Source organism: Bubalus bubalis, chromosome X (genome assembly GCF_019923935.1).
Source record: "Bubalus bubalis isolate 160015118507 breed Murrah chromosome X, NDDB_SH_1, whole genome shotgun sequence".
In the NCBI taxonomy this organism is placed as follows: domain Eukaryota; kingdom Metazoa; phylum Chordata; class Mammalia; order Artiodactyla; family Bovidae; genus Bubalus; species Bubalus bubalis.
In genome coordinates, this window is record NC_059181.1 from 69,468,805 (window position 1) to 69,540,893 (window position 72,089).

At 38.4% G+C, this 72,089-nt stretch overlaps 1 pseudogene; it reads left to right on the top strand.

Annotated features, from left to right (window-relative positions):
* Positions 1–15,546: 15,546 nt before the first annotated feature.
* Positions 15,547–33,917, top strand: LOC102415389 (annotated as a pseudogene).
* The last annotated feature ends 38,172 nt before the right edge of the window (positions 33,918–72,089 follow it).

A 72,089-nucleotide genomic window follows, 5' to 3' on the forward strand; every position in this document is an offset into this window, starting at 1 on the left:
TCTGCCTTTTCGAAAACCAGCTTGCACATCAGGAAGTTCACGGTACATAGGAGGGGCCTACAGATCTTGAAAAATATAAGCTGGACTAAGGAAGTATCCGAAAACGAACTGACTCCACACTACCCACAACACCAGATAAAGTCCTAGATATATTTTTACTATTTTTACTATCATTCTTTTTTACTGATTTTTTAAAATTTTAAGTCCTCTATTATTCCTTTAATCTTCATCTTTATAACCTACTATTGCTTCACACACACAAAAAAGAGAGAGAGCCTATGTTTTAAAGTAAACTTCATATATATATATATATATATATATTATAATTTTTGCGACTTTTTTTTCTTTAATATTGTATTTTTGAAAATCCAACCTCTACTCTAGATTTTTAATCTTTGCTTTTTGGTATTTGTTATCAATTTTATACCTTTAAGAACCCAATCTTCAATACCCATTTTTACTTGGGAGCGAGATTACTGGCTTGACTGCTCTCTCCCCCTTTGGACTCTCCTTTTTCTCCACCAGGTCGCCTCTATCTCCTCCCTCTCCCTTCTCTTCTCTACCCGACTCTGTGAATCTCTTAGTGTGTTTCGGACGGTGGGGAACACTTAGAGAACTGATTACCGGCTGGATCTGTCTCTCTCCTTTTGATTCCCCACTTTATCCTCCTAGCCACTTCTGTCTCCTTCCTCCCTCTTCTCTTGTCTGTATAACTCCGTGAACATCTCTGAGCAGTCCAGTCTGTGGAAAGCACAGAAGGAAGTGATTACTGGCTAGCTTGCTCTTTCCTCTTTTGATTCCACATCATCTCATTTGGGTCACCTCTAACTCCCTCATCCCACTACTCTTCTCCATGTAACTCTGTGAACCTCTCTGGGTGTCCCTCATTGTCTTTCATCTTTAACCTAGATGTTTTATCAATGGTGCTGTATAGATGGAGAAGTCCTGAGACTACTGTAAAAATAAGACTAAAACCCCAGAAGCAGGAGGCTTAAGTCCAAATCCTGAGAACACCAGAGAACTCCTGACTCCAGGGAACATTAATTGACAAGAGCTCATGAAATGCCTTCATATCTACACTGAAACTAAGAACCACCAAGGGCCAACAAGTTCCAGAGCAAGACATACGATGCAAATTCACCAGCAACACAGGAACACAGACCTGAGCTTCAATATACAGTCTGTCCAAAGTTACTCCAAACCCATTGACATCTCATAACTCATTACTGGACACCTCATTGCACTCCAGAGAGAAAAAATCCAGCTCCACCCAACAGAACACCATCACTAGCTTCCCTAAACAGGAAACATTGACAAGTCACCCGTACAACCCCAGCCACAGCAAGGAAACTCCACAATAAAGAGAACTCCACAAACTGCCAGAATACAGAAAGGCCACCCCAAACACAGCAATATAAACAAGACGAAGAGACAGAGGAATACCCAGCAGGTAAAGGAACACGATAAATGCCCACCAAAACAAACAAAAGAAGAGATAGGAAATATACCTGATAAAGAATTCCTAATAATGATACTGAAAATGATCCAAAATCTTGAAAACAAAATGGAATCACAGATAAATAGCCTGGAGACAAGGACTGAGAAAAAGGTTTAACAAGGACCCAGAAAAAATAAAAAAGAGTCAATATGTAACAAATAATGCAATAAATGAGATAAAAAAAAACACTCTAGAGGGAATAAATAGTAGAATAATTGAGGCATAAGATAGGATTAGTGAGGTAGAAGATAGAAAGGTAGAAATAAATGAATCAGAGAGGAAAAAAGAAAAACAAATTAAAAGAAATGAGGACAATCTCAGAGCCCTCCAGGACAATGTTAAATGCCCCAACATTTGACTCACAGGAGTCCCAGAAGAAGAAGACAAAAAGAAAGACCATGAGAAAATACTTGAGGGGATAATAGTTGAAAACTTTCCTAAATTGGGGAAGGAAATAATCACCCAAGTCCAAGAAACCCAGAGAGTCCCAAACAGGATAAATCCAAGGCGAAACACCACAAGACACATATTAATCAAATTAACAAAGATCAAACACAAAGAACAAATATTAAAAGCAGCAAGGGGAAAACAACAAATAACACACAAGGGGATTCACATAAGGATAACAGCTGATCTTTCAATAGAAACTCTTCTGGTCAAGAGGGAATGGCTTAACATACTTAAAGTAAGGAAGGAAAATAACCTACAGCTCAGATTACTGTACCCAGCAAGGATCTTATTCAAATATGAAGGAGAAATCAAAAGTTTTACAGACAAGCAAAAGCTGAGATAATTCAGCACCACCAAACTAGCTGTCCAACAAATGCTAAAGGATCTTCTCTAGACAGGAAACACAGAAAGGGTGTATAAACTTGAACCCAAAACAATAAAGTAAATGGAAACGGGATCATACTTATCAATAATTACCTTAAAAGTAAATGTGTTGAATGCCCCAACCAAAAGACAAAGACTGGCTGAATGGATACAAAAACAAGACCCCTACATATGTTGTCTACAAGAGACCCACCTCAAAACAAGGGACACATACAGACTGAAAGTGAAGGGCTGGAAAAAGATATTCCACCCAAATAGAGACCAAAAGAAAGCAGGAGTAGCAATACTCATATCAGATACAATAGACTTTAAAACAAAGGCTGTGAAAAGAGACAAAGATGGACACTGCATAATGATCAAATGATCAATCCAAGAAGAAGATATAACAATTATAAATATATATGCACCCAACATAGGAGGACTGCAATATGTAAGACAAATGCTAACAAGTATGAAAGGGGAAATTAACAATAACACAATAATAGTGGGAGACTTTAATACCCCACTCACACCTATGGATAGATCAACTAAACAGAAAATTAACAAAGAAAAACAAACTTTAAATGATACAATAGACCAGTTATACCTAATTGATATCTATAGGACATATCACCTCAAAACAATGAATTTCACCTTTTTCTCAAGGGCACACGGAACCTTTTCCAGGATAGATCACATCCTAGGCCATAAAGCTAGCCTTGGTAAATTCAACCAAAATTTAAATCACTATTAGATCTCAATTACAGGAGAAAAACTATTAAAAATTGCAACATATGGAGGCTGAACAACACGCTGCTGAATAACCAACAAATCACAGAAGAAATTAAAAAAGAAATCAAAATATGCATAGAAACTAACGAAAGTGAAAACACAACAACCCAAAACCTGTAGAACACTGTAAAACAGTGCTAAGGGAAAGTTCATAGCAATACAGGCATACTTCAAGAAACAAGAAAAGAGTCAAATAAATAACCTAACTCTACACCTTAAGCAACTAGAAAAGGAAGAAATGAAGAACCCCAGGGTTAGTAGAAGGAAAGATATCTTAAAAATTAGGGCAGAATTGAATGCAAAAGAAACAAAAGAGACCATAAAAAAAAATCAACAAAGCCAAAAGCTGGTTCTTTGAAAGGATAAATAAAATTGACAAACCATTAGCCAGACTGGTCAAGAAACAAAGGGAGAATAATCAAATCAATAATATTAGAAATGAAAAGGGAGAGATCACAACAGACAACACAGAAATACAAAAGATCATAAGAGACTACTATCAGCAACTATATGCCAATAAAATGGACAACTTGGAAGAAATGGACAAAGTCTTAGAAAAGGACAACTTTCCAAAACTGAACCAGGAAGACATGGAAAATCTTAACAGACCCAAAAGAAGCACAGAAACTGAAAATGTAATCAGAAATCTTCCAGAAAACAAAATCCCAGGTCCAGACGGCTTCACAGCTGAATTCTACCAAAAATTTAGAGAAGAGCTAACACCTATCCTACTCAAACTCTTCTAGAAAATTGCAGAAGAATGTAAACTTCCAAACTCATTCTATGAGGCCACCATCACCCTAATACCAAAACCTGACAAAGATGCCACAAAAAAAGAAAACTACAGGCCAATATCACTGATGAATATAGATGTAAAAATCCTTAACAAAATTCGAGCAATCAGAATCCAACAACACATTAAAAAGATCATACACCATGAGCAAGTGGGCTTTATTCCAGGGAGGCAAGGATTATTAAATATCCACAAATCAATCAATGTAATACACCACATTAACAAATTGAAAAAAAAAAGCCATATGATTATCTCAATAGATACAGAGAAAGCCTTTGACAAAATTCAACATCCATTTATGATAAAAACTCTCCAGAAAGCAGGAATAGAAGGAATATACCTCAACATAATAAAAGCTGTATATGACAAACCCACAGCAAACATTATCCTCAATGGTGAAAAATTGAAAGCATTTCCCCTAAAGTCAGGAAAAAGACAAAGGTGCCCACTTTCACCACTATTATTCCACATAGTTTTGGAAGTTTTGGCCACAGCAATCAGAGCAGAAAAAGAAATAAAAGGAATCCAAATTGGAAAAGAGGAAGTAAAACTCTCACTGTTTGTGGATGACATGATCCTGTACATAGAAAACCCTAAAGACTCCACCAGAAAATTACTAGAGCTAATCAATGAATATAGTAAAGTGGCAGGATATAAAATCAACACACAGAAATCCCTTGCATTCTTATACACTAATAATGAGAAAATAGAAAGAGAAATTAAGGAAACAATTCCATTCACCATTGCAACGAAAAGAATAAAATACTTAAGAATATATCTACATAAAGAAACAAAAGACATATATATATATATAACACTGATGAAAGAAATCAAAGAGGACACTAATAGTTGGAGAAATATACCATGTTCATGGATTGGAAGAATCAATAGAGTGAAAATGAGTATACTACCCAAAGCAATCTATAGATTCAATGCAATCCCTATCAAGCTACCAATGGTATTTTTCCAAGAGCTAGAACAAATAATTTCATAATTTGTATGGAAATACAAAAAACCTCAAATAGCTAAAGCAATCTTGAGAAAGAAGAATGGAACTGGAGGAATCAACCTGCCTGACTTCAGGCTCTACTACAAAGTCATAGTATCAAGACAGTGTGATACTGGCACAAAGACAGAAATATAGATCAATGGAACAAAATAGAAAGCCCAGAGATAAATCCACACACCTATGGACACCTTATCTTTGACAAAGGAGGCAAGAATATACAATGGAGAAAATACAATCTCTTTATCAAGTGGTGCTGGGAAAACTGGTCAAACACTTGTAAAAGAATGAAACTAGAACACGTTCTAACACCATACACAAAAATAAACTGAAAATGGATTAAAGATCTAAATGTAAGACCAGAAACTATAAAACTCTTAGAGGAGAACATAGGCAAAACACTCTCCAACATAAGTCACAGTTGGATCCTCTATGACCCATCCCCCAGAATATTGGAAGTAAAAGCAAAAATAAACAAATGAGACCTAATTAAAATTAAAAGCTTCTGAACAAAAAAGGAAACTATAAGCAAGGTGAAAAGACAGCCTTCAGAATGGGAGAAAATAAGAGCAAATGAAGCAACTGAAAAATAATTAATCTCAAAAAATATACAAGCAACTCCTACAGCTCAATTTCAGAAAAATTAAAGACCCAATCAAAAAATGGGCCAAAGAACTAAACAGACATTTCTCCAAAGAAGATATACAGATGGGTAACAAACACATGAATAGATGCTCAACATCACTCATTTTCAGAGAAATGCAAATCAAAACCACAATGTGGTACCATCTCAGGCTGGTCAGAATGGCTGCTGTCCAAAAGTCTACAAACAATAAATGCTGGAAAGAGTGTGGAAAAAGGGACCCCTCTTACACTGTTGGCGGGGATGCAAACTAGTATTGCCACTATGGAGAACAGTGTGGAGATTCCTTAAAAAACTGGAAATAGAACTGCCTTATGACCCAGCAACCCCACTGCTGGGCATACACACCAAGGAAACCAGAATTGAAAGATACACATGTACCCCAATGTTCAACGCAGCACTGTTTATAATAGCCAGGACATGGAAGCAACCTAGATGTCCATCAGTGCATGAATGGATAAGAAAGCTATGGTACATATACACAATGGAGTATTACTCAGCCATTAAAAATAATACATTTGAATCAGTTCTAATGAGGTGGATGAAAGAGGAGCCTATTATAGAGTGAAGTAAGCCAGAAAGAAAAACACCAATACAGTATACTAACACACATATATGGAATTTAGAAAGATGGTAATGATAACCCTGTATGTGAGACAGCAAAAGAGACACAGATGTATAGAACAGTCTTTTGGATGCTGTGGGAGAGGGAGAGGGTGGGATGATTAGGGGGAATGTCATTGAAACATATGTAATATCATATAAGAAATGAATCGCCAGTCCAGGTTCGATACAGGATGCTTGGGGCTGGTGCACTGGGATGACCCAGGGGAATGGTACTGGGAGGGAGGTGGGAGGCGGGTTCAGGATGGGGAACACATGTATGCCCGTGGCGGATACATTATTATGTGTAGCAGAACCAATACAGTATTGTAAAGTAATTAGCCTCCAATTAAAATAAATAAATTTAAATTAAAATAAATAAATAAACTATTAATGGATCACTGAAGATCTCAAAGAGGAGATTAAAAAAATACACGAAGAAAAGTACAAATGAAAACACAATGATCCCGAATCTATGGGATTCAGGCAAAAGCTTTTATGAGTGGGTAGTTTATAGAAGTGCAAGCTTTTCTCCGGAAACAAACAAACAACAAATGTCAAATTAAACCACCCAAGCTTACACCTATAGGAACTAGGAAAAGAAGAACAAAGAAAATCCAAAGTTAGTAGAAGGAAATAAATTATAAAGATCAGAGCTGAGGTAAATTAAATAGATGCAAAAATCATAGAAAAGATCAATAAAACTAAGAGCTATTTCTTTGAAAAGATAAATCAAATCAATAAAGTTTTAGTCAGATTCAAGAAAAAAGAGAGGACCCAAATCAATGAAATGAGAAATGTAAAAGAAGTACAAATTATACCAAAGAAATACAAAGAATCATAAGAGCTTACTATGAACTATATACCAATCAAATGGACAACATAGATGTGTACAAATTCCTAGAAATGTACAATCTTACAAGACTAAAAAAGGAAAAAATCAAAAATATGAACAGAACAATTATCAATAAGGACATTGAATCAGTAATTAAAAAATAACTGTCTTTAGAAGTCCAGGAACCTTTGTCTTCATGAATGAATTCTCTTAAACATATAGAGAAGAGTTAATATCTACTTTTCTCAAACTAGTCAATAAATTTGCAGAGGAAGAATTGCTTCTGAATTCATTCTAAGAGGCCAACATCACTCTTGTTACCAAAACCAGAAAAGGATATCACACAAAAAAGAAAATTACAGGCCAATATCTCTAATAAACATAGATGCAAAAAATCTCTACAAAATATTAACACACCAAATCCAACAATATATTAAATAGGCCATGCATCATGATCAAGTGGGATTTATTCCAGGAAGAGAAGATGGCTCAATATCTGCAAAATAATATGATATATCATATTAAGAAATTGAAGAATAAAAATCATATGATCATTTCAACAGATGCAAAATAAGCTTTTGACAAGATTCAATAACCATTTATGATAAAAAGCTCTCCAGAAAGTGGGCATAGACAGAACACACACAATATAATAAGTATGTATATGAAAACCTACAGCTGACATTATACTCAATGGTGAAAAGCTGAAAGTATTTCTTCTAAGATCAGGAAAAAGACAACAATGCCCACACTTACCACTTTTATTTAACATAATGTTGAAAGCCCTAACTACAGGAATCAGGAATCCAAATTGGAAAGGAAGAAGTAAAACTGTTACTGTTTACAGGTGACATGATACTCTATACAAAAATTCTAAACATGTCACCAAGAAAACTACTAGAACTCATGAAAGTATTCTCTAAAGTATAGGCTGCAAGATTAATACCCAGGAATCTGTTGCATTTCTATACACTAAAAAGGAATTTTAAGAAAAAAAAAAGAAATCAATCTTATTTACTATGACATGAAAAAGAATAAAATATATAGGGAAAATTCTAATTAAATAGGCAAAAGGCCTGTACTCCAAAAGCTATAGCTCATTGATGAATGAAATTGAAGAAGACACAAACAGGTGCAAAGATATACCATGCTCATGGATAGGAAGGATCAGTATTGCTAAAATAACCATACTACCCAAGCCAATGTACAGATTGAATGCAATCTCTATCAAATAACAATGTCATTTTCACAGAATTAGAACAAATATTTCAAAAATATGTATGGAACACAAAATATCCTGAATGGCCAAAAGTTTCATGCTCCCTGATTTCAAACTGTACTATAAAGCTATACTACACTAAACTATAAATCAAAATTCTATGATATAGACACATAAATTAATGGTAGAGAATAGAGAGCCCATAAATAAACTTCACACTTATATGGGGCAATTAATCTATGACAAAGGAGGTATAAATATACATTGGGAAAGGATCACTCTTCTGGGAAAACAGGACAGTTACATGCAAAACAAATAAATGGGGTTACTTTTCACACGATATACAAAAACAAGGCCCAAATGGATTAACTACTTTAATATAACACCTGAAATCATAATACCTCTAAAAGAAAACATAGATAGTATTCTGTGAAATCTGTATTAGCAAGATTTTTTTGGATATGTCTCCTCAGGCAAGGGAAACAATAGTAAAAAATTAACTCAACTATATCAAACTAAAAAAAAAAAAAGCAAACAAACAAAAAAAAAAATCCTTTTGAACAGCAAAGGAAACTATCAATGAAATGAAAAGGTTACATAGCAAATGGGGGGAGATATTTGTAAGTGGTGTATCTAGTAAGATGTTAATATCCAAGATATACAAATCACCATCAAAAAACTAAACAATTGGATTAAAAAATGGGCAGAGGACCTGAATATACATTTTCCCAAAGGCAACATGCATATGGCCAAGAGACACATTAAAAGATGCTAAACATCACTAATAATCAGAGAAATGCAAATAAAAACTAAAATGAGATATCACCTCATACCTGCCAAATGGCAATTATCAAGAATTACAAAAATAAAAGCTTTGGCAAACATTTGGAGAAAAGTGTACCCTTGTGCACTGTTGGTTGGAATTTAAATTAACACACTCACTATGGAAAAAATTATAGAAATTTCTCAAGAGGTAAAAATAGGAACTATCCTACAATCTAGCAATACCACACCTGGATATTTATCCTAACAAAACAAATACAATAATTAAATATGATATATGCACTGATATTTCTTGCAAAATTATTTACAATAGCCATTATAAGGAAGCAAACCAAATGCCCATCAATAAATGAATGAATATTGAAGATGTGGCACATATATGCAATTTAACATTAGTTATAAAAAGAATGAAATCTTACTATTCACAATTACATGAGAGGACCTTAAGTTCAGTTTAGTTCAGTCTCTCAGTCATGTCTGACTCTTTGCGACCCCAGGAACCGCAGCATGCCAGGCCTTCCTGTCCATCACCAACTTCCGGAGTTCACTCAAACTCATGTCCATTGAGACGGTGATGCCATCCAGCCATCTCATCCTCTGTTGTCCCCTTCTCCTGTCCCCAATCCCTTCCAGCATCAGAGTCTTTTCCAATAGGTCAACTCTTCACAAGAGGTGGCCAAAGTATTGGAGTTTCAGCTTCAACATCAGTCCTTCCAATGAACATCCAGGACTGATCTCCTTTAGGATGAACTGGTTGGATATCCTTCTAGTCCAAGGGAATCTCAAGAGTCTTCTCCAACACCAAAGTTCAAAAGCATCAATTCTTCGGCACTCAGCTTTCTTCACAGTCCAACTCTCATATCCATACATGACCACTGGAAAAACCATAGCCTTGACTAGATGGACCTTTTTTGGTAAAGTGATATCTCTACTTTTTAATATGCTATCTAGGTTGGTCATAATTTTCCTTCCGAGGAGTAATTGTCTTTTAATTTCATGGCTGCAATCACCATCTGCAGTGATTTTGGAGCTCAAAAAGGTAAAGTCTGACACTTTCCACTGATTCCCCATCTATTTCCCATGAAGTGATGGGACCAGATGCCATGATCTTCAATTTCTGAATGTTGAGCTTTAAGCCAAATTTTTCACTCTCCTCTTTCACTTTCATCAAGAAGCTTTTTAGTTCCTCTTTACTTTCTGCCATAAGGGTGGTGTCATCTGCACATCTGAGGTTATTGATATTTCTCCTGGCAATCTTGATTCCAGCTTGTGCTTCCTCCAGCCCAGCATTTTGCATGATGTAGTCTGTATATAAGCTAAATAAGCAGGGTGACAATATACAGTCTTGAGGTACTTCTTTTCCTATTTGGAACCAGTCTGTTGTTCCATGTCCAGTTCTAACTGTTGCTTCCTGACCTGCATATAGGTTTCTCAAGAGGCAGGTCAGGTGGTCTGGTATTCCCATCTCTTGAAGAATTTTCCACAGTTTATTGTGATCCACATAGTCAAAGGCTTTGGCATAGTCAATAAAGCAGAAATAGGTGTTTTTCTGGAACTCTCCTGCTGCTGTTTTGATGATCCAGTGGATGTTGGCAATTTGATCTCTGGTTCCTCTGCCTTTTATAAAACCAGCTTGAACATCAGGAAGTTCACGGTTCACATATTGCTGAAGCCTGGCTTGGAGAATTTTGAGCATTACTTTACTAATGTGTGAGATGAGTGCAATTGTGTGGTAGTTTGAACATTCTTTGGCATTGCCTTTCTTTGAGATTGGAATGAAAACTGACCTTTTCCAGTCCTGTGGCCACTGCTGAGTTTCCCAAATGTGCTGGCATATTGAGTGCAGCACTTTCACAGCACCATCTTTCAGGATTTGAAATAGCTCAACTGGAATTCCATCACCTCCACTATCTTTGTTCATAGTGATGCTTTCTAAGGCCCACTTGACTTCACACTCCAGGATATCTGGCTCTAGGTGAGTGATCACATCATCGTGATTATCTTGTTTATGAAGATCTTTTTTGTACAGTTCTTCTGTGTATTCTTGCCACCTCTTCTTAATATCTTCTGCTTCTGTTAGGTCCATACCATTTCTGTCCTTTATCAAGCCCATCTTTGCATGAAATGTTCCCTTGGTATCTCTAATTTTCTTGAAGAGATCTCTAGTCTTTCCTATTCTGTTGTTTTCCTCTATTTCTTTGCATTGATCACTGAGGAAGACTTTCTTATCCCTCCTTGCTATTCTTTGGAACTCTGCATTCAGATGGTTATACCTTTCCTTTTCTCCTTTGCCTTTAGCTTCTCTTCTTTTCTCAGCTATTTATAAGGCCTCCTCAGGCAATCATTTTCCTTTTTTTGCATTTCTTTTTCTTGTGGATGGTCATGATCAATGCCTCCTGTACAATGTCACAAACCTCCATCCATAGTTCAGGCACTCTATCAGTCTAATCCCTTGATTCTATTTGTTCTTTCCATTGTATAACCATAAAGGATTTGACTTAGGTCATACCTGAATGGTCTTGTGGTTTTCCCTACTTTCTTCAATTTATTCTGAATTTGGCAATAAGGAATTCATGATGTGAGTCACAGTCAGCTCCCAGTCTTGTTTTTTGCTGACTGTATAGAGCTTCTTCACCTTTGGCTGTAAAGAATACAATCAATCTGATTTTGGTATTGACCGTCTAGTGATATCCATTTGTAGAGTCTCATAAACCTCATAATATTTATTAATATCAACTTTATAGAGACTAGCCTTTTGCACATCTAACTAAAGTTTAACATTAAGAAAGAAGAAGAAGTGAAGTCACTTAGTCATGTTCGACTCTTTGTGACCCCACAGACTCTAACCTACTAGCCTCCTCCATCCATGGGATTTTCCAGGAAAGAATACTAGAGTGAGCTGCCATTTTCTTCTCCAGGGGATCTTCCCAACCCAGGGGTCGAATCTGGGTCTCCTTCACTGCAGGGAGACTCTTTACCATGTGAGCCATCAGTGAAGACATTAAGACAACAAGACTGGAAATCAGGTTATCTGAAACTCAGTCCCTATCCTAACATCACTTACTATAAGTGTGATCACTTACTATATAGTACTCTGCTATATGTAAATAATAATTAACTGGTCCTGATTCATTAAAATATATAATCTCAGTCTTGTGCAAATCACTTCTGTGTTAGATGACTATTTCCATGGAAATGAGTACTTATTCTCATTTAAATCTTTAAATGCTACTACCAGTAATCATGTCTTTATGTCTTGGTTTGACTCAGTTTACAAATTTGATGTTTAACTAACATACATAGTTTGACTCAGGGTATCCAAAGGCAGAGGGCTAGCATGAGTCAGGTTTAAAAACAGGAATAGAAAGAAAGGAAGGAAAGAAGGAAGGAAGACACCTAACTTGGGAAGAAGATAAATAATAAGGTTGTAGAAAGGTTGAAGAAGATAAATAATAATGTTGCAGAGCTCCCTAACCTTGAGCCCAAACTAACCTTGAGTCAGCAAAATGGTGATAATTTACTCATTGAAAAAGATTGTTTGCAGTCCTCCAGGCCTAGGTTCTGTTCTGTTTCTGTTTTCTCTCTGGCCCTGACTCTGTTACTGATTAACATGTACTGGTGGCTGATTTACTGATTACATAATTATGAAAGAAACTGTTTCTTTCACAGAGGAAAGAGCATTGGCATGCAGTTAGGATATCCAAGTTCTCAACCATACTCCGTTGCTCCTTTGCTGCAACTTGCCACAAATTATTAGTACTCCCTGGGCTTCAAATTTTTCTGCCAAATGAGAGGGTTGGATTTTATGATATATGAGATCCCTTCTAGTTCTGTAATTCAGTGTCTCTAAGAAGGAATATCAGACTTTCTGAGAAAGTACAGGTACATTAATGCAAGTGTGTGGGACACTGGGGGAATAGTAAGGCACAAATTATCTGGGGTAGATTAGTGAAGGCCAAAGAAGGTTATAACTTCAAAGAAGCAAAGATTAAAGGATGATATGCTTTATGATTGCTGATACTACACCCAGGCCCCTTTGTTTATCCTTCACTTATGTGGACTCCTATGGACCATGCAGATTAGTACCATAGTCAGAGGACAGCTAGTAAAGATAAGAATAGGCACCAGACCTAAATTCAGTTAAAATGGGAAGTAGGAAATATCTAACCCCTTCCCTTGCTCTTCCCATAAAGCTCTATTAGAAATTGGTTCAAGGAGAGGAATCAAGATGGCAGAATAGGAGGACATGGAATTCACCTCTCTTCACAAGTACATCAAGAATATATCTAAAAACGGAACAATTCTCACAAAGCACCTGTTTAACACTAGCGGAAGACTTTGTACATCTAAAAGAATAAGAAAAATCCCCATACCACGGAAAAAAAAAATAAATAAAAGAGGAAACAAGACGGATCCATCACACTTTGTGGGAAGCTGAAAGTGAGGAGAGGTTCCCACACTCAGAAAAGCCTATTCACAGTGGGGAAATAAACTGGGGCAGAAAAGAAACTTCAGGTAGGCTGGAGGGGAACACAGAAATCAGTCAGTCTGTGGGAGGCTGAACAGTGTAAGAAGTGTGCTTATGGTTCATACCACAACCTGGCATACCCCAGCCTGAGCCATGTGTCTCCTGATAAGGAGGGAGTTTGGGTGCTGGGAAGTGGGATTTGAAGAGCAGACCCAGTGAAAGTAAAGCTGTTGGTGTCCTAAAGGACAGCTGAAGTGACAGCCTGAAGGGATGGGAGTGAGGAGATCCACAACTGAGAGAGTTTGTGGAAGAAGCCTGGGCCACCCTAGAAGCAATATGTCATTGTTGACTGTCATTCAAGGGGCAGGGCCACCATTGCAACCTCTTTACCCACCAACTGGTCCCTGACTTCACGGGCACTGGGAGGGACACCTGTTTGAGTAGGCTCACTCACTCCTCAAGCCAAAGCCTCCTCCACACATGCAGGCTCTGGGGCTCTGATCATCTCCATCCTGAAAGCCTCCTTTGGCCATGCAAGCTCCAGTGGACCTGTGAGGCTTTTTGAGAGTCAACCCTGGGCACCCCAGCCTGAAATGGTAATCTGGCAATGCTAGTACGGGCAAAGTGTTAAAACATGGGGTTAAGAGAGCAGATCTGGGGAGATGACTGCCATTGGCTGTGTGGAGATAACCTAAAGGGATGGGAATGAGGGGTTCTGGGGAATGAAGTGAGGGGCTCCACTGCCAAGAATGCTCCTAAAGGAAGCATTGTCTGCCTTGGAAATATAACACGATTTTTTAGTGGTGCACAAGGGGCATAGCCACTATCCTGGTCTCTCTCCTCACACACCAGCTCTTGCATCCATTGGCGCTAGGAAGGACTCCCATCAAAGAAAGTGTGCCACAGTCTGTTGCAACTTCCTGCAAGTCTCTGCCACTTCAGGCTCTTTATGCACACCCCAATTGTGCCTGCCTTATTCCTCCCTGGCCTGAGTGAGTAACTGTGTCCCAGTAAGTTGCTACTTTTGCTCCTGATCCCCTGCGTGGAGAACATACTCCTGAAGGTGGTCCATAGGCAGAGGTGGGGGAAAAGACAAAGCTGAATCCTAGGGGTTGTGCAACCAAAGAAGAGCAACAGAAATCTCTCTGTGCAGCTTCACAAGTGGTGAATTAAATCTCTGAAATCAGCATGATAACCTTGCCCCTTGGGAATATCTGAATGGACCACAAATGCTCCCACAACTGAGACTGGTCTAGTCTTAGCATCTGTGGAAGTTGAGGACAAGTACACAAGGGAGCTGGGTCAGATCGAAATTGGAGCTGACCCTACAGTGCCCACAGTGCATCCAGAGACCTACCTAAAGGTATTGGAAGACCTCCTGGGGAGGGGAGGCTTAGTTGTGACACTGACAGCAGAGGACTCAGGAAAATAATATTATCACTATTATTTATGTTTCATTGTGTTCTTCTGTTTTATTATTTTCTTTAAAAAATTTCAATATATTTATATTTTATTAATTTTTACTTTGCTGCATTTTCTCTTGTTTTTTTTTGTTTGTTTGTTTTACTTTTTTAATCTTTTATTTCAATTTTTTTGTGTTTTTTTTTTTGCTTTTATTCTTTTATTTTTTGTTTTTCTGGTTCTTTGTTTTCTTGCTTTTTGTTTCCTTTATTTTTTGTTTGTTTCTTTTTTTTTTTTTTTTGGTTTCACTTTATTTTGATCATTTATCTTCAGTTCTGTTTGTCTGATTGTTTTCTTCTTTAGCTGTTACTTTTATTATGGCTGTTTATGTTTGGTTTTATTTTTCTGTTTGCTTTCTTTTTCTGGCCATGTTATGTGGCTTGTAGAGTCTTTTTTCCCCTGCCAGAGGTTGGGCTTTAGCCTAAAGGGTGGAAGTGGTGAGTCAATGGCTCTGGACCACCAGGCCCAGGAAATATTAATTGGTGTGGGATTTCCCAAAGGTCTCCATCTCAGCACTAAGACCTGGCACCACCCAATAGCCTACAGGCTCCAGTGGAGGATGCCTCACATTAAACAACCAGGAAGATAGAAACACAGCCCCATCCAGCAGCAGACAGGCTGAGTAAAGCTATATGGAGCTAACAGAGACCTCCAAACACACAAACCCAAGTGGTCCTGCCAATCAGAGGGACAAGGCTCAGCTCCAGCCACCAGAGTACAAGAACCAGTCCCTCCCAACAAGAGGCCAACACAAGGCCATGAACCAATCACAAGCACCAGGAGGCAGACTGCAGAAGAGGAAATATGACCCTGCAAGCTGTTGCAAAGTATACCACAAACAGTAACTTAGACAAAATGAGATGACAAAGAAATATGTTACAGATGAAAAAGCAAGGTAAAAACACACAAGACTTAATAAATGAAGAGGAAATAGGCAATGTACCTTAAAAAGTATTCAGAGTAATTATAGTAAAGATGATCCATTATCTTGGAGATAGAAAAAAGACATGGCTGAAGAATATAAAAGACATTTTTAACAAGGGCCTAGAAAAACTAAAGAACAAGCTAACAGTGATGAAAAACACAATAACTGAGCTGAAAAGTGGGCTAGAATTAATCAATAGCAGAATAACTAAGGCAGTAGAATGGATAAGTGAATTGGAAGGTAGAATGATAGAAATAATTGCTACAATGTATAAAAAAGAAAAAAAATGAAAAGTAATGAGGGCAGTCTCAGAGACTTCTGGGATATTTTAAACACAGAGACATTCAAATAATAGAAGTCCCAGAAGAAAAAAAGGACTTTGAGAAAATATTTGGAGATTATAAATGAAACTTTCATAATATGGGAAAGGAATTAATCAGCCAAGTCTGGGAAGTGCAGAGAGTCCCATACAGGATAAACCTGAGGAGAAACACACTGGGACTTATATTAATCAAACTAACAAAAAATAAATACAAAGAAAATATATTAAAAGCAACAAGAGAAAAGCAACAAATAATTCACAAGGGAATCCCCATAGGTTAAGAGCTGGGGTTTTTTGGCAGAAACTCTGTAGACCAAAATAAAATGGTTTAATATATTTAAAGAGATTAAAGAGAGAAAAGCTACAACAAATATTAATATACCCAGCAAAGATCTCATTCAAATTTGATGGAGAAATCAAAACCATTACAAACAAGTGAAAGCTAAGATAATTTAGCACCACCAAATCAGATTTACAAGAAATGCTAGGCAGGAAGAAAAAGATCTACAAAAACAAAGTCAGAAAAATTAACAGGAACATACATATTAATAATTACCTTAAATGTAAAGGGATTAAAGTTTCAACCAAAGGACACAGACTGCCTGGATGAACATAAAAACAAGATCTGTACATATGCTGTTTAGAAGAAACACACACTTCGGATCTAGAGATACATACAGATTGAAAATGAGGGGATGGAAAAAGATATTCCATGCAAATGGAAAACAAAAGAAAGTGGGAGTAACTATACTTATATCAGACAAAGTGAAAATTAAAGTCACTCAGTTATATCTGACTCTTTGCCATACCATGGACTATACAGTCCATGGAATTCTCCAGGCCAGAAAACTGGAGTGCCTTTCCCTTCTCCATGGGATTTTCCCAACCTAGGGATCAAAGCCAGGTCTACCACATTGCAGGCAGATTCTTTACCAGCTGAGCCACAAGGGAAGCCCAAGAAAACTGGAGTGGATGGCCTATCCCTTCTCCAATCCAGGAATCAAACCAGGGTCTCCTGCATTGCAGGAGGATTCTTTACTAATTGAGTTAAGAGGGAAGCCCATATCAGATAAAATAGACTTTAAGATAAAGACTGTTACAAGAGACTGGGCTTCCCAGGTGGTGCTAGTGGTAAAGAACCTGACTGCCAGTGTTAGAGACAGAAGTGACTTGTGTTCTATCTCTGGGTAGGGAAGATACCCTGGAGAAGGAAATGGCAACTCACTCAAGTATTCTTGCCTGGGAAATCTCATAGACAGAGAAGCCTGGTGGGCTACAGTCCATACAGTTGCAAAGAGTCAGACACGACTTAGTGGTTAAGCACAAGAGATTAGGAAGGACACTACAAAACAATCAAGGGATAAAGCCAAAAAGGACATATAACAATTGTAAAAATATATTCAACAGACATAGGTACACCTCAATACATAAGGCAAATGTTAATAGTCATGAAAAGAGAAATCAACCATAATATAATAATAGTGGGAAACATTAACACCCTGCTTACAATAGTGGACAGATCAGACAGAATATAAATAAGGATACAAGCTTTAAATTACACATTAGACCAGATAGACTTAATTGATATTTATAGGGCATTCCATCTAAAAACATCAGAATACACTGTCTTCTCAAGTACACATAGAACAGTCTCCAGAATAGATCTCATCTTCGATAACAAATCAAGCCTTGGTAAATTAATGAAATTAAATCATATCAAGCATCTATTCTGATCATGATGCTATGAGATTAGACATCGATTACAGGGAAAAGACAAAAAAAGAAAACTGTAAAAACATGGGGGAAAATAAATAACTAAGAGATCACTGAAAAAATCAAATAAATATATATCTAGAAACAAATGACAATGGAAAAAAGATAATAAAAAACCTATGGGATGCAGGAAAAACCGTTTCAAGAAGGAACTATATAACAATTCAATCCTATCTTAAGCAATAAGAAAAAAAAAAAAAAAAACACTTTTAATGAACCTCCTAAGCTTACACAGAAAACAATTAGAGAAAGAACAACAAAAACAAAAGACCCAAAGTTAGTAAAAGGAAAGATCAGAACAGAAATAAATTAAAAAGAAATGAAAAAAAAAAAACAATAGCAATGATCAATAAAAATAAAATCTGGTTCTTTGAGAAGATAAACAAATGGATAAACCATTAGCCAGACTTGTCAAGAAAAAAGGAGAGAGGACTGAAATCAGTAACACTAGAAATGAAAAAGAAGAACACATAACTGACACCACAGAAATACAAAGGATCATAAAAGACTACTACAAACAACTATATACCAATAAAATGGACCACTTGGAAGAAATGGACAAATCCATAGGACAGTACAAACTTCCAAGACTCGACCAGAAGAAATAGAAAATATGAACAGACCAATCACAAGCATGGAAAGTGATACTGTGATTAAACATCTTCCAACAAACAAAAGTCCAGGACTAGATGTTTCTAGAGTTAAATTCTATCAAACATTTTGACAAGAGCTAACACCTATTCTTCTCAAACTCTTCAAAAAAGGAAAAAAAAAAAAAAACTATCACAGAGAAGAACACTCCCAGGCTCATTCTACAAGATCACCATCAGCATGATTAAAAAAACCAGACAAAGATATTACTGTAAAAGAAACTTAGAAGTCAATGTAACTGATGAATATAGACAAAAATTCCTCAAGAAAATACTAGCAAAGTGAACTAACAACACATTAAAAGCATCACATACCTATGGTGAAGTGGGTTTTATCCCAGGGATGCAAAAGTGGATTCTTCAATATATGCACATCAATCAATGTGATACACAATATTAACAAACTGAGGGATAAAAACCACATGATCGACTCAGTGGGTGCAGAAAAAGCTTTTGAAAATATTCAACACCAATTTATTATATACAAAAAATAACTCTCAAGAAAATGGGCATAGAGGGAACCTATCTCAACATAATGAAGGCCATATAAAACAAACCCACAGCAAACATCATTCTCAATGGTGAAAAACTGAAAGTTTTTTCCCTAAGATCAGAAATGAACAAGGATGTCCACTCTTACCAGTATTATTCAACATAGTTTTGGAAATCCTAGCCAGGACTATCAGACAGCAAGAAGAAATAAAAAGAATCAAAAATGGAAAAAAAAAAAAAAGAAGTAAAATTGTCATTGTTTGCAAATGACATGATACTGTATATAGAAAATTCTAAAGATGCCACCAGAAAACAACCAGAGCTAATAAATGAACCTAGTAAAGTGTCAGGATACAAAACTAATACACAGAAATCTCTTGCATTCCTATAACCTAACAACAAATATCAGAAAGTGAAATCATGGAAACAACCCCATTTACCTTCCAACAAAAGAATAAAATACCTAGGAATAAACCTACTTAAGGAGGTAAAAGACCAATAGTCCTAAAACTGAAACATACTGATGAAAGAAATCAAAGATGACACAATCAAATAGAGACATATACCTGTTCTTGGACTGGAAGAATAAATATTGTGATAATAACTATCTTTCCCAAAGCAATATAAAAATTCAATGTAGTTCAGTTCAGTCGCTCAGTCGTGTCCGACTCCTTGTGACCCCATGAACCGCAGCACATCAGGCCTCTCTGTCCATCACCAACTCCCGGAGTTCACCCAAACCCATGTCCATCGAGTCGGTGATGTCATCCAACCATCTCATCCTCTGTTGTCCACTTCTGCTGCCTTCAATCTGTCCCAACATCAGGGTCTTTTCAAATGAGTCAGTTCTTTGCATCAGGTGGCCAAAGTATTGGAGTTTCAGCTTCAACATCAAACTTTCAAATGAACACCCAGGACTGATCTCTTTTAGGATGGACTGGTTGGATGTCCTTGCAGTCCAATGCACTCTCAAGAGTCTTCTCCAATACCACAGTTCAAAAGCATCAATTCTTCAGCACCCAGCTTTCTACATAGTCCACTTTCACATACATGCATGACCAGTGGAAAAACCATAGCCTTGACTAGACAGACCTTTGTTGGCCAAGTAATGTCTCTGCTTTTTAATATGCTGTCTAGGTTGGTCATGGAGAAGGCAATGGCACCCTACTCCAGTACTCTTGCCTGGAAAATCCCATGGACGGAGGAGCCTGGGGGCTGCTTTCCATGGGGTTGCACAGAGTCTGACACGACTGAAGCCACTTAGTATCAGCAGCGGCATGTTGGTCATAACATTCCTTCCAATGACTAAGCGTCTTTTAATTACACGGCTGCAATCACCATCTGCAGTGATTGTGGAGCCCAGAAAAATTAAGTCTGACACTGTTTCCACTGTTTCCCCATCTATTTCCCATGAAGTGATGGGACCAGATGCCATGATCTTCATTTTTTGAATGTTGAGCTTTAAGCCAACTTTTTCACTCTCCTCTTTCACTTTCATCAAGAGGCTCTTTAGTGAAAAGAACTTACTAAAGAAGAAGAACTTTCTGCCTTAAAAGTGGTGTCATCTGCATATCTGAGGTTATTGATATTTCTCCCGGCAATCTTGATTCCAGCTTGTGCTTCATCCAGCCCAGCCTTTCTCATGGTGTACTCTGCATATAAATTAAATAAGCAGGATGACAGTATACAGCCTTGATGTACTCCTTTTCCTATTTGGAACCAGTCTGTTGTTACATGTCCAGTTCTAACTGTTGCTTCCTGACCTACATACAGGTTTCTCAAGAGGCAAGTCAGGTGGTCTGATATTCCCATCACTTTCAGAATTTTATACAGTTTATTGTGATCCACACAGTCAAAGGCTTTGGCATAGTCAATAAAGCAGAAATAGATGTTTTTCTGGAACTCTCCCGCCTTTTTGATGATCCAGTGGATGTTGGCAATTTGATCTCTGGTTCCTCTGTCTTTTCTAAAACCAGCTTGAACATCTGGAAGTTCATGGTTCATGTATTGCTGAAGCCTGGCTTGGAGAATTTTAAGCATTACTTTACTAGCATGTGAGAGGAGTGCAATTGTGTGGTAGTTTGAACATTCTTTGGCCTTGCCTTTCTTTGGGATTGGAATGAAAACTGACATTTTTACAGTCCTGTGGCCACTGCTGAGTTTTCCAAATTTGCTGGCAAATTGAGTGCAGCACGTTCACAGCATCATCCTTCAGGATTTGAAGTAGCTCAACTGGAATTCCATCACCTCCACCAGCTTTGTTCGTAGTGATGCTTCCTAAGGCCCACTTGACTTCACATTCCAAGATGTCTGGCTCTAGGTGAGTGATCACACCATCATGATTATGTGGGTAGTGAAGATCTTTTTTTTTACAGTTCTTCTGTGTATTCTTGCCACCTCTTCCTAATATGTTTTGCTTCTGTTAGGTCCATACCTTTTCTGTCCTTTTATTATGCCCATCTTTGTATGAACTGTTCCCTGGTATCTCTAATTTTCTTGAAGAGTTCTCTAGGCTTCCACATTCTATTGTTTTCCTCTATTTCTTTGCATCGATCATTAAGGAATGCTTTCTTATCTACCCTTGCTATTCTTTGGAACTTTGCATTCAAATGGGTATATCTGTCCTTTTCTCCTTTGCTTTTCACTTCCGTTCTTTTCACAGCTATTTGTAAGGCCTCTTCAGACACCCATTTTGCTTTTTTGCATTTCTTTTTCCTGGGGATGGTCTTGATTCCTGTCTCCTGAACAATGTCTTGAACCTATATCCATAGTTCATCAGGCACTTTGTCTATGAGATCAAGTCCCTTAAATCTACTTCTCACTTCCACTGTATAGTCATAAGGGATTTGATTTAGGTCAAACCTGAATTGCCGAATGGTTTTCTCCACTTTCTTCAATTTCAGTCTGAATTTGGCAATAAGGAGTTCATGATCTGAGCCACAGTCAGCTCCCGGTCTTGTTTTTGCTGAAGGTATAGAGTTTCTCCGTCTTTGGCTTCAAATAATATAATCAATCTGATTTTGGTGTTGACCATTTGGTGATGTCCATGTGTAGAGTCTTCTCTTGTGTTGTTGGAAGAGGGTGTTTTCTATGACCAGTGTGTTCTCTTGAGAGAACTCTATTAGCCTTTGCCCCATTTCATTCGGTACTCCAAGGTCAAATTTGACTGTTATTCCAGGGGTTTCTTGACTTCCTACTTTTGCATTCCAGGCCCTTATATTGAAAAGGACATCTTTTTTGGGTTTTAGTTCTAGAAGGTCTTGTAAGTCTTCATAGAACTGTTCAGCTTCAGTCTCTTCAGCATCACTGGTTGGGGCATAGGCTTGGATCACCATGATATTGAATGGTTTGCCTTGGAAATGAACAGAGATCATTCTGTTGTTTTTGAGATTGCATCCAAGTACCGCATTTTGGACTCTTTTTTTGACTATGATGGCTACTCAATTTCTTCTAAGGGATTCCTGCTCACATAGTAGAAATAATGGTCATCTGAGTTAAATTCACCCATTCCAGTCCATCTTAGTTCGCTGATTCCTAGAATGTTGATGTTCACTCTTGTCATCACCTGTTTGACCACTTCCAATTTGCCTTCATTCATGGACCTAATATTCCAGGTTCCTATGCAACATTGCTATTTACAGCATCCAACCTTGCTTCTTTCACCAATCCCATCCATAACTGGGTGTTGTTTTTGCTTTGGCTCCATCCCTTCATTCTTTCTCGATTTACTTCTCCACTGATCTCCAGTAGCATACTGGGCACCTACCGACCTGGGGAGTTCCTCTTTCAGTGTCCTATCTTTTTGCCTTTTCATACTGTTTATGGGATTCTCAAGGGAAGAATACTGAAGTGGTTTGCCATTCCCTTCTCCAGTGGACCACATTCTGTCAGACCTCTCCACCATGACCCGTCCATCTTGGGTGGCCCCACAGGGCATGGCTTAGTTTCATTGAGTTAGACCAGGCTGTGGTCCATGTGATCAGATTGGTTAATTGTCTGTGATTGTCGTTTCAGTCTGTCTGCCCCCTGATGCCCTCTCTCAATGCCTGCTGTCTTACTTGGTTTTCTCTTACTTTTGATGTGTGATATCTCTTCACGGCTGCTCCAGCAAAGTGCAGTTGCTGTTCCTTACCTTGGACTTTGGGTTCACGCAATCTTTGTCAAATTATCAACTCCATTTTTCACATAATAAGAAGGAAAAAAATCACAGTTTTTATGGAAATACAAATAACCAAAATTAGCCAAAACTATCCTGAGAAAGAAAAACACAGCTGGAAGTATTCACAACTGTCACTTCAAACTATACTATAAAACTACAGTCATCAAGACAGTATAGTCCTGTCAGAAAAATAGAAATATAGATAAATAGAACAGGATTAAAGCCCAGAGGAAAATCCAATGCTCAATGGTCACCTCATCTATGACAAAGTTGGCAAGAATATACAATGGAGAAAAGACAGTCTTCTCAATATGTGTTTCTGAAAAACTTGACAGCTACAATTAAAATAATGAAATTAGAACAGACTCTAACACAATACATAAAAATAATCTCAAAGTGACGTAAAGACCTAACTAAAGGTAATGTCAGCACTATAAATCTTTTCGAGGAAATCATTGGCAGAACACTCTTTGATATAAATCACAGAAGTTCTTTTTTGACCCACTTTTTAGATTAAGGAAAATAAAAACAAATATAAAGAACTGGTATCTAATTAAACTTAACAGCTTTGCATAGTCAGATCAGTTCAGTTTAGTTGCTCACATGTCTGACTGTTTGTGAACCCATGGACTGCTGCTCATCAGGCCTTCTTGCCCATCACCAACTCCTGGAGCCTGCTGAAACTCATGTCTATTGAATCAGTGATTCCATCCAACCATCTCATCCTCTGTCGTCCCCTTCTCCTCCTGCCTTCAATCTTTCCCAGAATCAGGGTCTTTTCAAATGAGTCAGCTATTCGCATCAGGTGGCCAAAGTATTAGAGTTTCAGCTTCAGCATCAGTTCTTCCAATGAATATTCAGGACTGATTTCCTTTAGGACTGACTGGTTGGATTTCCTTGCAGACCAAGGGACTCTCAAGAGTCTTCTCCAACACTATGATTGAAATGCATCAATTCTTCGGCCCTCAGCATTCTTTATAGTTCCACTCTCACATCCATACATGACTACTGGAAAAACCATAGCCTTGACTAGATGGACCTTTGGTGGCAAAATAAGGTCTCTGTTTTTTAACATACTGTCTAGGGTGGTCATGACTTTTATTCCAAGGAGCAAGTTTCTTTTAATTTCATGGCTGCAGTCACCATCTGCAGTGATATTGGAGCCCCCCTCCCAAAATAAAGTCTCTCACTGTTTCCATTGTTTCCCCATCTATTTGCCATGAAGTGATGGGACCAGATGCCATGATCTTCATTTTCTGAATATTGAGCTTTAAACCAACTTTTTCACTCTCCTCTTTCACTTTCATTAAGAGGCTCTTTAGTTCTTCTTCACTTTCTGCCATAATTGTGGTGTCATCTGCATATCTGAGGTTATTGATATTTCTCCCAGCAATCTTGATTCCAGTTGTGGTTCATCAAGTGCAGCATTGCTCATGATGTACTTTGCATATAAGTGAAATAAGCAGGGTGACAATATACAGACTTGATATACTCCTTAAAAAAATCATTTTTGCCAGAGATAAATCCACGCACATATGGACACCTTATCTTTGACAAAGGAGGCAAGAATATACAATGGATTAAAAGACAATCTCTTTAACAAGTGGTGCTGGGAAAACTGGTCAACCACTTATAAAAGAATGAAACTAGAGCACTTTCTAACACCATACACAAAAATAAACTCAAAATGGATTGAAGATCTAAACGTAAGACCAGAAACTATAAAACTCCTAGAGGAGAACATAGGCAAAACACTCTCCAACATACATCATGGCAGGATCCTCTATGACCCACCTACCAGAATATTGGAAATAAAAGCAAAAATAAACAAATGGGACCTAATTAAACTTAAAAGCTTCTGCACAACAAAGGAAACTATAAGTAAGGTGAAAAGACAGCCTTCAGAATGGGAGAAAATAATAACAAATGAAGCAACAGACAAACAACTAATCTCAAAAATATACAAGCAACTCCTACAGCTCAATTCCAGAAAAATAAATGACCCAATCAAAAAATGGGCCAAAGAACTAAACAGACATTTCTCCAAAGAAGATATACAGATGGCTAACAAACACATGAAAAGATGTTCAACATCACTCATTATCAGAGAAATCCAATTAAAACCACAATGAGATATAATTTCACACCATTCAGAATGGCTGCGATCCAAAAGTCTACAAGCAATAAATGCTGGAGAGGGTGTGGAGAAAAGGAAACCCTCTTACACTGTTGGTGGGAATGCAAACTAGTACAGCCACTATGGAGAACAGTGTGGAGATTCCCTAAAAAACTGGAAATAGAACTGCCTTATGACCCAGCAATCCCACTGCTTGGCATACACACTGAGGAAACCAGAATTGAAAGAGACACGTGTACCCCAATGTTCATAGCAACACTGTTTATTATAGCCAGGACATGGAAGCAACCTAGATGTCCATCAGCAGATGAATGGTAAGAAAGCTGTGGTACATATACACAATGGAGTATTACTCAACTGTTAAAAAGAATACATTTGAATCAGTTCTAATGAGGTGGATGAAACTGGAGCCTATTATACAGAGTGAAATAAGCCAGAAAGAAAAACACCAATACAGTATACTAATGCATATATATGGAATTTAGAAAGATGGTAACAATAACCCTGTATACGAGACAGCAAAAGAGACACTGATGTATAGAACAGTCTTTTGGACTCTGTGGGAAAGGGAGAGGGTGGGATGATTTGGGAGAATTGCATTGAAATATGTATAATATCACATATGAAATGAGTCGCCAATCCAGGTTTGATGCAGGATACTGAATGCTTAGGGCTGGTGCACTGGGATGACCCAGAGGGATGGTATGGGGAGGAAGGAGAGAGGAGGGTTCAGGATGGGGAACACATGTATACCTGTGGCAGATTCATTTTGATATATGTCAAAACCAATACAATATTGTAAAGTTAAATAAAATAAATTAAAAAAAAATAAATAAAAGATTAAAAAATGCAAAAAAATTTTTTTTTTGCCTAGTCACTGAAGCCATAAACAAGAACAAAAGGTAAACCTCAGAATGGAAGGATATATTTGCAACTGAAGCAACTGACAAGGGATTAATATACAAAATATACAAACAGCTCATGCATTTCAATATCAAAAGAAGCAAAAACCCATTCGAAAAATGACTGAAGAACTAAATAGACATTTCTATAAAGAACACATACAGATAGCCAACAAACATGAAAAGATTCTCAGTATCACTAATCATTAGAAAAATCCAAATCAAAACTACAGTGAGGTAACACCTCACAGCAGTCAGAATGGCTATCATCAAAAAATCTACAAAGAATAAATGCTAAAGAGGATGTGAAGAAAAGGTAACCCTCTTATACTCTTTGTGGGAATGTATATTGATATAGTTATTATGGAGAACAGTATTGAGGTTCCTTTAAAAGTAAAAAAATTAAAAAGAACTACCATATGACTCAGAAAACCCACTGCTGGGCATATATCCTAATAAAACCATAATTCCACAAGATACATGTACTCCAATATTCATTGCAGCACTAATTTCAATAATCAGGATGTGGAGGCTACCTAAACGTTTATCAACACAGGAATAAAGAAAGAAGATGTGGTACATATATATAATGGAATATTATTCAGCCATTAAAATAAACTAATTTGTACCATTTGTAGAGAGAGGTGGATGGACCTAGAGACTGTCATAGAGAGTGAAATAAGTCAGAAAGAGAAAAACAAATACCATGTAATATTGCTTATATGTGGAATTTACAAAAATGACATGGATGAACTTATTAACAAAGCCGAAATAAAGACAGAGATGTAGAAAAAAAAATGTGTGGATACCAAGTTGGAAAGTGGGGTGGGTTGAACTGGAAGACTGTGACTGATGTATATACCCTACCATATATAAAATAGATAACTAATGAGAATGAAATTTATAACACAGGGAAATCTACTCAATGCTCTGTAGGTACCAAAATACGAAGGAAACCCTTCCTATACATAGGAAACCCATCCTATGTATAAAAGAATGTATACATATAGTGGACTCACTTTCTTGTACAGCAGAAACAAACTCAATTTTGTAAAGCAACAACAATTCAATAAAAATTAAAGAAATTTCTTCAAAACATTAATGCAAAGAGTTGGTAGCAAAACATTGTGCACATTAAAATTTTAGTTTTGTATATATAATTAATGGGGTGAAAAGCACACCAGAGTTGTAATAGTGATTATCTCAGAGCACAAATAACTTTCCTTTCTGTGCTTTTATGCATTTTTAAAATTGTTTTACTATAATATTCTTAATGGACTCCAGTTCAGTTCAGTTACTCAATCGTGTCTGACTCTTTATGAACCCATGCATTGCAGCACACCAGGCATCACCAATTAGCTCGCTCAAACTCAAGTCCATTGTCAGTGATGCCAGCTAAACATCTCATCCTCAGTCATCCTCTTCTCCTCCTGCCTTCACTTTCCCAGCATCAGTGTGCTTTCCAGTGAGTCAGTTCTTTGCATCATGTGGCCAAAGTATTGGAGTTTCAGCTTCAGCATCAGTTCTTCCAAAGAATATTCAGGACTGATTTCCTTTAGGATTGACTGGTTTGATCTTGCAGTTCCAGGGATTCTCAAGAGTCTTCTCCAACACCACACTTCAAAAGGATCAATTCTTCACCATTCAGCTTTCTTTATAGTCCAACTCTCACATACATACATGACTACTAGAAAAACCATAGCTTTGACTAGACAGACCTTTGTTGATAAAGTAATGTCTCTGTTTTTTAAGAGCCTGTCCAGGTTGGTTGTATCTTTTCTTCCAAGGAACCAGCGTCTTTTAATTTCATGGCTGCAGTCACCATCTGCAGTAATTTTGGAGCCCCCCCCAAATAAAATCTGTCACTGTTTCCATTGTTTCCTCATCTGTTTGCCATGAAGTGATGGGACCAGATGCCATGATCTTAGTTTTTTGAATGTTGGGTTTTAAGTCAGCTTTTTTTGCTCTTCTCTTTCACTTTCATCAAGAGGCTCTTTAGTTCTTCACTTTCTGCCATAAAGGTGGTGTTATCTGCACATCTGAGATTATTGATATTTCTCCTGGTAATCTTGATTCCAGCTTGTGGTTCATCCAGCCTGGCATTTTTCATGATATATTCCACATACAAGTTAAATAAGCAGGGTGACAATATACAGCCTTGACGTAATTCTTTCCCAATTTGGAACCAGCCCATTGTTCCATGTCCAGTTCTAACTGTTTCTTCTTGACCTGCATACCAATTTCTCAGAAGATAGGTACGGTGGTCTCATATTCCCATCTTTTGAAGAATTTTCCACAGTTTATTGTGATCCACACAGTCAAAGGCTTTGGTGTAGTCAATAATCCAAAAGTAGATATTTTTTTTTTCTGGAACTCTCTTGCTTTTTTGATGATCCAATGGATGTTTAGCAATTGATTTCTGGTTCCTATGCCTTTTCTAAAACCAGCTTGAACATCTGGAGGTTCATGGTTTATGTACTGTTGAAGTCTGGCTTGGAGAATTTTGAGCATTACTTTGCTAGTATGTGTGATAGTTTGAACATCCTTTGACATTGCTTTTCTTTGGGATTGGAATGAAAACTGACATTTTCCAGTCCTGCGGTCACTGCTGAGGTTTCCAAATATGCTGGCATATTGAGTGCAGCACTTTTACAGCATCATCCTTTAGGATTTGAAATAGTTCAACTGGAATTCCATCACCTCCACTAGCTTTGTTCAGAGTGATGCTTCCTAAGACCCACTTGACTTCGCATTCCAGGATGTCTGGTTCTAGGTGAGTGATCACATCATCATGGTTATCTGGGTCATTAAGATCTTTCTTTTTAATAGTTCTGTGTATTCTTACCAACTCTCCTTAATATCTTGCCACTTCACCTTAATATCCTCTGCTTCTTTTAGGTTCATACCATTTCTGTCCTTTATTATGCCCTTCTTTGCATGAAATATTACCTTAGTATCTCTGATTTTCTTGAACAGATCGCTCGTCTTTCCCATTCTGTTGTTTTCCACTATATATTTGTTTGCTTTGTTCACTCTGGAAAGTTTCTTATCTCTCCTTGCTATTCTTTGGAACTGTTCATTCAGATGGATATGTCATTCCTTTTCTCATTTGCCTTTCACTTCTCTTCTTTTCTCAGTTATTTGTAGGACCTCCTTTGATAACTGTTTTGCATTTTTGCACGTCTTTTTCCTGGGGATGGTCTTGATCACCACCTCCTGTACAAGGTCACAAACTTTCATTTATAGTTCTTCAGGCACTTTATCTATAGGGCGAATCCCTTGAATCTATTTGTCACTTCCACTGTATACTCGTCAGGGATTTGATTTAGATCATACCTGAATCTTCTAGCAGTTTTCTCTACTTTCTTCAATTTAAATCTGAATTTTGCACTGAGGAGTTCATGATTTGAGCCACAGTCCACTCCTGGTCTTTTCTGTTTGTTTGTTTTGGCTGACTGTATAGTGTTTCTCCATTTTTGGCTGCAAAGAACATAATTGATCTGATTTTGGTATTGACCATCTGGTGATGTCCATGTGTAGAGTCATCCCTTTTGTTGTTAGAAGTGGGTGTTTGTTATAACCAGTGCCTTCTATTGGCAAAACTCTGTTAGCTTTTGCCCTGCTTCATTCAAGGCAAAAGGCCAAACTTGCCTATTACTTTAGGTATCTCTTGACTTTCCTACTTTTCCATTCCATTTGTTATTGTTGGTAGTGGTGGTGTTAGTTCTAGAAGGTCTTGTAGATCATCCTGGAACTGTTCATCTCCTTCAGCCTTAGTGGTTGGGGCATAGACTTGGATTAGTGTGATATTGAATGGTTTGCATTGGAAATGAACAGAGATCATTCTGTCATTTTTGAGATTGCAACCAAGTCCTGCATTTTAGAACCGTTTGTTGACTATGAGGGCTACTCCATTTCTTCTAAGGGATTCTTGCCTACAGTAGTAGATATAATGGTCATCTGTATTAAATTCACATATTCTGGTCCATTTTAGTTCACTGATTCCTAAAATGTTGATGTTCACTATTGCTATCTCCTGTTTGACCACTCCCAATTTACCTTGATTCATGGACCTAAAATTCCAGGTTATTATGCAATATTGTTCTTTACAGCATCAGACATTACTTCCATCACCAGTCACATCCACACCCGGGCATTTCCACTTTGGCTCTGTCTCTTCATTCTTTGTGGAGTTATTTCTCCACTCTTCTCCAGTAGCATATTGGACGTCTACTGACCTGGGAAGTTTCATCTTTAGGTGTCACATATTTTTGATTTTCATACAGTTCTTGGGGTTCTCAAGGCAAGAATACTGAAGTAGTTTGCTATTCCATTCTCATTCTCACGTTTTATCAGAACTCTACAATGACCACTAGGTCTTGATAGCCCTACAGGGAATGGCTCATAGTTTCTTTGAGCTAGATAAGGATGAAGCAAGGCAAAGGCTAATAGAGTTCTACCAAGAGAACACACTGGTCATAGCAAACACTCTCTTCCAACAACACAAGAGAAGACTCTACACATGGACATCACCAGATGGTCAACACCGAAATCAGATTGATTATATTCTTTGCATCCAAAGAAGGAGAAGCTCTATACATTCAGCAAAAACAAGACCAGGAGCTGACTGTGGCTCAGAGCATGAACTTCTTATTGCCAAATTCAGACTGAAATTGAAGAAAGTGGAGAAAACCACTTGGCCATTCAGATATGACCTAAATCATATCCCTTATGACTATACAGTGGAAGTGAGAAATAGATTTAAGGAACTAGATCTGATAGACAGAATGCCTGATGAACTATGGATGGAGGTTCATGACATTGTACAGGAGACAGGAATCAAGACCATCCCCAAGAAAAAGAAATCCAAAAAAGCAAAATGGTTGTCTGAAGAGGCCTTACAAATAGCTGTGAAAAGAAGGGAAGCAAAAAGCAAAGGAGAAAAAGAAAGATATACCCATTTGAATGCAGAGTTCTAAAGAATAGCAAGGAGAGATAAGAAAGCCTTCCTCAGTCATCAATGCAAATAATTAGAGGAAAACAATAGAATGGGAAAGACTAGAGGTCTCTTCAAGAAAATTAGAGATACCAAGGGAACATTTGATGCAAACATGGGCTCAATAAAGGACAGAAATGCTAGGGACCTAACAGAAGCAGAAGATATTAAGAAGAGGTAGCAAGAATACACAGAAGAACTGTACAAAAAAGATCTTCAGCGTCAGTCCAGGGCCCACTCCCCCCACCGCCCATGGGCTGGGCCACCACGCTCCCGCCAGGTTCTTCTGCGGGGGCCCTGCATGTGGAGCTGTCATCTCAGCAGTGGCATCTTTGGAACATTGCTGCGTGGAACATTGTTAATAGCCATCAGCTCCTTCATACCTACTTCACACTTCACTTGTATAACAGTGAAAAGGTATACAAAGAATTTTATAGGAGTGAAGTGATTAAGAATTCCTTGAATACAATATGGTGGAGTCTTGATTTTGGAATAATGCCAGGCTGTCTGGATACACCTGTGTCTTGTATTGTGGTGAAGATATGGGGTGGAAAGGAGGACATCTACCAGCTGTTGACTGAATGGAAATCTGTTTGGACTGGTTTAAATACCTGGGTCAGCAGATTCATGCCCGCAACCCAGAATGAAATAATTTTGGGGCTGAATGATGGCTAATATGGTGCTCCATTTGAACATAAGGGTTATTCAAATGCTCAGAAGAATATTCTTCGTCAGGTGTATCAGAACTGTGTTCGAAATTCTTATGATGTCTTCTCTTTGCTGCAGCTTCATAGAGCCCAGTGTGCAATTAAACAGACTCAGGTAACTTCAGAAAATTGGAAAGGGAATTGACGAAAAAACTAAGACTTACATCTACAAGCAATTGGCTGAAAAAAGAAAGTAAGTGTCTGCAATTAAAAATTTTGGTGCTTCGAAATGAACTGGAAAGACAGAAGAAAGCTTTGGGACAGGAAGTAGTCTTGCTGCATAAAGAAAAAATTGCATTACAGGACAAAGGAAGTACATTTTCAGCTGAGCACCTCAAGCTTCAACTCCAAAAGGAATCCCTAAATGAGTTGAGAAAGGAGTGCACTGTGAAAAGAGAACTCTTTCTGAAGACTAATGCTCAGTTGACAATTCATTGCAGGCAGTTACTATCTGAGCTTTCCTACATTTACCCTATTGATTTGAATGAGCATAAAGATTACTTTGTATGTGGTGTCAAGTTGCCCAGTTCTGAGGACTTCCACGCAAAAGATGATGGGGGCATTGCTGTTGCCCTCGGTTATACTGCACATATGGTATCCATGATCTCCTTTTTCCTACAAGTGCTCCTCCTGTAATTAATAAGGGATCTAGATCAATAATCAACGATAATATTAATGACAAGCTGACTTAAAAGGAGAGAGAGTTTCCTTTATACCCAAAAGGAGGAGAGGAGTTGCAGTTTGATTATGGTGTCTATCTTCTGAAACAAAAATATAGCACAGCTAAGATATCAACATGAACTAGGGACTCCAGACTTGAGGCACACCCTTTCTAACCTGAAAAACTTCATGGAGCATGGACTAACGGTCAGGTGTGACAGACATCACACCTCCAGTGCAAACCCTGTTCCAAAGAGACAAAACTCCATATTTGGGGTGCAGATGTAGCCTTCTCTGGGGGAATCCCTTCACCAGACAAAGGATACTGGAAACGGGCCAGCTCAGAGAGTGAGAGAGTCCAGTACAGAACCCCTCCCCCCAGTCACAACTCTGCACTAGTCCAGCCTGTGACCCTTGTGCCCTCCACAGGAGAATCTGACAGAAAGACAGCATCTCTGTCTTCCTCCTTGGACACCTCCTTGGACCTCTCCAAAGAAAACAAGAAAAAAAAGGGGGGGTAGATCTGGGTGACAGCTTAAATAGAGGCCACATGAGTGTGAAAACTAGCCAGGAGCAAGGACAAGCCCTCTCGGGGCCTCTGGTCACAATCAACAGCACCGTCCTGCCCAATGAGTAGGCCAGCTTGTCTGGCGCCCAGCTCCCCGGGGGCTTCCACCCAGTATCGGAAGCCGAGCTCTGCTTCACTGTGAAACAAGCAGAAGAGATCATTGGAATGGAAGCCACAGGCTTCACCTCAGGTGATCAGCTGGAAGCATTTAACTGCATCCCCGTGGACAGTGCTGTGGCAGTGGAGTGTGACGAACAAGTTCTGGGAGAATTTGAAGAGTTCTCCCGAAGGATCTATGCACCGAACGAAAATGTAACCAGTTTCCGCAGGCCACGCAGGAGTTCTGATAAGTGAAGCCAGCTGACAGATGGTAGGACCAGGATGGAGTCTCTGCTTGAAATGAGGATAAAGCTGCACTGGTTACCCTTTGTAGTAATTATGACACAAAATGAATATTAATGGAGGATATTCCTCAGAAAAATAGACTTTGTGAATCAAGGAGGGACTCAGGATCATTGTGTATCAATGGGCCAGATAAAGTTAGATTTTGCTTGCAAGATTTTGCTTTTCAGGCCTGACAATTGTTTTAAGGCAAAAGTCACTCTCTACCTTGAGTCACCTTATAAGCATTTGTCTGCTTTTTTATTTACACTTATATGTTATCCTCAGAGGGAAGATGATAATATATAGATAATATAATGAACTAGCCTTTAGATTCTCATCACATTTGCCCTCACCATAGTTTATAAAACTTTGGGGAAAATTGAATATTCAGTAAAAGGTCTCCACCATTGACTGAAGAATCTTTGGCCATCCATTAGGTTGATGTGTAAGAAGCACAGTGGTCTCCTATAAAAGGCCCATCGGCCTCTGCCCCCAAGCTCCACAGTCAACCCAGCTGTTACGCCATTGGGGCAGCAGATGCCTTGTGCATCCTTACCCCAGAGAACATCACATTTGCTGGTTCTTTAATGCAGTTGCCATGACCTTCCACCTCTTTCAGTCAGCCATAACTTTGATGCAGCCCTCAGATTATATGAAAAACCCCACCTCTGGAGGATCCTAGGGGACCCTCAAGGACACTCCCCCCAAGGTTACTTTAGTCAGACAGCATCAAGTTCCCTCTGGGGGCCAAAGTTTTTATGTGGGTAGACGCTGTTGTCAAAAACTGGGTGTGCTTTCTGGCAATGTTCACTGTATAGAAATCCCTATATGTAAATCCCATGTTAATTTATTAAATTTCAGTGGAAAGGAGGCATTGTGTATGATGAAATATGTGTAGGGAGTCAGGCTGTCCAGTGTGCAAACTGCAAGGCAGTTGATTTAGTTGGATTCAGAGACTAGATGAGGGATAGAATACTATTGGTATGTGTGCAATTACATAAATATTAAATTATGTTTTTGAAGTCCATTTTCATTTCTGGAGCTCAGATTTCATTTGCTATTGCTGTATATTTTATATACCCAAGGACATTACCTCAGGGTTGCAAGCACTTTAAGGAGATTTTATGCTTATATCCATGTATGAAATAGAAGAATAAAAATTGAGTTTACTTAAAAAAAAGAATCTTCACGAGCCAGATAATCACAATGGTGTGATCACTCACCTAGAGCCAGACATCCTGGAATGTGAAGTCAAGTGGGCCTTAGGAAGCATCACTACAAACAAAGTTAGTGGAGGTGATGGAATTCCAGTTGAACTATTTCAAATCCTAAAAGATGATGCTGTGAAAGAGCTACACTCAATATGCCAGCAAATTTGGGAAACTCAGCAGTAGCCACAGCACTGTAAAAGGTCAGTTTTCATTCCAATCCCAAAGAAAGGCAATGCCAAAGAATGCTCAAACTACCACGCAATTGCACTCATCTCACATGCTAGTAAAGTAATGTTCAAGATGTTCAAGCTGGTTTTAGAAAAGGCAGAGGAAGCAGAGATTAAATTGCCAATATCCACTGGATCATCAAAAAGCAAGGGAGTTCCAGAAAGACATCTATTTCTGCTTTATTGACTATGCAAAAGCATTTGACTTTGTGGAACACAATAAACTGTGGAAAATTCTGAAAGAGATGGAAATACTAGACCACCTGACCTGCCTCTTGAGAAACCTGTATGCAGGTCAGGAAGCAACAGTTAGAACTGGACATGGAACAACAGACTGGTTCCAAATAGGAAAAGGAGTACATCAAGGTTTTATATTGTCACCCTGCTTATTTAACTTATATGCAGAGTACATCGTGAGAAATGCTGGGCTGGAGGAAGCACAATGTGGAATCAAGATTGCTGGGAGAAATATCAATAACCTCAGATATGCAGATGACACCACCCTTATGGCAGAAGGTGAAGAAGAAATAAAGAGCCTCTTGATGAAAGTGAAAGAGGAGAGTGAAAATGTTGGCTTAAAGCTCAACATTCAGAAAACTAAGATCACGGAATCCAGTCCCATCACTTCATAGAAAATAGATGGGGAAACAGTGGAAACAGTGTCAGACTTTATTTTTCTGGGCTCCAAAATCACTGCAGATGGTGATTGCAGCCATGAAATTAAAAGATGCTTACTCCTTGTAAGCAAAATTATGACCAACCTAGACAGCATATTAAAAAGCATAGACATTACTTTGCCAACAAAGGTCCATGTAGTTAAGGCTATGGTTTTTCCTGTGGCCATGTATGGATGTGAGAGTTGGATGGTAAAGAAAGCTGAGCGGTGAAGAATTGATGCTTTTAAACTGTGGTGTTGGAGAAGACTCTTGAGAGTCCCTTGGACTGCAAAGAGATCCAGCCAGTCCATCCTAAAGGAGATCAGTCCTGTGTGTTCACTGGAAGGACTGATGTTGAAGCTGAAACTACAATACTTTGGCCACCTGTTGCAAAGAGCTGACTCATTTGAAAAGACCCTGATGCTGGGAAAGATTGAGGGCAGGAGGAGAAGGGGACGACAGAGGATGAGATGGTTGGATGGCATCACCGACTTGATAGACATGGGTTTGGGTGGACTCTGGGAGTTGGTGATGGACAGGCAGGCCTGGTGTGCAGTGGTTCATGGGGTCGCAAAGAGTCAGACACGACTAAGAGACTGAACTGAAATGAACTGAGACAAGGACATGATTCATGTGATCAGTTTGGTTAAGTTTCTATGACTGTGATTTTCATTCTGTCTGTCCTCTGATTAATAGGGATTAAAGGCTTGTGGAAGCTTCTTGATGACAGGGACTCTCTGTGGTTAATCTGGGTCTTGCTCTGATGGGCGGGATTATGCTCAGTAAATCTTCAAAGCAATTTTCTGTTGATGGGTGGGGCTGTGTTTCCTCCTTGCACTTTGGCCTGAGACCAAATTATGGTATTGGTAATGGTGGTAAATGGCAACCTACTTCAAACGGATTTATGCCAGCATGCTACAGCTCCCAGAATTGTTGTATTCAGAGCCCCTACCCCTGTAGAAGGCCACTGTTGAACCACGCCTCTGCCTGAGGTCCTGGACACTCACACACAAGTGGCTCAGTCCCTTGTGGGGTCACTGCTCCTTTCTTCTGGGTCCTGCAGCGCAGAAGGTTTTATTTGTGTCCTCCGAGAGTCTGTTTCCCTAGTCCTGTGGAAGTTCTGTAATCAAATCCCACTGGCCTTTAAAGTCAAATTCCCTGGGTGTTCTCAGTTCCTTTGCCAGATCCCCAGTTTGGAAAATCTCTGCAACAGATTAATTTCCAAAATATACAAATAAGTCCTAGGGTTTAAGACAGTAAGTACCATTATAAATAACTAATGGAATATAATGGAATAAGTAATATTGATAACATCAGTTTGCAAGGAGACTTAATCATATTAAATCAAGACCTGGCTGGTTCATTTTTCTGTTGTGAATTTTATCTCCATAAAAACCCCAATTTTAAAAAATAACTATCTCTGTATACAGATAACCAAGAGTACTGCTAAGAGTTGTTTCTTCTCTTATTTTCAAATATTTGAAAAGCATTGAATTTAAAATACTTCAAAATCAATGCATCATCCTAAGTGTTCTTGATATGCATTACTAAAATAAAAATACCAATAACTTTATCAATTGCTTAATACATACCAGAGACTTTACATACACTATTTTACTTACTTCATGTACCTGAAGGTGTTGAAAAATATTTTAATATGTGATGATATTCTATTTTTGTGATTCAATGTTATAATTATGATAAGATGGTTGGTATTATTATCATGCTGCTTTTACTGATAGAAACAGTAAAGCTCCATGTCTATGCTCTTCCTGTTATAAAATATTTTTTTCCTATGTTTTGGAATTAGGCACCCCTGGATCCAAATTTCAGCTTCACCACTTTCTGCTCAGGTATCCTGGGACATTAAGGTATCCAAGTTAAATTTCCTCCTTTGCAAAATACTCTTAACAAAGGTTATTGTGGGCTTAGTTTAAATGGTATACCTGTACAATAATAAGTGGGCAATAAATATTAGTGGCTTTCCTATTTACTTCTGTTATTCCTAGGTGGTTTTTCAGTACATCTAACACAGTTAAAATTCCATTCACATGATTTTCAGAAGTGTCTTGGACTGAGTTAGAATTTCTGGATGACTATAGCACTTAAAGGTAGAGTCCTGCAACTGAACATTTATTATAGTGCCTCTGAAATACTTCTAGCTGTGAGTCATACCTCACCAACCATCCTGCAAGCTCCTAGAAAACAGAAGTCTTGTCCTGTACCTTTTTGAATTCTACCTGGAACTAGATGCAGAGTTGAAAATATAACATAATGTTTGGGCAAAGGTCTATAAAGGGTGCTGTTACTACCTTTGACTGTATCATCTCAAGCAAATCATTTAACATTTCTGAGTCTGATTTTTCATTTTTAGAAATGGAGAAAAATAACATAATATCTACCTTATAGACTGAATGACAAAATGCACATAAAATATTAAGTACAGTGACCAATACATAGTAAATGTATAAAAACTGGAGTTATAATAATATTAGTATAAATTTCAGATATCAGTAAATACAGGATTGATTACTCTATTCCAAGCAATATACTATATTAATCATAGTCCTGTGAGGGTTTTTTATACTATGAAAGCCAGCACTTAAATATTTTTATTTATATTTTTCTTTATATATTTTAATGTCATCTGAAAAATCATACTTTGCTATCACTGTTTTATCTATAAACATTATATTCTCATATTTATTAAAACATTTTATTTTTTCTATTTTTAAAATTTTAATTTTTAAAATTAGAGTATAATTACTTTACAATATTATGATAGCTTCTGCCATACATCAACATGAATCAGCTATAAAAATACATATGTCTTTCTCTCTTGAACTGCATGTCCCATCCCACCCCTCTAGGTTGTCACAAAACACTGGCATTCTTGAGTCACAGAGCAAATGTCCACAGAGCAAATGTCCACTGGCTATTTTTTTACATGTGCATGCTATGGTAATGTATATGTTTCAATGCTACTCTCTCAAATCATCCCACCCTTTCCCCACTGTGTCTAAAAGTCTGTTCATTACGTCTGTGTCTCCATTGCTGCCCTGCCAGTGGGATCATCAGTACTATCTTTCTATATTCCATATATATGCATTAATATGTGATATGAGTCTTTCTCTTTATGAATTACTTCACTCTGTATAATAGGCTCCAGGTTCATGCAGTTCATTAGAACTGATTCATATATGTACCTTTTTATAGCTGAGTAGTGTTCTATTGTGTATATGTGCCACAACTTCTTTATCCAGTCATGGGTCGATGAACACCTAGGTTGCCATGGCCTAGCTATTGTAAATAGTGCTGGGATGAACATTGGGGTACATATGACTTTTTCAATTATGGTTTCCCCAGGGTATATGCCCAACAGTGGGATTCCTGGGGTACCAGTTCAGTTGCTCGGTCATGTCCAACTCTTTTTGATCCCATGGACTGCAGCATGCCAGGCCTCCCTGTCCATCACCAACTCCCAGAGCCTGCTGAAACTCATGTCTATTGAATTGGTGATGCCATTCAACTATCTCATCCTCTTTCATCCCCTTCTCCTCCCGCCTTCAATCTTTCCCAGTATCAGGGTCTTTTCCAATGAGTCAGTTCTTTGCATCAGGTGGCTGAAGTATTGGAGTTTCAGCTTCAGCATCAGTCCTTCCAATGAATATTCAGGACTGATTTCCTTTAGGATTGACTGATTCGATTTCCTTGCAGTCCAAAGGACTCTCAAGAGTCTTTTCCAACACCACAGTTCAAAAGCATCAATTCTTTGGCAGTCATATGGTAGTTTTATTCCTAGTATTTTAAGAAATTGCCATACTGTTCTCCATAGGGCCTATATCAATTTTCATTCTCACCAATAGTGCAAGAGCATTCCCTTTTCTCTACATCCTCTTCATCATTTATTGCTTGTAGACTTTTTGATGATGGCTATTCTGACCAGTGTGAAATGATACCTCATTGTAGTTTTGATTTGCATTTCTCTAGGAATGTGCAATGTTGAGGATCTTTTCATGGGTTTACTAGCCATCTGGATGTCTTCTTTGGAGAAATGTCTCTTTAGGTCATCTGCCCACGTTTTGATTGTTTGTTTTTCTATTATTGATCTGCATGAGCTGTTTGTATATGTTGGAGGTTAATGCTTCATCAGTAGTTTCATTCGCTATTAATTTCTTCCATTCTGAAAGGTTTTTTCATCTTGCTTATAGTTTCCTTAAAAAAGCATTTAAGTTTAATTCAGACCAATTCATTTATTTTTGTTTTTGTTTCCATTACTCTAGAAGAAGAAAAAAAAAGAAGAAGAAGAAAGTTAAGTAGCTCAGGTGTGTCTGACTCTTTACGACCCCATGGACTGTAGCCTACCAGGTTTCTCCATCCATGGGATTTTCCAGGCAAGAATACTGGAGCGGGTTGCCATTTCTTTGGAGATGGGTCAAAGAGGATCTTGCTGTGATTTATGTCAGAGTATTCTGTTTTCCTCTCTGAGTTTTATAGTTTCTGATCTTATATTTAGTTCTTTAATACATTTTGATCTTATATTTGTGTATGGTGTTAGGAGGGCTTCCCAGGTAGTCCTCATGGTAAGGAGCCTGTGTGGCAATGCAGTATACATAAGAGATGCTGATTTGATCCCTGAGATGGGAAGATCCCCTGGAGGAGGATATGGTAACCCATTCCAGTATTCTTGCTTAGAGAATCCCATGGCCAGAAGAGCCTGGTGGGCTATAGTCCTTGAGGTCACAAGGAGTTGGACAGGACTAAAGCAACTGAGCATGCATGCATGGTGTTAGAAGTGTTCTAATATCATTCTTTTACATGTAGCAAACCAGTTTTCCCAGCACCACTTATTGATGAGACTGTCTTTTCTCTATTGTATAGTTTTGCCTCCTTTGTCAAAGATAAGGTGTCCACTAATGCATGGATTTGTCTCTGGGATTTCTATCTTGTTCCATTGGTCTATATTTTTGGTTTTGTGCCAGTACCATACTGTTTTGATGACTATGGCATTGTAGTATAGTTTGAAGTCAGGAAGATTGATTACTTCAGCTCCATTCCTCTTTCTCAAGATTGCCTTGGCTATTTGGAATCTTTTGTGTTTTCATGCAATTTGTTCTGATTCTGTGAAAAATACCATTGATAGTTTGATAGAAATTGCATTAAATATATAGATTAATTTGGGTGCATGCTCAGTCACTTTAGTCATGGCCAACTCTTTGCGACCCTATGGACTGTAGCTAGGCTCCTCAGTCCATGGCATTCTCCAGGCATGAATACTGGAGTGGTTCACCATTCCTTTCTCCAAGGGATCTTCCTGACCCAGGGATTGAATCCACATTTCTTATGTATCCTGCATTGGCAGGTGGCTTCTTTTCTACAAGCACCACCTATGAAGCCCAGATTGCTTTGAGTAGTAGAGTCATTTTCATTATATTAATTCTTCCAATTCAACAACATGGTATATCTCTCCATCTGTTTGTGTCATCTTTGATTTCTTTCATCACTATTTTATGTAGATGAAAAATCTCCATGTAGATTTTTTTCTCTTTAAGTAAATTTATTCCTAATTATTTGATTCTCTTGTTGCAATGGTGAATGGGATTGTTTCCTTAAGTTCTCTTTCTGATCTTTCATTGTTAAGTGTATAGGTATGCAAGGGATTTCTGTGCATTCATTTTATATCCTGTGACTTCACTATATTCATTGATTGGCTTCAGTAACTTTCTGGTGGCATCTTTAGATCTTCTATGTAGAGAATTATGTCATTTACAAGCAGTGAGAGTTTTACTTATTTTTCAATCTGGATTTTAAAAATTTCTTTATCTTCTCTGATTGCTGTGGCTAGGACCTCCAAAATCTTGTTGAATACAGTGGTGAATATGGGTACCCTTGTCTTGTTCTTGATTTTAGCAGAAGCACTTTCAGTTTTTCCCCATTGAGTAGTATAAGGTTTCCTGTGGATTTGGCATATATGGCCTTTATAACGTTGAAGTTTGTTCCTTCTATGTCTACTTTCGGGAAGATTTTATTATTATTATTATTTTTTAATCATATATGGTTGTTGAATTTTGTCAAAGAATTTCTCTGGGTGTATTGGGATGACCATATAGTTTTATCTTTCAATTTGTTAAGATGTATCACATGGCTTTGCATATATCAAAGAATTCTTACATCCCTGGGATAAAGCCCATTTGCTCATGATATATGATCTTTTTAATGTGCTATTGGATTCAATTTGCTAGAATTTTGTTGATTATTTTTGTATATATGTTGCAAAAATATATCAGCCTCTCATTTTCTTTTTTTGTATGCTGTCTTTGTCTGGTTTTGATATCAGGGTGATGGTGACTTTGTAGAATGAGTTTGGAAGTCTTCCTTCCTCTGAAATTTTCTGGAAGAGTTTTAGCAGGAAAGGTGTTAGATATTCTCTAAACTTTTGATAGAATTCGCCTGTGACACCATGTGGCCATGGGCTTTTCTTTTGTTGTTGTTTTAAGATTTTCAATACAGTTTCAATTTCTGTGTTTGTGATTGGTCTATTTATATTTTCTATTTCTTCCTGGTTCAGTTTTGGAAGGTTATACTCTTTTAAGAATTTGCCCATTTCTTCTATGTTGTCTATTTTATTGGCATATACTTGCTAATAGTAGTCTCTTAAGATCTTTGTATATCTGTGTTGTCTGTTGTAACTTCTTTTTCATTTCTAATTTTATTGATTTGAGTCTTCCTTTTTTTCTTGATGAGTCTGGCTAATGGTTAGTCAATGTGCTTTATCTTTTCAAGGAATCAGCTTTTAGTTTTACTGATATTTGGTATTGTCTACATTTCATTTTCATTTATTTTTGTTCTGATCTCTATGATTTCTTTCATTCTACTAATTTTGGGGGGTTTAATTCTTCTTTTTCTAGATGCTATAGGTGTAAGGTTAGGTTGTTTATTTGATGTCTCTCATGTTTCTTGTTTCTTGAGGTAGGCATGTATTGCTATAATCTTCTTTCTTAGCTCTTAGCATTGTTTTTACTGCATTCCATAACTTTTGAGTAGTGTTTTCATTGTCATTTTTTATAGGCATATTTTGACTTCTTTTTGATTTCTTTAGGGATCTGCTGGTTATTCAGAAGCGTGTTTTTTAGCCTCCATGTGTGTGTTGTTGCAGTTTTTTTTTTTTTTTTCCTGCAGCTGATATCTCATTTTACAGTGTTGTAATCAGAGAAGATGCTAGAAATGATTTTAATTTTTAAAAATTTACTAAGGCCTGATTTGTGGACCAAGATATGATCTATCCTGGAAAATGTTTCATGTGCACTTGAGAAAAAAGTGAGATTTCTTGTTTTTGGATGAAGTGCCCTGTCAATATCAACTGGCCCAGAGTATCATTTAAAGCTTGTATTTTCTTATTAACTTTCTGTCTGGATGATCTGTCTGTTGATGTAAGTGAATTACTAAAGTCCACCACTATTATTGTGTTACTGTCAATTTCCCCTTTAATAGTTGTTAACATATGCCTTACATATTGAGGTGCTCTTCTGTTGGGTGTATGTATGTATGTATATGTATGTATATATATACACACACATATATATATATATATATATATATATATATATGTTATATCTTCTTCTTGGATTTAACCCTTGATCATTACGTAGTGTCCTTCTTTGTCTCTTGTAACAGTCTTTATGCTAAAGTCTATCTTATCTGATATGAGTATTGTTACACCTGCTTTCTTTTCATTTCCATTTGCATGGAATATCTTTTTCTAGTCCCTCACTTTCAATCTATATGTTTCACTAAGCTTCAGGTGTGTCTCTTTTAGACAGCATATATAGGGGTTTTGCTTTTATATCCATTCCATCAACCTGTAACTTCTGGTTGGAGCATTTAGTTCATTTACACTTAAAATAATTATTGATATATATAATCATTTACCTTATTGTTTTGCATTTGTTTTGTATGTCTTTTTTTTGTGTTTCCTCTCTAGAGAAGTTCCTTTATTGTTTTATGTAAAGCTATTTTGGTGGTTCTGAATTCTCTTAACTTTTAGTTGTCTGTAAACTCTTGATTTCTCTTTAAAATCTAAATAAGATCCTTGCTGGGTAGAGTAATCTTGGTTGTAGGTTTCCCCCCTCATCATTTTAAGTATATCCTTCCATTTCCTTCTGGCCTGCAGCATTTCTGTTGAAACAACAGCTGTTAGGTTTAGGGGAATCCCCTTGTATGTTCTGTTGCTTTCTCCTTGTTGCTTTTAATATTTGTTTCTGTGTTTAATTTTTGTTAGTTTGATTAATATGTGTCTTGGCATGTTTATCCTTGGATTTATCCTGTTTGGGACTCTCTGGACTTCCTGGACTTGGGTGGTTATTTTCTTTCCCAGTTTAGGGAACTTTTGACTATATTCTCCTCAACCACTTTCTCATATCCTTTCCTTTTGTCTTCTTCTTGGACCACTATGATTCGAATGTTGTTATGCTTAATGTTGTCCCTAATGTCTCTGAGACTGTCCTCATTATTTCTTTCTTTTTTCTTTATTGCGTTCTGCTTCAGTTATTTCCAACATTTTATCTTCCAGCTCACTTATCCATTCTTTTGCCTCAGTTACTCTACTGTTGGTTCCCTCCAGTATATTTCCAATCTCTATTATTGTTTGCTCATTGTTGACTGTTTATTCTTTAATCCTTCTAGATCCTTGTTAAACATTTATTGCATCTTCTTGATTCATGCCTCCAGTCTATTTATCTGTGCTTCTATTTTATTTTCAAGATTTTGGATCTGCTTTACTATTATTATTCTGAATTTTTTTTCAGGTAGACTGCCTATTTCCTCTTCATTTGTTTGGTCTTGTGGATTTTTACCATGTTCCTTCATCTGCTGTATGTTTCTATGCATTTTCATTTTGTTCAATTTACTGTGTTTGGGATCTCCTTTCTTCAGACTGGAAAGTCATAGTTCCTCTTAATTGTGGAGTCTTCCCCCATGTGGGTAGCTGCCTTATGAAGGTTTCCTGGTTGGGGGAACTTGTGCCCGTTTTCTGGTGGATGGAGCTGGATCTTTTCTTTCTGAAGGGCGGTGCCATGTTCAATAGTATGTTTTGGGGTGCCTATGTGTCTGGCATCACTTTGTGCAGCCTATCTGCTAATGTGCAGAGCTGTGCTTCTGTTTCTCTGCACAATTGACATGGGAAATCCATCTCTGGAGCTTTCTGGGCTTTGGGTTGAGCTTGGTCTTAGTGTTGAGATTGAGGCCTTTGGGAGGGCTCTCCCTATCAATGTTCCCTGGGGTCAGGAGTTCTCTGGTGGATCACAGTCCTGGATTTGGGTCTCCAACCTCAAGCGTTCAAGCCTGACTTCTTACTGTAGAACCAAGACCTCACAAGTCACAAAGAACAGAAGACAAAACTCCAAGACTTTTGGTGAAGGCAACGCTTAACATCCCAGAATACCCAATGAAACTGACCCCAGAATCCTCTGATATTTCTCAGATCTCTGGATTTGTTGTGGGCAGTGTGGGGTCAGCTCATCCTCACGTCTGGCCTTATGTCAGCTTATCCTTTCTCCTAAAGCTCACTGCTGCTGCTGCTGCTAAGTCGCTTCAGTTGTGTCTGACTCTGTGCAACCCCAGAGACGGCAGCCCACCAGGCTCCCCTATCCCTGGGATTCTCCAGGCAAGAACACTGGAGTGGGTTGCCATTGCCTTCTCCAATGCATGAAAGTGAAAAGTAAAAGTGAAGTCGCTCAGTCGTGTCTGACTCCTAGCGACCCCATGGACTGCAGCCCACCAGGCTCCTCCGTCCATGGGATTTGCCAGACAAGAGTACTGGAGTGGGTTGCCATTGCCTTCTCTGCCTAAAGCTCACAGTTGTCCCTAAAGTCCCTGTTCCATGCACAGACATGAGGGAGCAAAGACCGAGGCCTAATAGGGCACATTTGTTACTCAGGCTACAGAGTGGGGAGAATATAACAGCCACAATTGGGATGTACTGGGGAATGTCGGCAGAGATAGAAACCTGCAGGATGTTGTTACAGTCTCTGGCAGGTCATGTATTCTCCCAGAGCAATTGTCTCCAGATCATGAGTCCCTTCAAAGAGCCAAGCTGCTTAAGCTCCCAGCAAAGTGTGGGCAGTAACCTGTGCCTGCTCACAGCCTGGTGGTAGCTGCCACCTCTGGGGCTGAGACAGTATCAGCTATGATTTTTTGTCCACTGCCTCACTTTCCCCTGCTCTGGCAGTGACAGTAGCTTCCAATTCCACAGCTGGTGCTCCAAATGGTTTTGCTGCTTTTGGTGGCCACTGGTGGGCACTAAGCCACTGTCTGCACATGTGGAGTTAGTGTCCTGGCAACAAGGACTTCTTGCCAATCTGAGATGCAAAGTCTTGTCTCTGGACTTCCTTCACTGAGCTGAATTAGCCCCCTCAGTGTATCCTCGGAGAAGGCAATGGCACCCCACTCCAGTACTCTTGCCTGGACAATCCCATGGACAGAGGAGCCTGGTATGCTGCAGTCCATGAGGTCTCGAAGAGTCAGACATGACTGAGCGACTTCACTTTCACTTTTTACTTTCATGCATTGGAGAAGGAAATGGCAACCCACTCTAGTGTTCTTGCCTGGAGAATCCCGGGGATGGGGGAGCCTGGTGGGCTGCCTTCTATGAGGTCGCACAGAGTCGGACACGACTGAAGCGACTTAGCAACAGCAGCAGTGTATCCTCACAGCAACCCATCCTAGTCCTCTCTGTGGGATCTGACACCCACGCCTGAGCCTGGTACCCTGCCCCCACTGTCTGCTGTGGGCAGTGGTGTGCAAGTTGCTTCTATGCTGGAAAGGGGTGTTCTGCAGTGATTTCTGTGGTGAATTTTCTCTCTTTTGCCTTCTGAGCCCCTGCTGTTGCACTCTCCTCTCAAGTTCCGAAGGTCCTCCCTGGCTTGGCCTATAGGGGGCTTTCCTAGTGTGTAGAAACTTTCCTCCTTTAAGACTCCCTTCCCAGGTGGAAATCCCCATCTTGAAATCCTTTGACTCTTTTTTTTGTTTTTATCTTTTGCTTTACCTCATTCTAAGAAGACTGACTTGCCTTTTTGGAAGTTGGGGGTCTTCTACTAGTATTCAGAAGTTGTTCTGTAGGAGTTGCTTCATATTCAGATGAATTTGTGATGTGTTTGTGGGGAGGAAGGTGATCTCCCGGTCTTACTCCTGCACCATCTTTTTCTGCCCCACCGCTACCCCATGAAGGTTTTGGTGCAGAGATTCCTTATTTCTCTGTATTCTGGCATTATTATCAGTGCAATCATTGCAGAATTGTTAGGGTGACAGGGCAACCTTGAATAGCAATAAGTATAGAAATATTTTACTTTTAGTTGTTTTAAACCTCTTAGCTTCAGGATGATTTGTACTCCATTTCTTATAATTAAGTCAGTGGAACCACATGGAAGAAATTCTAAATCAATTATCTTACTGTTCCAGGTTACTTGGCTGAGCAATGAACTTTGGTTGCTATTCATAAACCACTGGTAAAAACAGGATATAACATCACTTCCTTGGGTTTAAAATAAAAATCCCCTACAAGAGTAAGTAGTACAGTCAAAGTTAATATGTAAGACCAGACACTTAAAACTCATTAGTATTCAGCTGTTGATGAAGAAAGTTGTAGGCTTGGGAATTTACCAGATAATAAATTTACCAAAGATGCATGACATCATAAAGAGATAATATAGATTGCTCAAGCCTATTCTATTGGTCCAACCTGCCCTATTCAAAGTGAAATTTTGACCCCACTTTTGATAGAGTGGGCAAAGAAAATCCCTGCTGTACACACCAAAGCTTAAAATGTGCAGACTCGCATGCAGGCCACTGGTTAAAACACATGTCATATATTTGGCACTTGTAACTTCCCCAAATGAGTCTCATTCTTTCTTTTTGCCTGTTACAAAGACGAAACTGCTTTGTTCAAACATTTGGCTTATCAGTCAGCTCTAAATGAGTTTCTTATGGACTGTGTGTTCTTCAGCAGCTTCCTTACAATTTAATTAGGAAGTGCAGTATATCCAGAAAGAAGTAGTGAACACTACAGACATTGCAGAATAAGATAATTCTGTGGCCTCAGAGCTTGATAAATTTTGGACCCAGTGAATATTTGAAAGGGCCTTTGAAGGGTAAAGGACAGTTATGATTTCATTGGGCAGAAAGGCCTATTTTTCCTCATCCTAGACTATTTTGTGCCTATTAGGATTAGTTTATCAATGCACTGAGCATACAATAGCTTTTTTTGTTTTCCCTACCCATGTCTTTTCACTTACCCTGTACCTACTTCATGAATCTAAAGAAATAAGCTTTATAGACAAATGAAAAGCTGTTATCTTCTAAGCCACAGAAGTTTGCAAACTTAACTCAGCTTATGTTGAAATATAACTCCAAATATTCAAAACTGAACAGAGAAACCTTGACCGCTTCCTCCAAAACAATGAGTTTAACCTAATTATACTTTAGTCATTGATATAGAACCCCTTGAAATTATTCCATATAGCATTCATCACCACCTGCGTTTACATTAGTCTCTTTCTTAAGCACAGCCTGGCACTCCACTAAACATTCTTCAACTTTGGCAGACAGCTTAAATGCAGAAATAATCTCTTCTTCTTTGATTTTAAAATTGGCAATAAACTGAGCACTCAGAGAGACCTGGTTGCAACTTGAGAAGTTGCAACACTTTAAATTTTGTTTCCCAAAGGCTCAAGGCTGCAATTAGAGAACTCTGAATAATCAATCAGCTGAGCTCTCTAACAGAGAATATAGCATTCAGGCCAGAATAGGAACCCCAGTAAGTGCTTTAAATATCAATTTTGAAACCTTTAAAACTCAAGGTTTTGAAGATGGTAGAGGAATAGGATGGGGAGACCACTTTCTCCCCCACAAATTCATTGAAAGAACATTTGAAAGCTGAGCAAATTCCACAAAACAATTACCAAATGCTGTCAGAGATCAGGCACCCAGAAAGGCAGCCCATTGTCTTAAAGGAGGTAGGACAAAATATGAAAGATAAAAAGAGAGACAAAAGAGGTAGGGATGGAGATCCATCCTGGCAAGGGAGTCTTGAAAAGAGAGAAGCTTCCAAACACCAGGAAACACTCTCATTGGTGGGTCTATGGTGAGTCTTGGACTCTCAGAGGGCAACATAACCAGGAAGAAAAATAAATAAATAAATAAATAAATCAATAAAATTCACAGATTATGTGCCTAATGGCTATTCCCAGCGGAAAAGCACCCCAGGTGCTCACATCTGCCACTAGCAAGCAGAGGCTGGACAGAGAGGAGTGGGCTGCATTGCTTAGGGTAAGGACTGGGCCTGAATGCCCCAAGGGCAATCTGAGGGAATTAACCTGAGATAGCAACCCAGACTGTGGGATAGCCAGAGAGAGAGGGGGACGGGGGGAAAGAGAGAGAGGAAAAAGAGAGAGAGAGAGAGAGAGAGAGAGAGACAACTATCCAGCGAAAACCCCTAACCTAAGACACTGCCAGGCCTGCTCACAGAACAAAGGACTGAGCAGAGCTAGCCAACTGCAGACTGGCCCATTCCCTGCCAGAGACAGGCAGGCAGGGGCAGCCAGAGCCGGAAAGGGGCAATTGCGGCCCCAGAGAGGCATCCTTTACCAAACTGCAAGCAAGCTTCGGTGCTAACCAAGAATACTTGGGATTCTGGATGGTTGACATCAGCTGGGAGGGTTGCAGCCAGAGATAAGCCCCCCAGAAGAGACATACAGCACACCCGAGAAGGCGCCCCCATTGTACACCCAGAAAACTGAGCGGCTGGGACAGGGGAGGTGATAAGACACAGCCCCCACCTGGGGGTGAGTGCACTTGCCAAGCACCTTGTCACCTGAGCTGCTTGGACCTGGGAAGGGTACAAAACACAGGCCCAACTGAGTCTGCCTTTCTGGAGTACCCAAGAACCTGAACCTGAGCGACTTAGACCTGGGATATGCATGCAAACCAGGGCCCGCCTCAGACAGTTCCCGGCAGAGGAACTTAGAGCCTGAGAAGTGTAGACCATGAAAGCACTCACGCCATGAGTGGGGGCAAACCCAGTGTGGCTGAAACACTGCGAGCACTCCCCAATCCTGACAACGATATTTGTTTGCAGTGTTCCTCCCTCCCCACAGAACAACTGAACAATTGTGCCTAAAAAAGTGACCACCATCGCCCCCTTGTGTCAGGGCTAAAATTAGACACTGAAGAGACCAGCAAACAGATGAAGCTAAAATAAACAGAGGGAACCGCTTTGGAAGTGACAGGTGCAACAGATTAAAACCCTGTAGTTAGCACTGACTACATAGGAAGGGGCCTATAGATCTTGAGAAGAAGTATAAGCCGGATCAAGGAACTATCTCAAAATGAACTGACCCCACACTGTCCGCAACGGCTCCAGAGAAATTTCTAGATATATTTTTACTATTATCATTAAAAAAAATTTTAAGTCCTCTATTATTCCTTTAATTTTCATTTTTTATAACCTACTATTACCCTGCAAAAAAAGACTATTTTAAAAGCAAACTTCATATATATATTATAATATTTGTGATTTTTTTTAATATGGTATTTTTGAGAATCAAAACTCTACTCTAGATTTTTAATATTTGCTTTTTAGTATTTGTTATTAATTTTGTACCTTTAAAAACCCAATGTTCAGTAACCATTTTTACTTGGGAGTCAGATTACTGGCTTGTTTGCACTCTCTCCCTTTTGACTCTCCTTTTTCTCCATCAGGTTGCTGCTATCTCCTCCCTCCCCCTTCTCTTCTCTACCCAAATCTGTGAATCTCTTTGTGTGTTCTGTGCTGTGGGGAACACTTAGGGAACTGATTACTGGCTGGATCTGTCTCTCTCCTTTTGATTACCCCCTTTCTCCTCCAATCCATTCTAGCACTCTTGCCTGGAAAATCCCATGGATGGAGGAGCCTGATAGGCTACAGTCCATGGGGTTACAAAGAGTCGGACATGACTGAGCGACTTCACTTTCACTTTTCTCCTCCTGGCCACCTCTATCTCCTTCCTCCCCCTTCTCTTCTCTGTGTAACTCCGTGAACATCACTGAGGGGTACAGAATGTGGAGAGCACATAGGGAAGTGAATACTGGTTAGCTTGCTCTCTCCCCTTTTGATTCCCCCTCTTCTCCTCCTGGTCACCTCTATCTCCCTCCTCCCTCTTCTCTTCTCCATGTAACTCTGTGAATGTCTCCAGGTGTCCCTCACTGTGGAGAAACTTTTCATCAATAACCTAGATGTTTTATCATTGGTGCTGTATAGATGGAGAAGATTTGATACTACTGTAAGAATAAGACTGAAAACCAGAGGCCGGAGGCTTAAGTCCAAAACCTGAGAATACCAAAGAACTCCTGACTCTAGGGAACATTAATCAATAAGAGCACATCAAAAGCCTCCATACCTACACTGAAACCAAGAACCACCCAAGACCCAACAAGGTCCAGAGCAAGACATACCATGCAAATTCTCCAGAAACACAGTAACATAGCCCTGAGCTTCAATATACAGGTTGCCCAAAGTCACACAAAACCCACTGACATTTCAAAACTCACTACTGGACACTTCACTGAACTCCAGAGAGAAAAAATCCAGCTCCACCCAACAGAACACTGACACAAGCTTCCCTAACCAGGAAACCTTGACAAGCCATTCATCCAACCCCACCCACAGTGAGGAACCTCCACAATAAAGAGGAATCAAAATGGCCAGAATACGGAAAGGCCACCAAAACACAGCAATCTAAACAAAATGAAAAGGCAGAGGAATACTCAGCAGGTAAAGGAACAGGATAAATGCCCACTAAAACAAACAAAGGAGGAAGAGATAAGTAATCTACCTGATAAAGAATTCCAAATAATGATAGTGAAAATGATCCAAAATCTTGAAAACAAATTGGAATTACAGATAAAGAGCCTGGAGACAAGGATCGAGAAGATGCAAGAAAGGTTTAACAAGGACCTAGAAGAAATAAAAAAGAGTCAATCAATAATGAATAATGCAATAAATGAGGTCAGAAACACTCTGGAGAGAACCAACAGTAGAATAACAGAGGCAGAAGATAGGATAAGTGAGGGAGAATGCAGAATGGTAGAAATAAATGAAGCAGAGAGGAAAAAAGAAGAAAAGAATTAAAAGAAATGAGGACAACCTCAGAGACTTCTGGGACAATGTGAAACGCCCCAAATTCGATTCATAGGAGTCCCAGAAGAAGACGAAAAGAAAGACCATGAGAAAATACTTGAGGAGATAACAGTTGAAAACTTCCCTAAAATGGGGAAGAAATAGTCAGCAAAGTACTGCCGGAGTCCAGCTCCAGCAGCCAGCGATTCAACTTGAAGGGGTGAGCAGTGTCAGTGAGAGAAACTGAGGCAGCCTCTCATTTTACTTGGACTGCCTGTTTACTTCAAGCTTATGATTCTCTTTTATACTTTTACAAAAGCATTAGGTCAGAGGTTTGATATTTTTACTTCCCATGAACCCAGATTTATTTTTCTCCAAAAATCATTGTTGCCCCTCAAAAGGAGTTCCTTCCTCAGCAATTCTCTTATCTACTTTTTCTCATGTGTCCTTGTGAATACACTGTAACTCATGCTAATGTCTGGGCTCCATACCACATTCCTCAGTTTAATTCTTATCTTTTTAAGTCCTGTTTTCCCCTAGTATCCTAAGCTCACTATTTCTTAGAAAGGGCTTCTACCTAATAATATCTCTAAAGTCCCTAATTTCTATAAGCTATAATAAAATATGCTAACATTACAGCAATCCTTAAATCTTTAGCTTCTATTTTAATTATTCCTAAGCCCTAAATTTAGCAAACTCCTTTGCCATAAGCTTTTCTCACAAATGGGCTTCAGATAGCAATCCTTCCCATGGCCTCAAGCTGTGGCCTGTGTGCTCACCCTGGAACACTTTTTGGTAAAAGTCCTTGAACAAATGTCAGTGATTAACTTTATAAACTATTCTTTGAGCACAGCTGCAGAAGGCTTTATGCCTTCTCATGCTCCTCTCAAAAACAATAAGCACCTTAATATTCTCTTCAGTCAACTCAGCCCAAGGAAAGGGAAAAACAAGTCAGAATCACAAAGCCTAACTGCTTCATTCTGGGTCTGTGCCTATGGAACAAAGGGAGGGGGTTTAGGGCCATGCCTCCATTTTGTTAGTAATGCCTAACGTGGCTCCAGACAAAGTACAAGAAACCTAGAAAGTCCAAAACAGGATAAACGCAAGGCAAAACACCACAAGACACATATTAATCAAATTAACAAAGATCAAACACAAAGAACAAATGTTAAAAGCAGCAAGAGAAAAACAACAAATAACACACAAAGGGATTCCCATAAGGATAACAGCTGATCTTTCAATAGAATCTCTTCAGGCCAGAAGGGACTGGCAGGACATACTTAAAGTGATGAAAGAGAAAAACCTACAAATCAGATTACTGTACCCAGCAAGGATATCATTCAAATATGAAAGAGAAATCAAAAGCTTTACAGAAAGCAAAAGCTGAGAGAATTCAGCACCACCAAACCAGCTCTCCAACAAATGCTAAAGGATCTTCTCTAGACAGGAAACACAAAAAGGGTGTATAAACTCAAGCCCAAAACAACAAAGTAAATAGCAACGGGATCATACTTATCAATACTTACCTTAAATGTAAGTGGGTTGAATGCCCCTACCAAAAGACAAAGACTGGAGGAGTGGATACTAAAAACAGACCCCTATATGTGTTGTCTACAATAGACCCACCTCAAAGCAGGGAACACATACAGACTGAAAGTGAAGTGCTGTAAAAGGTATTCCATGCAAATAGAGACCAAAAGAAAGCAGGAATTACAATACTCATATCAGATAAAACAGAATTTGAAATAAAGGCTGTGAAAAGAGACAAAGAAGGACACTACATAATGGCCAAAGGATCAATCCAAGAAGAAGATATAACAACTATAAATATGTACACACCCAACATAGGAGCACCACAATATGTAAAGCAAATGCTAACAAGTATGAAAGGGGAAATTTACAATAACACAATAATAGTGGGAGACTTTAATACCCAACTAACACCTATGGATAGATCAACTAAATAGAAAATTAACAAGGAAACACAAACTTTAAATGATACAATAGACCAGTTAGACCTAATTGATATCTATAGGATATTTCACCACAAAACAATGACTTTCACCTTTTTCTCAGGTGCACATAGAACCTACTCCAGGATAGATCACATCCTGGGCCATAAAGCTAGCCTTGGTAAATTCAAAAAAATTGAAATCATTCCAAGCATCTTTTCTGACCACAATGCAGTAAGATTAGATGTCAATTACAGGAGAAAAACTATTAAAAATTCCAACATATGGAGGCTGAACAACACGCTGCTGAATAACCAAAAAATCAAAAAGAAATTAAAATATGCATAGAAACTAATGAAAATGAAAACACAACAACCCAAAACCTATGGGACACTGTAAAAGCAGTGCTAAGGGGAAGGTTCATAAAAATACAGGCATACCTCAAGAAACAAGCAAAAAGTCAAATAAATAACCTAACTCTACACCTAAAGCAACTTGAAATGAAGAACCCCAGGTTTAGTATAAGGAAAGAAATCTTAAAAATTAGGGCAGACATAAATGCAAAAGAAACAAGAGACCATAGCAAAAATCAACACAGCTAAAATCTAGTTCTTCAAGAAGATAAATAAAATGCACAAACAATTAGCCAGACTCATCAAGAAACAAAGGGAGAAAAATCAAACCAACAAAATTAGAAATGAAAATGGAGAAATCACAACAGATAATACAGAAATACAAAAGATCATAGGACACTACTATTAGCAACTATATGCCAATAAAATGGACAACTTGGAAGAAATGGACAAATTCTTAGAAAAGTACAACTTTCCAAAACTGAACCATGAAGAAATAGAAAATCTTAACAGACCCATCACAAGCATGGAAATTGAAACAGTAACCAGAAATCTTCCAGCAAACAAAAGCCCAGGACCAGATGGCTTCACAGCTGAATTCTACCAAAAATTTAGAGAAGAGCTAGCACCTATCCTACTCAAACTCTTCCAGAAAATTCCAGAGGAAGGTAAAATTCCAAACTCATTCTGTGAGGCCACCATCACCCTAATACCAAAACCTGACAAAGATCCCACAAAAAAGAAAACTACAGGCCAATACCACTGATGAACATACATGCAGAAATCCTTAACAAAATTCTAGCAATCAGAATCCAACAAAACATTAAAAAGATTATACATCTTGACCAAGTAGGCTTTATCCCAGGGATGCAAGGATTCTTCAATATCCACAAATCAATCAACATAATACACCACATTAAAAAATAGAAAGATAGAAACCATATGATTATCTCATTAGATGCAGAGAAAGCCTTTGACAAAATTCAACATCCATTTATGATATAAAAAAAATAAATAAATAAAACCCTCCAGAAAGCAGAAATAGAAAGAACATACCTCAACATAATAAAAGTTATATATGACAAACCCATAGCAAGCATTATCTTCAATGGTGAAAACTTGAAAGCATTTCCCCTAAAGTCAGGAATAAGGCAAGGGTGCCCACTCTCACCACTGCTATTCAACATAGATTTGAAAGTTTTGGCTACAGCAATCAGAGCAGAAAAATAAATAAAAGGAATCTAGATTGGAAAAGAAGAAGTGAAACTCTCACTGTTTGCAGTTGACATGATCCTCTACATAGAAAACCCTGAAGACTCCACCAGAAAATTACTAGAGCTAATCAATGAATATAGTAAACTTGCAGGATATAAAATTAACACCCAGAAATTCCTTGCATTCCTATACACTAAAAATGAGAAAACAGAAAGAGAACTTAAGGAAACAATTCCATTCACCATTGCAACGAAAAGAATAAAATACTTAGGAATATATCTACCTAAAGAAACAAAAGACCTATATATAGGAAACTATAAAACACTGACAAAGGAAATTAAAAAAATGACACAAATAGATGGAGAAACATACCCTGTTCATGGATTGTAAGAATCAATATAGTGAAAATGACTATACTACCCAAAGCAATCTATAGATTCAAGGCAATCCCTATCAAGCTACCAACAGTATTTTTCACAGAGCTAGAACAAATAATTTCACAATTTGTATGGAAATACAAAAAACCTCAATTAGCCAAAGCAATCTTGAGAAAGAAGAATGGAACTGGAGGAATCAACCTGCCTGACTTCAGGCTCTACTACAAAGCTACACTCATCAAGACAGTATGGTACTGGCAGAAAGACAAAAATATAGATCAATGGAGCAAAATAGAAAGCCCAAGGATAAATCCGTGAATCTATGGACACCTTATCTTCGACAAAGGAGGCAAGAATATACAATGGAGAAAAGACAATCTCTTTAACAAGTGGTGCTGGGAAAACTGGTCAACCACTTGTAAAAGAATGAAACTAGAACACTTTTTAACACCATACACAAAACTAAACTCAAAATTGATTAAAGATCTAAACGCAAGACCAGAAACTATAAAAATCCTAGAGGGAAACATAGGCAAAACCGTTTCCGACATAAATCATAGCAGGATCCTCTTTGACCCACTTCCCAGAATGTTGGAAATAAAAGCAAAAATAAAAAAATGGGACCTAATTAAACTTAAAAGCTTTTGCACCACGAAGAAAACTATCAGATCAGATAAGATCAGATCAGTCATTCACTCGTGTCCGACTTGTTGCGACCCCATGAATGGCAGCATGCCAGGCCTCCCTGTCCATCACCAACTCCCGGAGTTCACTGAGACTCACGTCCATCGAGTCAGTGATGCCATCCAGCCATCTCATCCTCTGTTGTGCCCTTCTCCTCCCGCCCCCAATCCCTCCCAGCATCAGAGTATTTTCCGATGAGTCAACTCTTCACATGAGGAGGCCAAAGTACTGGAGTTTCAGCTTTAGCATCATTCCTTCCAAAGAACACCCAGGACTGATCCCCTTTAGAATGGACTGGTTGGATCTCCTTGCAGTCCAAGGGACTCTCAAGAGTCTTCTCCAACACCACAGTTCAAAAGCATCAATTCTTTGGCGCTCAGCTTTCTTCACAGTCCAACTCTCACATCCATACATGACCACTGGAAAAGCCATAGCCTTGACTAGACGGAACTTTGTTGGCAAAGTAATGTCTCTGCTTTTGAATATGCTCTCTAGGTTGGTCATAACTTTCCTTCCAGGGAGTAAGCGTCTTTTAATTTCATGGCTGCAGTCACCATCTGCAGTGATTTTTGAGCCCAGAAAAATAAAGTCTGACACTGTTTCCACTGTTTCCCCATCTATTTGCCATGAAGTGATGGGACCAGATGCCATGATCTTCGTTTTCTTAATGTTGAGCTTTAAGCCAACCTTTTCACTCTCCACTTTCACTTTCATCAAGAGGCTTTTTAGTTCCTCTTCACTTTCTGCCATAAGGGTGGTGTCATCTGCATATCTGAGGTTATTGATATTTCTCCCAGGAATCTTGGTTCCAGCTTGAGTTTCTTCCAGTCCAGCATTTCTCATGATGTACTCTGCATAGAAGTTAAATAAACAGGGTGACAAAAAACCGCCTTCCGAATGGGAGAAAATAATAGCAAACAAAGCAACTGACAAATAATTAATCTCAAAAATATACAAACAACTCCTGCAGCTCAATTCCAAAAAAAAAAAAAAAGACCAAATCAAAAAATGGGCCAAAGAACTAAACAGACATTTCTCCAAAGAAGACATACAGATGGCTAACAAATACATGAAAAGATGCTCAACATCACTCATTATCAGAGAAATGCAAATCAAAACCAGAATGAGGTACCATCTCACACCAGTCAGAATGGCTGCTATTCAAAAGTCTACAAGCAATAAATGCTGGAGAGGGTGTGGAAAAAGGGATCCCTCTTACACTGCTGTTAGGAATGCAAACTAGTACAGCCACTATGGAGAACAGTGCAGAGATTCCTTAAAAAACAGGAAATAGAACTGCCATATGAATCAGCAATCCCACTTCTGGGAATGCACACTGAGGAAACCAGAATTGAAAGAGACACATGTACCCCAATGTTCATCACAGCACTGATTATAATAGCCAGGACATGGAAGCATCCTAGATGTTCATGAGCAGTCGAATGGATAAGAAAGCTTTGGTACATATACACAATGGAATATTACTCAGCCATTAAAAAGTATACATTTGAATCATTTCTAATGAGGTGGATTAAACTGAAGCCTATTATACAGAGTGAAGTAAGCCAGAAAGAAAAACACTAATTCAGTATACTCATGCATATATATGAAATTTAGAAAGGTGGTAATGATAACCTTGTATGCAAGACAGCAAAAGAGACACAGATGTATAGAATAGTGTTTTGGACTCTGTGGGAGAGGGCGAGGGTGCTATGATTTGGGAGAATGGCATTGAAATGTGTATATTATCTTATGTGAAAAAGATTGCCAGTCCAGGTTTGATGCATGAGACAGGGTGCTCGGGGCTGTTGCACTGGGATGACCCAGAGGGATGGGATAGAAGGGAGGTGGGGGGGGGTTCAGGATGGGGACCACATGTACACTCATGGTGGACCCATGTCAATGTAAGGCAAAACCACTTCAATATTGTAAAGTATCTGTGCAACCCCATAGACGGCAGCTCACCAGGCTCCTCCATCCCTGGGATTCTCCAGGCAAGAACACTGGAATAGGTTGCCATTTCCTTCTCCAATGCATGGAGGTGAAAATTGAAAGTGAAGGCACTCATTCTTGTTCGACTCTTCATGACCACATGGACGGCAGCCTACCAGGCTCCTCCGTCCATGGGATTTTCCAGGCAAGAATACTGGAGTGGGTTTCCACTGCCTTCTCCATGTAAAGTAATTAGCCTCTGATTAAAATAAATACACTTATATTAAAAAATAAAATAAAATAAATAAAGGACACCAAAAAAGAATTAAAAAAAATAAAATTCAAGGATTCAAGTGTAGTATCTCAACGGGAAATTTCATGTCTGTGTTATAAAGAGAAACCAAGTAAATTCCATGGTAATGGCCTTTCTGTAAATTCCTTAAAGTTGAGTTTAAGAAATCCAAGGAAAAAATATCCTAATGGTTACAGTTACTTTGACAAGAATTCCATTTCCCTCAATATGCCATCATGAGACTGGAAGAAAATTTTAAGAAAATAAAGTTAGGGTATTTTCTCTGAGCTCCATCTCCATTCTAAAAAATTAGAAATAAGGAGGGAAACAAAACAAAACAAAACAAATAACCCCCAAATAAATGTTTACATTAATTTTATTGGGTTGGCCAAAAGGTTCTTTTGTCTTTTTTCATAACATCTTTTTTGTTTGTTTGTTTGTTTTTCTAACATCTTATGGAAGAACCCAAACAAACTTTTTTGCCAATTCAATAGTTTTGCCTAGGCGCACAAAGCTTTATATCTGAGGTGCATTTCCTTCTCAGTCACAGGCCTGGTTTCATAAGTTGACACCTGTGTCTTTGCTCTGGACAGTTCTACAGAAAACCGTGCAAAAAAATAGTTTATCCCCCCTCACCCATGCAAAATTTTCAGCTTTTATCCCTTCTTAGTTATTCCCATTAAGCTACTCTTGCCCTCCTATTCTGATTTCAATTCCACCCTTTTCCCTTAGATACTAATGACTAAGAACAGTTTGTCCATAAAGAAGACTGTCATTTTAATTCATTCAAATTTGTATTTAACATCTATTAGGTGTAATGTCTTTTCATTCATCTGAACTGGGATGAAGGTTTTAAACAAATACACAGACATGTGTTCATGTGTGTGCTTATGCACACAGGCACACATACATGCACACAGAAGTCTTTCCTGGAAATATTTCAAGGTAAGTCAGGTAGAAGAGATATTTGTCGTGGAGTTTTTGGGTGAATGTAACTACACACCTTAAGAATTCTAAAAGATACCTATATTGAGAAAATTGAAAATTGAAAATTTGTCTAAGAAGGTTTTCCTCATATCTTTCATAGAGAAGATTTGTTGAGATCTCAAAATAAGCCCTTTGTTTGTACTGATAAATTGACTAGACTCTCCAATGAAAGGATATCTCTCTATCATCCCAATTAGTAACGATTTGAGGTGGCCCAAATTATCTGAACTATCTTACATACAAATTAAGGATTAAGACAATCTTTTTAAAATACTTTTAACAGCAATAGCAATAATTTATTTTATTATCATTGGCAAACATGTTGAATGCATTTACTATATGCATATATACATATGCATACATATTTATATATACTGAATACTTCTTAAATTGCCTTTATATTGACTAAAGTGAGCACTCATAAGTAGAGTTGAATATGTATTATTTACATTTGGCAAGTGAGAAAAACTGGCAAAAGAATCATACATTTTTTTACAATTCCAAAAGTTAAATAAGCAGCATATCTAAGATTATTAAATAGCTCAATAGCTATGTACTATACTGCCTTTAAAAACTTGTAATTAGAATTAATTACATATCTCTTATTTTGTTTCTGTAGTTACTCAGTAGGTAACCCCCCCACACACACACACACAAACCACATACTTCGGTTTAAAGGAATGCTTATGGTACAGCAGAAGGGAGAATGTGCTGATCCAGAGGTATTTGTGGGGCTTTCATCCCTCAAAGAGTATAAATCCTGAAGGGGAAAGGAAGGGACTATGAGAATTTGCAGGAGTGAAGAAAAAGAACAACTCACAGGGGTGGGAGAACTGCAGAGTTATGCATTGAGATTCAAATTTCACATTGGAGCCAGATTTGCAGAGACTGTGACCAAAACTGGGTGACTGGAGTGCAGCATGGGGAATGCACATCTTGGGCTTTATGTGCTACTAGGAAAATCTACCTGTACTCATAAGGCTGACTGTTTGCTAAACCCAGGGTAGGCACGGTATGAGCTAAGAGGCTGGCAGAAGGCTCGAGGAGCCATAGGAACTGCAGATATATTTGTTATCTCCTGGCTGACACAGTAGCCATATCAGTGGACACATTATTTCTCTTCTCTTGTGGCCAACCCAATGGACACAGCCATGAAGCAGCAGTAATTGCCACCGCTTTCTAGGTGGAGCTCATATATCCCTACAGCACAAACTAGCTCATGACCAAGTGAATACCACGTGATGTGTGTGCACAGTGATATAAATGATTTCAGCTGTTACATAGTCATTATTTACAAAGCATAGGGTGAGAGAACCTGAACATACCATCTTGGCTAATTTGCTCTCTCCCCACACTTTCCAAACCAAACAAATCCAGAGGACACAGCAGGAGAATAAAAACTCAAAGATTTAGTAGATTTCAGCAACATTTTTAGAATTGAAAGTGGCCTCAGAAATCATCTAATCGAATAATTTTTTTTATAGAGGAGGAAACAGGCCTGGGTGGATGGAGACAGGGATAAGTAGGCTACACACTTATTTAGTGAGAGAGCTGGAACAAGAGCTTTTTGTCTGTGTTTCTTTCCATTTCACTTTACTTCAAAGACAGATATTGCCTTGCAGCAAGGAAATAGCAATCTGAGTAGAGACACTTTAGAGTTAAAGGGAGACACCATTAGAAAAGACGTCTGCCTAATTACAGCTTTATAGATTACTTAAAAATTATACTTGCTACTCACCAGTTGCCTGCAGAGCCTGAAAGGTGAATGAATACATGGGCCTGTGTGCAGGAGGATTTGGTCAAGGGCAGAGTACAAATACCCAGGAGGAAAATAAAGGAGCTTCCATAACAAGGGAAACAACAGTGCACAGCTGTGGGATAACAAAAGAGTAACAAATCATGTTTGGAATTTCACAGCTTTGGGGGCAAATTGGCAAAAGTTGTACCTTATCCTGGGAACAGCAAGCAAAGTATGGGGAACACGTACTCTTATGTACCTGGTGCTCCAAGTTGGAGAGAGCTAGAAGCTTGGGAGAAGGAAGCCTTCCAAAAATCTACTACATACCTGCTTTTTAGAAAGCCCACATGTAAAACCACACACATATGGACACCTTATCTTTGACAAAGGAGGAAAGAATATACAATGGAGAAAAGACAATCTTTTTAACAAGTGGTGCTGGGAAAACTGGTCAACCACTTGTGAAAGAATGAAACTAAAACATTTTCTAACACCATGCACAAAAATAAACTCAAAATGGATTAAAGATCTAAATGTAAGACCAGAAACCATAAAATTCCTAGAGGAAAACATAGGCTAAACACTCTCTGACATAAATCACAGCAGGATCCTCTATGACCCACCTTCCAGAATAATGGAAATAAAAACAAAAATAAACAAATGGAACCTAATTAAACTTAAAAGCTTTTGTATAACTAAGGAAACTATAAGCAAGGTGAAAAGACAGCCTTTAGAATGGGAGAAAATAATAGCAAACAAAACAACTGACAAATAATTAATCTAAAAAATATACAAGCAACTCCTGCAGCTCAATTCCAGAAAAATAAGTGACCAAATAAAAAAATGGGCCAAAGAACTAAACAGACATTTCTCCAAAGAAGACATACAAATGGCTAACAAACACATGAAAAGATGTTCAACATCTCTCATTATCAGAGAAATACAAATCAAAACCACAATGAGATACCATCTCTCACTGGTCAGAATGGCTGTTATCAAAAAGTCTACAAACAATAAATGCTGGAGAGGGTGCGGAGAAAAAGGAACCCTCTTACACCATTGGTGGGAATGCAAACTAGTACAGCCACTATGGAGAACAGTATGGAGATTCCTTAAAAAGCTGGAAATAGAACTGCCATAAGACCCAGCAATCCCACTGCTGGGCATACACACTGAGAAAACCAGAATTGAAAGTGACACGTGTACCACAATGCTCATTGCAGCACTGTGTACAATAGCCAGGACATGGAAGCAACCTAGATGTCCATTGGCAGATGAATGGATAAGAAAGCTGTGGTACATATACACAACGGAATGTTACTCAATTATTAAAAGGAATCAGTTCTAATGAGGTGGCTGAAACTGAAGCCTATTATACAGAGTGAAGTAAGTCAGAAAGAAAAACACCAATACAGTATATTAATGCATATATATGGAGTTTACAAAGATGGTAACGATGACTCTATATGCAAGACAGCAAAAGAGACACAGATGCAAAGAACATACTGTTGGACTCTGTGGGAGAAGGTGAGGGTGGGATGATTTGAGAGAATGGCATTGAAACACGTATATTATCTTATATGAAATAGATCACCAGTCCAGGTTTGATGCATGAGACAGGGTGCTTAGGGCTGGTGCACCCTGAGAGATGGGATGGGGAGGGAGGTGGGAGGGAGGCTCAGGATGGGGAACACATGCACACCCATGGCTGATTCATGTGAACATATGGCAAAACCCATCACAATATTGTAAAGTAATTAGCCTCCAATTAAAATAAAAATAAATAAAAGAAAAAAGAAAATTAAAAAAAAATACCATGGAGGATTATTAAAAAAAGAAGAAGAAGAAGAAATACCCTCACAGACACACCTAGAAATCCTATCTTCTCACCCCATGCATGGACTAGTCAAATTGACACATAAAATTAGACATCATATTCCATAAGGTTAAAAGCAAAAAGAACTATGCAGAAATATTTTACTTGAATTTATAAATTTGTTTTTCACAGAAGTATGGATTAAGCAACTCTGGAATTACTTTATATCCATTATAAGATTGTGAAAATAAATGTCTAGATTATATTTCTCAGCTATTAAAAAGAATGCACTTGAATCAGTTCTAATGCAGTGGATGAAACTGGAGCCTATTATACGGAGTCAAGTAAGTCAGAAAGAAAAACACCAATACAGTATATTAATGCATATATATGGAATTTAGAAAGATGGTAATGTTGACCCTGTATGTTAGACAGCAAAAGAGACACAGATATAAAGAACAGACTTTTGGACTCTGTGGGAGAAGGTGAGGGTGAGATGATTTGTAAGAATAGCATTGAAACACGTGTATTACCATATGTGACATAGATCACCAGTCCAAGTTCGATGCATGAAACAGGACACTCAAAGCCATTGCACTGGGACAACACTGAGGGATGGGATGGGGAGGGAGGTGGGAGCGGGGTTCAGGATGGGGGACACATGTACACACATGGCTGATTCATGTCAGTGTATGGCAAAAACCACTACAATATTGTTAAGTAATTAGCCTGCAATTAAATAAATGAATTTTAAAAATCTAATAGATGCCTGCTTTTGCTGTTTGATATTTTACTAATCCTATAATTTAAAATGTGCATTTTTTCTTCTAAAGTTGCCTGAAGATAGGAAGCATAATGTTGAAAATATTAAAGCTAGCAAGCAAAAATGATTCAAATGGCATCAGGAGAACCTGGGTACAGTTATCTCTCAATATATTTTTAACACTTCAGTGAATCTTCTCTTCCAATACTCCACTCACACTCTATGTCCTTATTTTGCCCTTTCACTAGTCAAAATTCCCTTCTTCAACCCTCCATCCACATCTGCCTCCCCATAAAATCTCCAGAATCCCTAGTTAGTTCTCAGATCATAGATGATGCTGCTGCTGCTAAGTCGCTTCAGTTGTGTCCGACTCTCTGCGACCCCATAGACGGCAGCCCACCAGGTGCCCCCATCCCTGGGATTCTCCAGGCAAGAACACTGGAGTGGGTTGCCATTTCCTTCTCCAATGCATGAAAGTGAACTGGCTCAGTAGTGTCCAACTCTTTGCGACCCCCCATGGACTGCAGCCCACCAGGCTTCTCTGTCCCTAGGACTTTCCAGGCAAGAGTACTGGAGTGGGGTGCCAATAGCTACCAGATCCTAAAATAGAATTTCCGTTCCTTGAAACAGCTGATCATACTAATTTATAACATGAGTTGGATCACTGGTCAGCCCAACTATACCTACCGCCCTGTGAGATGGTTTTCATCTTGTAATAAAAAGCTGGTTGACTGAAGGTAATGTGTATTTAGGCCAGAGGTTGGCAAATGTTTTCTGTAAGGAGTCAAAACAGTAAATAATTTTGGCTTTGTAGGCCATATGATATCTATTGCAATTGCTCAATTCTGACTGATTTCAAAAGTAGGCATAGACAAAAATGTATTCATGAATAAGCTCATATATGAGTGAACATAGCTGTATTACAATAAAACTTCACTTATAAAAACAGGTTGGTAGTGGGGGTAGCTCAGCAGACTTTCTCCACAGAGCAACAAACATTTAGCTCATGAAAATTATAGAAAACAATTATTAAATTATATGAAAATTGCTCAAAGCAACACATAGGAAATGATGAAATAGTTACCCAAGAAAATCTACCAAATCTAATAAAGCTCAGCAATAAGAGTTAGAGTCTGTGGCACTTAAGCTATGAGCTCCCATCCTCTGCCCTCCCCAACTCTGTGTTATAGGAGCTTTACTGTAGGCATACTACAGTTTTACCTGACAGGGGCAGGATAATTATCTCATGCTCTCCTCTTGATCAATGTTGCTTAAGCATGATTCCAAACAGATCTAGCTGAAAGGACTGGAGGTTCTTCTGACTACCCAACTTAGACTCATAGAGTTAAGACTTTGCCTAAGAAAGGACAAAAAATGTGGGAGTCTGATTAACTCCATTCTCCTTTGCAAAGATCCTACTCTGAAAAAGACAAGCTGAGAAAAATCAAGTACTATCACACCCCACCTCCAAAATTCATGGCACAGGAAAGATTCACTCCTAGAAAAATAATGTGCTATTTTCCACTCTCAGCTCCTACTCAATGGCATAGAGATGTGAACAAGAGAAGAGGCAAGCCACAAGGAGAGAATGGAAAACTCCATACCTAAGTGAAGTCGCTTAGTCATGTCCAAATCTTTATGACCCCATGGACTGTAGCCTGCCAGGCTCCTCTATCCATGGGATTCACCAGGCAAGAACACTGGAGTGGGTTGCCATTTCCTTCTCCAGGGATCTTCCTGACCCAGAGATTGAATCCAGGTCTCCCACTCTGCAGGCAAACTCTTTACCATCTGAGCCACCAGGGGCCTTGTCAAAACAATGGAGATTTCAGCTAAGAACAATTAAGAGGTGGCCAGTAGCTCTGATATAAGCAAAACAGAAGTGCAGTAGAGATTTCTAGAGAAAGAGAAAGCCATGAAGAACCCTCTTGGGATCACAGTAAACTCTTAGGGTTGATAAGATTGTGTGCATGCACTACTAATGAGCAGTCAGAGTAGGACATGGGGTAGACTTGAAAGGATTCCCCAAGCCACATACCGATAGATCAGCAAAAAGTGGAAGCCTTCTTGGCTCAGGCAGCTTAAGCACAATATTTCTCAGGCATAAAAAGGAACAAAATTGGGTTATTTGCTGAGATGTGGATGGACCTAGAGTCTGTCATACAGAGTGAAGTCATAAAGAGAAAAGTAAATATTGTATATTAATGCAAATATGTGGAATTTAGAAAAATGACACAGATGAACCAATTTGCAGGACAGGAATAGAGACACAAATGTAGAGGATGCACAGATAGTAATGAAAGGGAATGGGGATGGGATAAAGTGGGAGATTGGGATTGACATATATACACTACCATGTATAAAATAGCTAGCAAGAACCTACTGTAAAGTGCAGGGAGCCCAATTCAGTGCTTTGTGGTGACCTGAACTGGTGGGATAGCAAGGTGGGAGGATAATCCAAGAAAGAGGGAATATATGTATATATAAATATATATACATAAATTTAAATATATATATATACACACACACATTTGATTCACTTCATTGTACAGCAAAAACCAACACAACATGGTAAAGCAACTACACTCCAATAAAAAAGAAGTATATATAATAAAAATGAAAATTCTGGAGATTTAAAATATAATAAGCAAAGTGAAAAATCAAATGAATGGACTCAAGGGTGCATTGTTTTCAGATTAAAGAATCAGCATGCTTTGTAATAGCTTATAATGCAAAGTAATCTGAAAATAATGTAAAGCTGAATCATTTTGTCATACAGTCAAAACTAATACAATGTTGTAAATCAACTTCCCATGTGTGCTAAGCCATCTCAGTCTTGTCTGATTCTGTGTGACCCCATGAACCATAGCCTGCCAGTCCCTGTCCATGGGATTCTCCAGGTAAGAATACTGGAGTGAGTTGCTACATCCTTCAACTGTACTTCAATGAAAAAAAGAATCGGCAAACTTGAAAATACATTAACAGAGATTATGCATCTGAAGAACAGAAAGAAAAAGGAGTACAGAAAAATGAGCACAGTCTGAAAGAGAGATGCTACAAGATGAAGCAGACTAACAGTGCTGCTGCTGCTGCTAAGTCGCTTCAGTCGTGTCTGACTCTGTGCGACCCCATAGACGGCAATCCACCAGGCTCTGCCGTCTCTAGGATTCTCCAGGCAAGAACACTGGAGTGGGTTGCCATTTCCTTCTCCAATGCATGAAAGTGAAAAGTGAAAGTGAAGTCGCTCCGTCGTGCCCGACTCTTAGCGACCCCATGAACTGCAGCCTACCAGGCTCCTCCATCCATAGGATTTTCCAGGCAAGAGTACTGGAGTGGGGTGCCATTGCCTTCTCGAGACTAACAGTAGCATAATAGAAATACCAGAAGGAGAATATAGGAATAAAGGAACATAAAATCATTTTCAAAAGAGATGGCTGTAAACTTTATCAATTTGGTGAAAAATACTAACCTTAACATCCAAGAAATTTAAAAAAGAAACTTAAATTCAGATTAATACAAAAAAGTCCATAACCAGACACATAACCAAAACAATGAAAGCCAAAGAAAGAGAAAAACACAAAAACAGCAAGGGAAAAACAATAACATAAGAGGAACCACTATTGGATTGACAACTGACTTTATATCAGGAACAGTGGAAGTCACAAAGCAGTGAAATGGTATATTCAAAGTGTTGAAAGGGGGTGGGGGGATCAACCAAGAATTCCTTATCCAGAATAAATATTCTTCAAAAATGAAAGAGAAATGAAGGCATTCTCAAATAAACTAAGAAAGAGATTTTCTTGCTAGCATACATGCATTGTAACAAATACTGAATAAAGTTTCTTTAGGCTAAAAGGAAGTGATACTACATTATAATGCACAATCACATAGAAAACCAAAGAACTAAAGTAAAGATAACTACTCAGTTAAAAAAAAAAAAAGATAGCATAATTACATATATCATTCACTTTCTTCTCTAAAATAATTTAAAACGCAAGTGCATAAAACAATATGCATACAATTGCATCACAGCAACCATAATATATATATATTGAGCATATTGGTAATAACAGTGTTGGAGTAAGAAAATTACTCTTGGTGGTAGTGTGAATCTACAGGAAGAAATGAAGAGAATCAGAGCTAATAAAAGAGAGTGAAATTATCTTTTTAAAAACTCTACAAATATATTGTGCTCTAATTCTTCTCCTAGCTTCTTCAGAAGAAACAAAATTATACATAGTAATAATTTTAACAAGGTATTGTTAATTTGCTCATATGTTTGTATATCTATATCTACAGAGTCTTATTTCTTCCAAAGTACCTGGAAGATACATATCTCCCATATACTTTGTGCTTATATAGATTAGCACAGAAATGGGAAAGTAAATGAAGGAAGAAGAGACTGGCTGGATACAGTCAATGGGATTACAAATACTCGGACAAGAAGAAATGACTGGATAAATGAAGCTATATAGGAATAAATTTCCTTTATTTTACTTTAATTAAATTGGCATAAATCTAAAAGTAGGTTCTAATAAATAAAAATATATGTATTAATCATCTAAAAGTAGGTTCTAATGAATAAAAATATATGTATTAAGCATCTAAAAGTAGGTTCTAATGAATAAAAATATATGTATTAAGCCTAAGAACTACCAGCAAGAAAACAACTGAAAGCATTAATACAGCTAAAAACTCCTAAAGGAATAAAAATGGCATATTGGAAAATATTTACTTGGAAAACTCAGCGGTGGCCACAGGGCTGGAAAAGGTCAATTTTCATTCCAATAACAGAGAAGGGCAATGCCAAAGAATGTTCAAACTACCGCACAATTGTACTCCTTTCACATGCTAGCAAGGTCATGCTCAAAATCCTCCAAGCTAGGTATCAACAGAACGGGAAATGAAAACTTCCAGATGTACATGCTGGATTTAGAAAAGGCAGAGGAAACAGAGATCAACTTGTTGACATCCATTGGATCACAGCAAAAGCAAGAGAATTCCAGAAACACATGCACTTCTGCTTCATTGACTACGTTAAAGCCTTTGATTGTGGATCACAAAAAAACAGTTGAAAATCCTTAAAGAGATGGAAATACCAGACCATCTTACCTGTCACCTGAGAAATCCATGTGTAGGTCAAGAAGCAACAGTTAGAAGTGGACATGGAACAACAGATTGGTTCAAAAGTGGGAAAGGAGTGTGTCAAGGCTCTATACTGTCAACCTGTTTATTTAACTTCCCTGATGGCTCAGGAGGCCATGCAGGAGGCTCGGCTTCCATCCCTGGGTTGGGAAGATCCCATGGAGAAGGAAATGGCAACCCACTCCAGTACTCTTGCCTGGAAAATCTCATGGATGGAGGAGCCTGGTAGGCTACAGTCCATGAGGTCACAAAGAGTTGGACACGACTGAGCAACTTCACTTTAACTTATATGTGGAGTACATTACGCGGGAGTACATTACGCGAAATGCCAGGCTGGATGAATTACAAGGTGGAATCAAGATTTCCAGGAGAAATAACAATAATTTCAGATATGCAGATGATACCACCCTAGTGGTAGGAAGTGAAGAGGAACTAAAGAGCCTCTTGATGAAGGTGAAAGAGGAGAGAGAAAAAACTGGCTTAAAACTCAACAGTAAAATAGCTATGATCCATTCTACCAAGTTTTGCCTAGATCTAACAGTACTCTTGCCTGGAAAATCCCATGGATGGAGGAGCCTGATAGGCTGCAGTCCATGGGGTCGCTAAGAGTCGGACACGACTGTTCGACTTCACTTTCACTTTCATGCATTGGAGAAGGAAATGGCAACCGACTCCAGTGTTCTTGCCTGGAGAATCCCAGGGACGGGGGAGCCTGGTGGGCTTCGTCTATGGGGTCACACAGAGTCGGACATGACTGAAGCGACTTAGCAGCAGCAGCGGCAGTAGCAAGACATAAAGAACAGACTTATGGACACAGGGAGAGGAGAGGAGAGGGTGAGATGTATGGAAAGAGTAACATGGAAACTTACATTACCATATGTAAAATACATAGCCAATGACGGGGAAAAGAAAAAAAACAACAAAAATCTAAGATCATGGCATCAAGTCCCATGGCATATATATGGGGAAACAATGGAAACAGTGACAGAGTTTATTTTCTTGGGTTCCAAAGTCACTGTGGGAGGTGACTGCAGCTGTGAAATTAAAAGATGCTTGCTCTTTGGAAGATCCCCTGGAGAGGAATGGCAACCCACTCCAGTATTCTTACCTGGAGAATCCCATGGACAGAGGAGCCTGACCCTGGCAGGGGGTCGCAAAGAGTCAGACAGCACTAAGCACATACACACGCACAGAAAACAAAAGAAAAAAAGAAAACTATGGAAATGTCAATAATAAGATTAAATTTAAATAGATTAAATGATCTAATCAAAAGTAAAGAATTAGAAAGTTGAATTAAATTGAAAGAATATTCAACTATATGCTGTCTACAATGGACATACTTTGTTTTCAAAGCTAAAAATAGGTTGAAAATAAAAGAATGGGAAATTATATATTAAACAAATAGTAACCAAAAATGAGATGGGGTGACTATACTAAAATCAGACAAAGTAAACATTGTTACAAACACTGTTACTAGAGAGAAAGAGGGATATTTATAATATAATGGTGTTTTCTCATTAGTAAAATGGCATAATTATAAGCATGTTTGTATCTGACAAGAGAGCTCCAAAATACATGTAGCACAAACTGATATATTTGAAGAGAACTAAGTCACTTTTAAAATGGATAGACTGATAAGGCAGAAAACCAACTAGGAAATATAAGATGTTAACACTATAATATACATTTATAGAAAAATTCAAGAAACAGCAGCAGAACACATACTTTTTTCTAGATAGACATGACATATTCTCCTTCATATACCTATACTTGGCCATAGATAAAGCATTATCAAATTTGAAATGACTCGAACTATACAGAGTATACACTTTGACTAAAACGAAACTAAATTAAATTTGAACAATAACAAGTTTTTTTTTAAACAAATATGAACATACTTGTAAATAACCACTAGATCAGAGAAAAATGTGAAAGAAATTGTAAAACACATTGAGTTAAAACAAAACAAACATAAAATACTACAGTTCCAGAGCTTACGGGATGGAGCAAAATCACTGCTTTGAGGGAAATTTTATCCATCAGTTCAGTTAGTTCAGTCTCTCAGGCATGTCCAATTCTTTGTGACCCCGTGAACCACAGCATGCCAGGCCTCCCTGTCCATCACCAACTCCTGGAGTCCACCCAAACCCATGTCCATTGAGTCAGTAATGCCATCCAATCATCTCATCCTCTGTCGTGCCTTTCTCCTGCCCTCAATTTTTCCCGGCATCAGAGTCTTTTCAAATGAGTCAGCTCTTTGCATCAGGTGGCCAAAGTATTGGAGTTGAATCAGCTTCAACATCAGTCCTACCAATGAACACCCAGGACTGATCTCCTTTAGGATGGACTGGTTGCATCTCCTTGCAGTCCAATGGACTCTCAAGAGTCTTCTCCAACACCACAGTTCAAAAGCATCAGTTCTTCGGCACTCAGCTTTCTTTATAGTCCAACTCTCACATCCATACATGGCCACTGGAAAAACTATAGCCTTTCTAGACGGAACTTTTTTGACAAAGTAATGTCTCTGCTTTTTAATAAGCTATCTAGGTTAGTCATAAGTTTCCTTTCAAGGAGTAAGAGTTTTTTTTTTTTTTTTTTTTTTTTATTTCATGGCTGAAATCACCATGTACAGTGATATTGGAGCCCCCAAAAATATAGTCAGCCACTGTCTTCACTGTTTCTCCATCTATTTGCCATGAAGTGATGGGACCAGATGCCATGATCTTAGTTTTCTGAATGTTGAACTTTAAGCCAACTTTTTCACGCTCCACTTTCACTTTCATCAAGGGGCTCTTTAGTTTTTCTTCACTTTCTGCCATACGAGTGGTGTCATCTGCATATCTGAGGTTATTGATATTTCTCCTGGCAATCTTGATTCCAGGTTGTGCTTCCTCCAGCCCAGCATTTCTCATGATGTACTCTGCATATAAGTTAAATAAGCAGGGTGACAATATGCAGCCTTGACATACTCCTTTTCCTATTTGGAACCAGTCTATTATTCCATG